This window comes from Fringilla coelebs (assembly GCF_963513975.1).
Source record: "Fringilla coelebs genome assembly, chromosome: 5".
Classification (NCBI taxonomy): domain Eukaryota; kingdom Metazoa; phylum Chordata; class Aves; order Passeriformes; family Fringillidae; genus Fringilla; species Fringilla coelebs.
In genome coordinates, this window is record NC_140033.1 from 73,026,445 (window position 1) to 73,097,811 (window position 71,367).

Sequence of the window (71,367 nt, forward strand, 5' to 3'; positions counted from 1 at the left end):
ACTGTCTGTGCCCATGGAAGCTCTTGTGCCTTCTTTAGTGGTAAGTGTAGCTTTTAATGATGGTGCCAATGAATTGCTCCCCATGAAGAAAATAAAACAGAAAATGGAAAAGTGCAAGAAGAAATATTTGAGTCAGCAATGAGGTGGAACAGCACTGATTATTGTGCTTATTTTACTTCTGTGTGTCATTAGGGGTTTATTAGGGCACTCTTGAAACATACTGTAGAATAGCAATATTTACAATACTGATTTTTTGTTCATCTTTTTTGCAGAGGTGACTTTTTTGCAAGGGCCTGACTTTTTTCAACCAATTTGTGTTGCCTGTCAAGAATTTTTATGTTGACTCTCGGAAACCTGTTGCAGAGTCTTCCCTGTTTTCTATTCAATCCTGTTTTCTTCTTCCTTTAGCAGGTAAGCATATATTTCTGCAATACTAATTCCAACTGGAAAATGTTTCCAAATTCAGACACCTGGAGAGTTCATTTTGTTGGACTCTGTAGGGTTATCATTTCTCCTCCAAAATTTCTACCACAGGAAAATACCTGAATAATAGTGCAGTGCTTTGGAGTCTTTAGCATCAGTGCATGTCAGTCTGCATCCATCTAGCTTTAATGCAACTCAGAAAATGCTATGCATGAACTTTCAGTTGGAAATCTATTTAGAGCTGAATCAGGATTTTGAGCAAGCAATATAGAAAATTGCTTGAATTGTTGCTGCCTGAGAGGAGCCTCTAAATAACTTTGTGTCCTTGAGGAAAAAAGCCCTGAAGAGGAGAGCCAGAGTGGGTGATGGAAAGGCTGGGGTGTGACCCTCCCAGAGTGCCCTCTAGCTGAACGAGAGCATTCAGCTACTGTTCACCAAGATCAGTGTTGCAGAAATAGATTTAGATGCCCTGGCTGGCTGTGCGCTAGAGCAACAAGGGATTCTCAAATGACCCATACGTGATTTTTTTTAATATATAAATATATATATATATATATGTATGTATGTATGGGTGTGGCAAGAAGGGACACAGAACAGCTGAGCTGTAGGAATGATCTTACACAGCTGCAGCTTTCCTGCAGGGGGGCCTGGCCAGACCCTTAATATTCATTGTTAGAATTGGATTTGTGTTTGAGATTCAAGGTTTTCAGGAAGAAAAAGGTTTTTAATGATTTCTTAAGATCACTTTTGTTAAATGCTAGTTGTCAAAGGAGAGTGTGTATGGTAGTGTGCAAGTGCATTTATGTGAAAAGAAAGTAAATGTGTTTACTCTGTCTTTGATGTTGTTCTGTTTTTCTTTTAACATTATCATCACATGTAGGAAGTCTTTTTTTTTCAAAACAACTTAGAAATTTTCCCAGAAAGCAGTTGTCAGTTTTCTCCTGTGGAAGGATTTTCTTTCTGAACTATTTATTTACTTTATCACTAAACCCTCTGCCATGGCTTTGGCTTTTTTTCCTTTGTTTTTTAAGGAATGAGGTCTTTTCTAAAGGCTTGGCTCTTGAAAATTTCTTTTTTGATTTCCTTGGTAGTAATGCATGCTTTCTTCCCAATCTGTATGGTGTGGGAATGGTGGGAATTCCTGTTCTGTGCTACTTTATTGCAGTGGTAACTGCATTTTCCTACAGTGTTACTTGATCTCATTCCAGGCTGCAGGAGTAAATGGTCCCTATAAACTGCAGTTTGCCAGAGCCTTGCATGACTTATAATCATAGTCACAGTGTTGGGTTGGAAGGGACTTTGAGGATCATCTTGTTCCAATCCCCCTGCTGTGGGCAGAAACACCTTCCACTAGAGCAGGTTGCTCCAAGCCATGTCCAGCCTGGCCTTGAGCACCTCCAGGGATGTGTGCAAGGCTGAAACCGACAGCAGAATTTATCTTATTCTGTACATTGGGCACAGATGTTTCAAACTGAGGAGAAAATGATCCCACTCATTTTTACTTGTGCTGCACTTCTTGTCCCTTAGGATTTCGAGGGTGCTGTTTAGGTGCTGCCATTCTGGATTCCCTGACATGTGAGTTAAGGATGTCAGAGAGGGGATATTGTACAATGGGAACTTGACAGTCCCGAGTCATGAGGAGTGTGGACATAGCTTTTCTCTTCATAAGTGATTCATCTGGAAAAGGTGAGGGAAGAATTACTCAGGCAGGAAATCCCTGCTATCTCTGCCTGTATTATTTCAAATGTACCCAGAAAATTTATGTTTCTGAACTTTACAACCCTCCCTAAAACAAATACCCACATCTGCTCTTAGCTAAATCAACAGTCTACCAACTAATCGGCTACCAAACATGTGTTCTGTCAGCTGCAACTCCAAATACTCCTAGGAAGATTCAGCCGCTGCCAGCAGAACTAAAAGCTGCTTTCATGCTTCACTGGAATGTTTTCAACATTCACTGTGTACAACTGGTCTTTGGTTTGCACATTGTTAATTTTTTTATTCTTGGTATTCTAAATAACTCAGAATAAACAAAGATACATGTAAGCCCTCTGTTCTTAGTGCAGCATTTGCAAACTATCCTATTATAAACTGTTTCTAGATTGCCATGTAATCTGTAACCTTACTCTGATGGACAGTCAGATCAGAGTTCCCACCATGCGATGAGATACTATTAGACATTTTACTTTGAGCAATTTACCAGCACTCTGACAGAGCGTTTGCTGACTGGAAATATCAACATCTTATGAAAAATCACTGCCTTCCCACTGCAAACTTGGGGTTTTTTCTTTGCAAAAATGCATTGCTTGGCTGGCAATATTGTAAACTTTAAGCGATGTTTACAGTTTTATTCAAATTTTATATTCCAACATATTTTTATAGTCATAAGTATCACTTGCTTTTCATTGTGGTACGCTATAATCTAAAGATCTGCAGAACATGGCTGTACTGTAACAGGGGCCCTAGAAAACAAATATTGAAGGCTTCAGGCCCCCATAAGTTTACATCTGCAGGCCACAGCCTTTGTAAGTGTTTGTACGTAGGTTTGTACATTACTGTCTGGATGTGTCCTGTGCTATTTCATGGAAATGTCACAGGTTTCAAATCCAGCACATGCGGAAGCCTTGGCATGTCAGGGCCAATCAGAAATGGCAGAGTGACACATTTGCTGTCCTCATGAGCAGACAGAAGTCAGTAGGAGAGTGTTGAGATAATAAAGGAGGTTAGAAGGGTTTACTGTGTCACAGCAGAGGAGCACTCATTTTTACAGTCATTAGTATTATGGAAAAATCCTGGCAAAATTGTCTTTCTTTGTTCCCTTTTTCGCCTCCTCCAAATACAAAGAAGATAATCTGGCAGTATTTTCATTTATTGTTCAATTATTGTTCACTGCTGGAGAGTGTAACTGTAAGCTGAAGTCTTCCTAAAATTTCATTTGATTTCCTAGCCCGAAGATGTTCTTAGCCAGTCTTTCTGTTGAGGCTGTTTCATGAAAGCCTTTGTCCTTTTCCTCTCAGTCTCTCAATGCCTTTGGTCAGCAGCACATTCTCCTAGAAATACTAATTTAGTATCTCCCAACTTGAAATACCGGCTGAGCTTGTACCAGTGATAGCTCTCAAAGATTTCTTCATCCAGGGTCAGAGCACATAATTGAGGAAATTAAACATTCATTAATTGGATGCCAGGTTATTTGCACTTGTATTATTCTCAATCTGGCAAAAAAATCCTGGGGATGACATTCATGTCATCTAATTTTAGGTGTTTACAGCTTGGAATACCATATCCATATCTGAACTACTCACATTATCATAGCTTTATAGCCAGTGGAGAGAACAGGCACATAACCCAGCATGACTTTCCTGACCAGGTTGAAATATTCTTTAAAGGATGCATTGCACCCTGAATGTGCCCAGTTTTCTCCAGCAGTTACAGAATGAGATCTGAATTTTCCTGTACTAGAATTTTCTAGTAGCTAGAGCTGAATGAGCTTAAAGAAGTGGAAGACCAAACTGGAACGACAGAACTTTATCTCAAGAGTCTCTTAAATGCACCTTGCAGTTCTGACCTTCCAGGCCACTACACTGCCATTGCTCATGCCACTGCTGTGGTCACGAGCATCTTGTCTCTCTTCATAGCTCTTATGGAGAATTTAATCAAAAGGAAGAAGGTAATTCAAATGCTGTTTCCAGTTTTCATCCTTTTACTTATTTGCCATCTCACAAATACAGGCAGTAGTAAAGTGTAGGTACAAGCAAAATATGCTATCTATAGATCTAGCTGTTAATACTATGTGAAATAATTCTGCCATATAACAGCCTAAGTCTTACTTCTATTACATTGGATTTTGTAGTAAGTAAGGAAAGGTAAAAGTAGTACTTTTCATTCCTCTTCGTTTTCTCCAGGAGGACTGGTCACGTCACTGAGGTTTGAATAATCCTCCAAAAGTTAAATTACGAGGTTTACATTCCACCTATGTGATAACTCAGTTGTTGATATCATGTTGTGTCCGATTGAAGACTGAGACTGGCTAATGAGCCACAGTGACAGTGAAGAGTTCTTCCAAATCTTGCTGTGGCGTATAAAGAATTCCATCACTCTGCCCTTTGAGATAATTATTTCCCAGAGCATCCTGAGAAAACACTCAGAATGTGATACTGAGCGAGGTCATAGTACTGGACTTGCTGACCTGGTGAAATGAAGATTTAAAGGTACAAGTGTAAAATAACTTGTGCAATTAAGGCTTTTTATACTCTGGCTGTTTCCACTGCCCAATATCTCAGTCTGAAGGGACAGTCTCAGTATGAGGAAGTGTGGAGGATGGCAAAAAGTCCCCATTTTTAAGTTCCTGTGGAAATTCCATGACACCGAGCGCTACAGAGTCCAAGTTCACAGATAGGTGTTGCAATTTTGGATTGTCTTTTTTATCTCTCTGGCAGTTTTTCCATTCAGAAAGATATCCTTGTGAGGCAAAGGGAGAATGATGAATTTTCTGAAAGAATCCATTTGTATTGAACACTAGGCTTCTGTTGATTCTTGCAGGACTACAGGATTTGTTCCAAAGAGCTATATAGTACCATGCAAATAACAGCAGTGTAATACCACCAGAGTCAAAGATTGCCCAGATTCACAGAGCTGGCTCGTGCATTGCTTGAGTCTGAAGTAACCTCCCTGCCTTGGGCACAGGAGGGGACAGTAATCTCAAGGCACAGCTTATGTTTCTAGCCGTGCTCAGAGAGAACATTGCACAAGCAATATCATGGCTTTGAGAGAAAGACAGGATGTCACTTGTAACTAACAGCTGCCCACCAGTGCAGCTCATTAGAAACTCAGTGAGTTGCTGCAGTGGGCTCTTTATCTTGGTGACCTTCAGAGGCAATCAGAGCCTTCTTGGAAGACCTTGAATTAGAAATATTTGTATATAAGAAAAATAGCACTGTGCAGCACATGCTTCTGATCTCTCAGGGTTCACAGATTTGGAAGGCACTGTACCATGTATAACTGTAGAAGACAGCACTGAGTTACTGTAGCTGCTGCATTAAGGTCATGGTGTTCTGGGAGCCAATTAAAATTATGCAAGATGGCAATTTAGGAAAGAATTGACATAGAGCTCAGGAAGGCAAAAAATCATGTGTATTATGAGCTCAATTACTTTGTAAGATTAATTTTCCACTGTCTCATGATCTTGTAATAAGAGCACAAAGTATTTTAAATGTTTGATTTACTTACTGATCAGAACTCTTGAGGCCTCACTTTCTAAATCAAAATTTAAGATTTGACTCCCGTTTAAGTGCAAAGTTGTGAGCTTGTCTTGGAGTGTACACTGGTTACTGGCTTAATGGGTTGTTAATCCACTGAGTGGGCAACAGTAATACCTGAAACCAGGTACATTGGGCACTCAGAACCCCATCTCCTTTCCTGGGAACATGTGAGTGGAAGGTGGTAATGCCACAGGTCATATAATCCAGAGCATTGGTACTCACTTCCTCCAGCAGAACCACTGCATTTTTTTGGACCACTGTACTGTCTTTAATTCCCAGAACTTTTACAGAGATAACTAGGAGCAATACTACGAGCCAGGAGAATTGATTTATCATGAAAGCTTGATATTTTGGATGGGGGTATAAAAGGCCTATTCCTGTCCTAATTCTCTCCTGGTGCCTTTATCCTGAAGAACAAGACAAAAAATATTTAGCTGTCTACTGTATTTCAAGAACTGCTTGTATTGCTATGCTCTGTAAAACCAAAAACTGCTGACAAAGGGGTGGGATTTCATGGATGCTTTCAGCAGGTATTGCTCAATTCACAACCTGTGTTAGGTTATGCTGGGGACTGGGGTCTCTATCTGAGTTTAGGACCCTGTTTTGCTGGCTGAAGAATAGACTGAATCCCCAAAGTGAAAAGGGTAAAGAACAGCTCACAGTCCAAACAGGTGAACTGAAGCCCTGATTCCCTGAGAGCCTGCTGAAGAGTGGTTTGTAAATTTCTGTTAGTACCAATTATTTTCCTTTCCCTTTATATTCAAAAACTGCCCAACGAAGAATTAGCTAGCCAAGAGAGACAAAAACCAAAGATGGAGTACAAAAGCAAAGGGTGAAGGAGAAGCAAGAAGGAAGCAAGGTGGGGAGGCTGAGGAGCTCAGTGTACAGGTAATAAATGTCATCCATCACCCGTGAAAAGACTGTGAGAAGAAACTAGAATTGGATGGTTGCTGAAGTGTGGATAACTCTTTGCTCAGATGCAGGTGTCTCTGCTGAAAAAATCTCCTAGGCACACTAAAGCTGCTCTGCCTCACACTGAAAAACTTCCAGAAGGGAAGGTCCAGGAAATGGGCCCTGACTGTCTGCAGGTTGTTATGGCATGGATGGCCATGTCTGGTGGAAGCCAGTGAGGTGGGCAGTGGAGCTGCAGCAGCTGTGGGTTGCTTGAAGGGTCAGGTCTGAAGCTTTCCAGGGCAGACTGTGAACTGCAGAAGTAGCAACAGGGGCTGAGCATCCCTTTCTAGCCCTAGACAAAGGACTCTTCTTGGGTGTCACCTTGTGATTGCTTAGGAAGGAGATACTGTCATGAGCATTTCTTTGTCACAACCTAGAAGACAGCTGCCATGTGTGAATCCCACATGGAGGTGTAGGGGCAGATAGCCCAACTCTGTCCAAAGGGAGGCAGCTGTGGTCATGCAGGCATGGTTGGTCACGGGATGCAGAAGTACACGAGGTGTTCCAAAGGCTGGCAAGACGTCCAAGTAAGGCCATGTCCTCTCTTACAGATCAGTACTTGGCTGTGGTGAGGGCAAAAATAAGATAAAGGATTAGCAAAACCAAAGGTGTCCTAAGACTAACCTCAATAAACAAAAAGGCATCCTTAAGAATGCCTTTATTTCCAGAGGTTGTAGAGAGTCGGTGGGATGGAGGAGGAAGGGTGTAAATAGACCCTGTTTAGTTTCATACTTTCTTTACTCTCTTTATTCTTTGTTTGATGAGCATAAGGTTTACAACTTCATTGCCTCCTGGCTCTTTTTATTTTTTCCTGATGACTGCATCTCCTTCCTTTCTGCCTCGTTCGTCATCTGCTGGTGTGGCAGGATGTGCTGTGCCTTTAAGAAGGCTGTGCTGCTCTGTCAGAAGACTTAATTCCTGAGCTTTGGCATGTGTCGAGGCATGCCCTAAGTTTTGTGGTGTAGTTTATGAAAAACTGAAATGCGTTTCTCTAGGGAGATTTTTAACTCCTTTCTGCCACAGAGACACTTAACCATTCTCTTCTTTGGTTGCAAAGTGTACACCACTCAACATCACTATAGGAAGTTCTGTTCTCTTCTCCAAAAGAGATAGGGAGATGAAGTGAAGTAGTGGGCTACTTTTTTCTTTTCCAATTAAAATTTTTATTTATTGAGTTGTTTTGTTTCATGGCAGAGCTCTGAAGGGTGAATAAAGCTGAGATGGCAAACTCTCTTACTGTTTATATCCTCTCACTGGTACCGATACCACTGCAGTGCTCACCTGTCATTGCAGTAGCAGAGTGGTGTAGTCTAAAACATGCTGACCCATAGCAGTCACAGTTTTATTATGGATTTCATATATTGTGAATTTCTTCATGTTTCCCATTGTGAACATTACTTTTTGCTTCTTTTTCCCTCTCCTCATAATCAAAAAGAAACTTTTAAGTAGACAGTACAATTAAACTGTAAAAATTAGCATTAGTAAATAAAATGTACGATTCTTTCTTTTTCCTTTATTTTTTTTCATCAAATCTCATTCTTTTGAAATCAAGTGTATACTTGGGGATGACTGCCGGATTTTTTTTCCTAATGTTTTCTAGGCACAGCAATACAGTCTTTAAAGCACAGGTCCCAGTAGGAATATTGCAGACATAAATGACATCAGGAGGTAACTGTGGAGTAACCCTTGTGATTTTAAAAGAAGTGTTTAATACAAGGTCCTGGATCTGTATTTTAACATGGTTTTCTAGTAAAAGCATAAATCCTCTTCAACTTCCAGGTATTTACCTACCTATGTATTGTCTCAGGCCTTGAGATAGAAGTACGTCCAGGTAAGCAGAAATTCCGCTGTGGCTCTGGCGCTCTGGTGGCTCTGGGACTGCTGTACGGTCACTCACAGGATGTGGGCCCCACAGATCAAAGAATTTTTTCTAGTAGAGACTGGCCTGTTTTTACAAGGAGAAATATTGGAGGGGAAGAGAAGGAGTTAGGGCTGGCAGTGACTTCCTCACTGAGGTAGTTGTGTGGTAAACTACTTAACCTTTGAGCTGCAGGTTTTGTTTGAGCTAAATAGTGGTATTAGTAGTACTGTGTACAGTATGCTGGGTTTAAATGAGTTAACCCACCAGTACTTTAAGTCTCAGCTGTGATTGTGCTGGGTACAGTTGTTCTATTTAAGAAGCTTGTAGCGCTCCTTACTGAGCTTTTGGGAGGTCTCCTCCCAATCCCCAGTCCTCCCCTCCCTCCCAGGAAGTCCAACAGGGCTCTCATCCCTCTCCAAGGCCAGTGGCGAGCAGTCTGTGCTGCGGAGCTGCTCTGGAAGCAGCGCTGTGTGGAGAGCTCTTCCCCAGGGGCTGCAGAAGCACAGCTCAGCACAAGCCCTTCCCAGGAGTTCTGTCTCCTGCATTGCCCTCTGGCCGCCCGGGCCCCAGAAACCCCCTGCTACCTATTCTCTGCAGGATCCACTCGTTCCTCTGCTGGAATGGGAAACAGAGGTCCAGGATTTCTTGATGTCTCTGCCACCCGCTCATGGAGTGGCCTGGGCAAGTCACACCACCAATCTCTTCACTTGTAATGCTGAAGTGCAGATTTTATCTTCTCCATTCATATCCAAGAGCTGCTTAGCTCAAGTTAATGAATGACCTGAAGTCAAGCATGTCAGTGGACTCACAGCACGATATAAGTATGAAGTATTACTCTGCAATTAGGGGTGGAGGTAGCCCTTGTTGAAAATTATTTCTTTTGTCATAAATCAACATTTGGTCAAGTGTAATCATAAAAAGGAAAAAGGAGTGTAGAGAAAGCCTGTCCCCTGTTAAAAATTTTTCAGGAGGCTGAAATGCTGACTCACCTGTGGTTTTGGTGCGTGTGTTGACTCTGAGTCTAGTGCTGGTTACTGCGATTGATGGGGTGGCAAATAGAGTGACTTCTACAAGTGTAGTATTTCACCATACAGACAGAATCAAAGAGTTAAAAAATCCAAGGATCTAATCCAGTATAGTAACATTTTGCAAAACCTATCAAATTCACAGCAAGTGACAAGCAGAAAAGCTACTGAGCTAGGTGGAAAATGAAATTAGAGGGAATTAGATTGCCCCTTGTTTATCTAACTCGTTGTTTCACTTAACAGGGCAAACAAACATTTTATCTGAACCCTTAGCAGGAGCTTAGCCGAGTTGTGTTCCCCTGATCTCCCCAGCCTTATTGTCCACAGAAGGGGAGTACCCTTCATCCTGTTCGGATAAAGCAGTGTTCTGCTGGAGGTGTGTTTGCTCCCTCATTTGTATGCTGTAGAAGACATCTCATCCCTTAAAATACGAATATATATATATAGTTGTATTTGTTTTCCTTTTGCTGCCATATGCATAATAGATGGTTGGTTTTTTGAAGGATTTAAACATCTGGAAGAGACTGGGGATAGGAATGTCTTTGTCCATAGGTTAGATATGGGGCTGCAGGTACCTTCCAAAGTGAAATGTTATATGCCATCTACTGTGATGCTGGTTTGTATTCTTGAGAATTTTGGTGTGGGAAGGGCAATTAATACAGTGCTAATTCAAGCAGCTGGATAAAACAACTATGGCTAAAACTGACACAAGGTAAAAATAAATTTCTTTCTCTAAGTAGTTCTGCAGTTGGTTCCCATGGAGCTAACACCAAATTCAAATTTTGGAAGTAAGGTTTTATATGAAATAATCTTATCTGACCTCAGTTGAATAGTGAGACGAATTGTTTTTTACTAAAACATGTCAGTATATGATGCACATGGGGCAGAGCTCTCGGTGAGAAATCGAGTTTTCCTGTAATGTAAGCCTTGTCGTGTTGTTTGGACAACAACAAATCTGGTTATAGCCTGAATCTAGACAACACGCTATCACAGATGAAAAGAGTAAGTAGAAAACAGGAAGAAAAAAAAAAAGGAAAGGCTAGGTTCTTCTATTGCAGCCCCTTTGCAGTGAGTGCAAGGTTACTCTGCAAGGAGCCTTTGTAGCTTTTACCAGACTATTTGTGGATCAATGCCGTGGCGACAGAAAAGCCATTCTTATGTTCTGGCTCCATCTGTTGCAAACTGTCCCAGAAGATTAGCCAGGCATTCCTGGATTTTCGACGGAACTGCAAGTGAGTGACAGTAAACTAAACATGGGGTGGAGTCTGCTAGCAGCATATCCTTCAGCTCCACTGCTGCAGTCAGAGAAAGATTTTTCCTTTGAAGAGAAGACACATGGGGCTTTTGTAGTAACGTAGTATGCCCCACGTTGTGCAGCTGTTATCACAATTTAAAAATAAAACCAAGTCAATAAAAGGCAGAGAAAGGCAAAGCATCTGGCTCTTGTATGTGCCACCAAAAATTCCTCCAAATGCTAAACCCCAGACCATCGCTTTTCGTTCCGCAGTTATATTGCTTGCGAATCCTTTGTGTGAGGCTTTGAGCCAGAGCAGCCTCTGAGGGTGTGGATGTGGATGTATGAGTGAGAGTGCGAGTATTCAGTGTCGTAATGTGGCAGGGCACAGGCAGTTATGAAACTTCACAATAGTCTCAGTGCGTCAGTGCTGCTACTTAGGTTTGGTGTTTTGGTTTTCTTTTTTTCCTGTCCGTTGCCCTGCAGTTTTGTTTCCATTAATAAGTGCAGGAAGGAGAGGTTGGGGAATGCTCCAAGACACCCCCCCCCCCCCCCCCCCCCCCCCCCCCGCAGGCTGCTGGAGGAGCCAAGCAGTTCCTGTGACAGGTGGAGCACCGCAGTGCTGAGCGAGATTCCCGGGACATGGTGCCCAGGGCCACGGGGAAGGGAAGCCTTCATGCCTGGGGCAGCTGCGGTTACAAGGGGCCCCTTCAATGTGCTGTAGCAGCAGCCAGAAGTTTGACTTACTTTTTGAAAGGACTGGAGAAATTATTAACCACAGTTGATGACATCAGAGTTGATCTGATTAAAGGTTTGTTTTTTTTGCTGGCAGAGGTGTGCTTCGTAGAGACTGGTTCTCTCTTCTTTTTTTTTTTAAGTTTCTTTTTTGAACAGCAGACGGAGGGAACTGCTCGCACTGCTGCTGCTGCCGCTGCTCCAGCTGCGTGTGTATGTGTGTAAACAGGATGGTGTATCTGTAGCTGCCACACGCAAACACACATTTGACCATGAGGACTCTTCGCAGGTTGAAGTTCATGAGTTCGCCCAGCCTCAGTGATCTGGGCAAGAGAGAGCAGGCAGCCTTGGATGAGCGGGGGACCCAGCAGCGCCGGGCCTGCTCCAACGCTACCTGGAACAGGTAAGGTCACGCGGTGTGCTGGCTCCTGGCAGTCCCCTGTGCTCCTGCCGTGGCACTGACGTGCAAGTGGCTGCTCCGTGGGCTGCAGGCTGGGCTGCCTGGCTCCCACCTCGGCAGGCTCACAGGCTGTCTGCTCCACGCACTGGAGCTCCCACTCAGATAAACACAGGAGTGCCTTTTTTCCCCATGCTCTTAATCTTTCTCTGAAGGCTTATGACAAAGAGGGGTCCCTGCCTTCCCTTCGGCCTTTGTGACGGACAACAACTTGGGTCCAGCCACAAACATATCTTTGTGTCAATCTAGATATTCTCATTCAAAGTTCATTTTGGTTAGGTTATTTATTTTTTTTAATTACATGTGCACAGCTATTAAAATACATACTTTTTGTCTGCATATCTATGGCTGTTGCTGGTAGTTTGATATAGTTAGGACAAAGTCTAGTAAGTTTACTCATGTTAGTACAAATAGATCTGTGTGCATGTGTGTATGTACACATGCAAGCACCTGCACTTTGGACAGGGAAAATAAGCCCTGATTGTTTACTTTATTGTATTTATACATTTTAATTCTATGGCTGTTTTACAAGAAAACCTATGCAAACATTATATTGTGAATGTATCAATTAGCTCAGCTATTCAGGAAGCATCTTTATGTCCATTTTGGTGATAATCTTAAAAGATGAATTTAAGTCTCTAAATCATTAGGAATTAAATTCTAAGGTCATTTTTGAAAATGAAATGTCACCTCCTGGATCACAGTTTGGAAAGTGTACCTGTAGTATTTTATAACTGTAAGGTGTTACAACTGTAGGAAGAAAAATACCAGTGAAGTACAGACACATTGGCTAAAATTCTGAGAAAAATAAAATATATAAAATAGCATATCTTCTGTCCTTCTCACCACTTGATTTGTGGTTTCATGTCTGTATTAAGAATTAGTTGTTTAATGCCAACAGTGCATTAAACTCTGAAACTGTGCTGATCACAAAAGACTGATTTTCTTCTCAAATATCATGCTGTTTGTATGACCCTGAGTTGTACCTGATGTGCCGATGGATGATGGTGGTAGTTCAAGGATAGATTGGGCCATCTTGAGTTGTGCCAGTTGGGACTTTATTTGGCCAGTAGCCCTAAGGGAAGCCGCGGGGAGTAAGAGACTCCTGGGAGGGGATCAGGGTGACAGAATAGAGTCCCCAGACCCTTTTTGTTATGGTGTGCTGACAGCTTTTGTTGGCAGAGGTTAGTTTTTCCAGGCTTTGCATGTGGGGGAAGGAGCTGTGGAGGCCAATGTGAATGGAGAGCAGGTCAGGCACCCAGCTTGCTGGGAGGCAGAGAGTTCCAAGCTTGGGCCTACTGATATTCAAATCAGAGGATTTCCCTAGGTGAGATGAGTTTGTTAGCAAGCAGGAGTTTGTAACTTTTAATCTCGGTACAGCTCTGGCCAGAAGTGTGGCTGCCAGACTGGCTTGCCAGTCAATGGGCTGGACATGTGCACGTTTCATCCAAACAATTGCACAACTGTCCCATTGCCTGTTCCTTGACTAGGTGTCCATGAGTCATCCTGTCACTGCTTTGCATGAACTCACACCTAACCGTGCTTTCCACCCCTGGCTTGGCTTTTGCCAGTGCATGTGTTGCCAGGCTGTCCTTGTGATGGCATTCCCCCCTGGAACGCCTGAGAGCACCAGTGGGGTCGTGGTGCTGGTCAGGTGTGCACTGTGTCCCTGCATTAACAGCTGCCAGAGCTGCTACAGGTATTGCAGATATGAGCTGGTTCACTGTGTGGGCAAAGGGAATGCCCTTGAGTTCTTATTTAACAGGGCAAGGCTTTCTTCTGAGTGAAAGGGTGAGGGTAATTCTTCTTTCAGGCTCAGAAAGACCTGTATCATCTGTTGCTGTTAAGAAACTCAGCTATTCTACAGGCAGAAAAACTGGGTCTTTGTCCTGAGGAAGGTCAGGTCTTAAATGATACTGAATTAGATAGATTAGGAAATTATCTACCGTGCCTTCTGCCGATAACCAGTGCATGCCCATCTTGACATATATAGCAGGGTCTAGTCTTGAGAGAATCTGTGTTCATCTCTCCTGGGGAGACCAGTGTTCCTGGACGTTTAAAGTTTGACTCACCAGAAATCTGGTCTGGCTTTTTTAAATCTTGGGCTGTGGAATTTCTTTTATTTTTCTGCTGCAAAATTGAAACAACCCAACATAGGACACTTTGCATACTTTGGTTTACAGGAGTATTTTTCCTTCTCAATGAAATGGTTGCTTGTGTTGTTTCATTCTGTGTAAGCATAAGAGCTTGCTGATCAAGGAAGTCAAGAGATGGGCCAGCAGAGCTGTCCCTTCTCACCAGGACTGGCTGTTCTATATTTAAATGTCTGCTGTTTTCTTGCCTAATATTAGCAGCCGTGCCTGGGTGTGGCATGTGTGTATCTGCTTTTCAAAGAAGCTTTGAATCAAGTCTGTGAGAACTGAAGTGGGGAGAGTTGAAGTGCAGCACGCAGCGGGTTCGGCCCCGCACAAACAGGCCGATCCCATGCTGAAAGGCAGATCTTTGAGGCAGAGCAAGGATGCTGCCCCTGGCCATGCCAGGGACTGAAAAACTGAAGTGCTGCTAGTGGGGTCTTTCGCAGGACAGCAGCTCTGTCACTGCGGGCGTTTTCGGAGGGGGGGTGCATGCATGGCTGCCCTTCTGCACTTGCTCTGTGTGTAGCCACCATGGTCCAGTAATGTCACCTCCACTGCCTCTGCCCCCTTCACACCAGTCTCAGCTCAGGCTGAGTTCTTATACCTGAGAATTATTTCTGCATTTACACACCAGGGGAGGAGAACCTGAAGGAGCCAAATTCAGCCTACTGCAGGAGCGTAGCACTGTGGTAGCAAGGAAGGTCACTTCGTCCCTGAGGACTTCCCTTCACGTCTGAACTAAAATGCAGTGAAACTTCTCAGCACTGTAACATCAAAGGGAAATTGGTGCCAAGCTGCTGCCTGCTATTAGGCAAATGAGACTTTATATCATGGCTTTTTCAGAGCTTGCTTTCCCATGGACCCCAGATCTGTGCAGCAGAACACCATCGGTGCAGTTAACTAGCAACCAGTGGCAACGTAGCGGAACAATTTACTTCATTACAGCTCATGGAGTTTACATTGGATTAAAATAGTTTTGATTTTTTTCACTAGCCTTGTCTTCAATTCTTGTTCTCCCCCCCAGCCCCCATTTCTGCTTCAGGCAAAAAATGAAGGCTGAATGCTGACTAAACCAATTGGACTGAGAAACCCAGGGGTTTTAATCTTGAGCTCACACACCAGGGGGCCCACTTAGGCCAGATAAAATCCATGGCAGGGTTTTCATTCTGACTGAGCTAGCACAGACTGCCTAATCAGGAGCTGATACTGTCTGAGTTGTGCTCTGGGAAAGCCTCTAGTTAAAGGCTCTTAGATCCTCTTTGATGTAAGAAAATATGGAAAATTCACAGAGACATGACGGTGTAGGAGATAACAAAGAAAAGGTGAAGAAAACAGGTAAGTTGCTTGTGACATTAGTGAGATCAGCAGTAAATCCAAGGAGACGTACCATATCTGAAAGGATTTTATGGCCTGGGCTAATTTTTTACAGGATTGTAATAAGCACAACAGCTTTCTGTAAAATAACTTTTACAGCCATGAAAACCGTATTTTGTCTCCTAATTTAAGATTAATGTTTTTTCAGATCACAGGAAGGCTTTTCCAGTGGAGAAAATAGTCCAGATCAGCATATTTTTCTCTTTCTTCTATTATTCAGTTTTTATTTAGAAATATTTTTAAATATTTCTGCCTGTCTGAGGATAACATTTTTTTTCCCCCTGACCTTTTATTTGAAGCCCTTTGTGGAGCGTTTGGCGCTCTGTGTGCATGGGAGGCAGATAGAATCTCACTGTGGGGTGGGAGGGAGAACAGGGCTGGTGAAGGAGACTTCCCACTGGCCCAGCCAGCACTGCTCCCCATGGAGCATTTTCCAGCTATGACTACAGTAACAGAAGATGGTGGTGGTCTGCTCCCTATAGCCCTCCAGAATAACTTATAGTTCCTTGAATACAGGAAACCAGTCTTTTTCATCCTATAGTCTGTAGAGATATTAAGTCTTAGTAACACTTCTGGGAAGTCCTCTTACCTGTCTGTCTCTATTCTTGGTGTGTAAGAGCAGTGATTATAGTTGGTGAGGTCAGTGAACCAATGCCTCCGAACTCTTCGAAGAGGGAGTTTTCCAGACCAGCTTCTTTTCACTTGTATGACGAAGTGCTTAATTGCAGCTTGTTCCTCTTTGCAGGTTGCCTTACTTCGGGTAGAAGTTCCAGTAACGTAAGTGAACTAGTATCTGCAAGCTTATGTTGGAAGGGTCAAGGCCTCATGGAAAGCTGGTGGAGTTGCAGCTGGACTGAAGCTGTGCTGAAAATAGGCTCTTCCCAATTGGATTAAGCTAATTCAGAAAAAAATTATGTTTTACTCTGGAGCAAGGGTATCTTCAGGAAGGTTTTGATGCAAATATATCAGGTTAATTATTGTTAATTAGCTGTTCCCGTAACTGTGCAGAAGAAATTTGCCCTAACTAATTTAGTTCCTTTTGAAAGTGAAAATGTTGTCCTTAACTGCCTGATAGTCAGAGGGTGTGATTATTCCCACAGCATTGTTTTTTCTTCTGGACTTCACCTGTAGCTCTGGGAAGGGCAGAATTTGCAAACACTTCATAAAAATCACAGTGGTATTTTCGCCTATGCTGTTTGCACACAAAGGCAGTGGCTGCTTTTGAGAACTAAAATTATCTGTGTGATGTTTATGGAATATCGACATTGGCCAGTCCTGCTGCTTTGCCAGGAAATGCTGAACTGTAAGGGCCATGGCCATGGTAGAAACACACAGAAGATCAGGACTTAAAAGACTTGCAAGCCCTGCTTTGGAATCGTTCCTCATCTCTGTGGCCAAACTGATTCTGACCTGGCAGAAAACTGTTTTAATCACAATAGTTTTTCCTTCTTGGCTTCCAGATGTCAGTGAAAGAGCAGGTATGGGTGGTACTGGAGGGAGCCAGCCTCCTACCCCAGTGGTGTCTGGATGGACAAATAGCAGCTCAGGAGAAATTTATGTTTTGGTGGTAATGAGCTCTGTAGGCAGTAGCCTATAAACGATTAATACTCTGTAAATATCAGAATAATCCACCCCACCCGGACCCTGACCCTGTTGGGCTGGTTGGGGGTGCCATCAGCAAGCATCCAGCTCTGTGCTTCAGGGATTTACACCTTCCAGTTCCCTTCATGGTGAAGCTAATGGTGGGGAAAGTCTGTGCTATGTGTGCTGGAGCTGCCATTCCCCACATTTTGGTCAGCTGGAGCCACCTCATCCTCTGGAGGTTCAGTCAAATGTGGAATGAGTTGTCTTTGGAATGAGATGAAGTTTTTTAGGCTGCTGAGTTGATTTTTGTGGCTGTGATTGCTGCCTTGGGTGTTGGTAGTTTTCTTTGGCAGTCTGTAGCCCCCGTGGGATAGATATGTACAGTGCATTGCTGGAGCCATCTGACATTTTGTTATTCTAAGGGCAACCCCCAAAAAAGGTCTCTTCAGTTTTCACTTCATGGTTTCCCCTTCTCCAGTGAGCCTGCTCTGTGGAGTTTTTTGGGCTCTATTGGACTCTTTTTTGTTTCCTGCAGTGCCATGTTCCTGTGCACACACTTAGACACAAAGCAAGTACAGAGAAGGTGCTCACAGTAATATTAGGGCATGAGGCCACCCAATATTGACTTTCATGTTGTAAAAGAGTTAGAGAAGGGAGTTCACAAGGCATTTTCAGTTCAGGTTAACTATTGCCATATTAGTTTCATTATGTACATCACTGCCTTAAGCCTCAATGAAAGCTGGTTGCAGGCACAGGTCAAGCCTCAAGCATCTTGCAGGACGGCTGTGTGTAAGCAGCAGCTCAGATTTTCTTTACACCAAAAGTTTGAACCATTCTGACCAAATCTTTTTAAGCAATCACTTGTTATAGAAACCCATTGATTTAATCAAGGTCTAGGTCTGGTTTGTTTTTTTTTTTTTCATTAGTTTAAGGTAACTAAGAAGATTTAAGCAAACTTCTCATTATCCTTACACAAACTGAGGCCACCAGGGGCATCCCGCATAACCAGCAGGCTGGGGCTATATCCTGCACCAAGCACTGCTGTCTGTGACGGGAAGGAAAGGCAGGTGGTCAACTTAATGAGGCCAAGACTTGTTTTCCAGACTAGGATATTGTCTGTCACTACGCAGGAGATCAGAGCAGATTAAAAGTTCACTGTTAGGATGTTTTATGTAGATGCTGTTCTACTATACAGACAATAAGTTAAATGCTCGCAACCTGTCCCTTTTAATTCTGGTTAAAAAAGCTTGCTCTCTCTTATTTCTTTGAGGAATAATAATGGACCTCTTAAGCTGGAGAGAGAAAACCTCTCCCTCATTTAGACGGGGGTGCCAGAGGGAAAGAGAGAGAGTGCGTTGCCTTTTAGGAGAGATATTGAGTCATTCTTCTCTGCAGAAGTCTGGCAGGCAACATAGCGAAGTTCATTTCTGAATCAGAAGAGCTTGTAAAAACTGCTTGTTTTATTCACTACATTGATCTTATTTCCTATATTACTCATAATGTTAAAATACCTAAGCCACTTCACTGTATACCAGAGACATTTATCTGCTGATTTTCAAGTAATCGTAAATTGAGTGTGTCTGTATGAGCCAGCCAAAATAATCTGGGTTAGATCGTGAATGTATATCTGTGCTTGTGGGTGTAGGGGGGAAAGAGGGACTGCTGTGGCAGCAGTCGTGTATAAGGCCTTGGAAACATCTTCAAAGGAACAAGAGAGAAGAGGATAGTGGTTCTTATTTCTGTCTATGTCTGTATTTCTCCACAGCTGGTCGGACCCTTCACCTGCTACTTTCAGTTTCCTTCTTCCTTAGGTGAAGGTGTCTGAGCTTTTCTGATAGTGCATCTCTTTGCTATTGTGTGCCTGCATTTTGAATCTCTCAGTGAACAGCGTGGAGTTTACCTTCCAGCTGGTCCTCTGCTCCCAGCCAGCCTTGAAAGGCGCTGTCTTAGCATGGGCCTGGGAAAGTTTAACATGGACACTGGCATTCCTGAGGCAATGTCTGCTGCTGCCTGGCATAGCTCCTGCAATGACATCCCTTGCAGTGGGAGCAGCCCTGTGCAGCTGGATCTGGCCCTGGGTCAGGCCAGAGCTGACCAAGTCTTCAGTACCTGAAGGGAGCCTACAAGAAATGAGAGACATTTTACAAGGACGTGTGGTGACAGGAAAAGGGGGAATGTCTTCAAACTGACAGAGAGTAGGTTTAGATTGGGTAGAAGAAAGGAATTCCTCCCTGTGAGGGTGGTGAGGCACTGGTACGGAGTCCCCAGAGAAGCTGTGGCTGCCTCATCCATGGAAGCATTCAAAGCCAGGTTGAATGGGACTTGGAGCAATCTGCTCTAATGGAAGGTGTCCCTGCCCATGGCAAGGGGTGGGACAGGATGATCTTTAGGTCCTTTCCAACCCTGGACATCCTGTGATTCTATGATAAGCTCTTCTTCCACCAGCAGGAATCCCCTGGAGACCTTATACCAGATACTGACCACCTTCAGCTCTTCTTCACAAGGCGCAGCAACCCCGCACCCTTGTATGTACAGGATGGGCAGATCTGGACCTTATCCTGCTTTACAGAGTTCTAAAGTTGATTGCTGCTGTCTTGGACAGACTCCAGTGCAATGGAAGCTGTTAATTGTCTCTGTACTGAGCCATAGAGATAAAAACTATACTTTCAAATGCTTCGAATGTACTTTATATGTGAGTGTATTAAAAGCTGTAGTTGACATACTTGAAGTACTTAAAAATACTGGCCTAAGTTTTTGAAAGTACTGATTTCATATGTGCAGCTGTTGAAGCCACTGAGCTGGAACAAATCAAAAGGAACTAATTTTCAAAGATGTTACCTATTTTCTAGGCAGTAATTTCCTTTTAGGCATCTGGGATGGGTGGAGTACCAGAAGTCATCTATGACTTTTAAAAGGTCCTGAGGTGTCTAGACAGAAATGCTAGGATAATTGTGGAGGTGATACCCTTCTCGAATCTTGCTGGGCACTAATGACTCTTCATGTCCTCTTTCAGTATCCACAATGGAGTGATAGCAGTATTCCAGCGTAAGGGTCTCCCAGACCACGAGCTGTACAACCTCAATGAAGGAGTCAGGTAAGAGCCTGGGCCACGCAGGGCGTTCTCAGCCACCTGCTCCGTACTGTGTGCCAGCCCTTGCACCCACAGCTGCTGCAGAGCGTTCAGGTTTTTCTCCCAGTGCCAGTTTTGACCAGCACAGTCCATTTTGCCTCAGTAATCACTGCTGCTGCTGCTGTCAACACCTCGCTGTGGGCGACAGTTGATCCCTCCTTCTGCAAGAGTAATTCAGCCCTGAGCAGTAGGGCTTATTTCAGACTCTCTCTTGATGTGCTGGTTTAAAACTGAGGAAGGCAAAACCTGGACCTCTCTAGTGATTCAGCCCCTATTACATGGCAGTGATACTGCCGTTTCCAGAGGTGCCACTCTCAGGTGCTTCCCTTGCGTCCATGGAGGAGATAAAGCCTGCATGCGCTCAGGGAGACACAGCAAGGAAAGATATCGTGCCTGGTAGTCCCTTAGGTCAACTGCTCCTTCCACACAGCATAAATCCATGTGAAGTGATAAAGGTGTCCTGTTAAGCACCATGGCCTGAGTAACACTGTTTATGTTTCCAACTTTTTTTCCCATATTCTGATGATACTGTCTGCAAGAGATTAACTGTAGGCCAGTGAGATGTATGATGGAAACTTTCTTCCCTTTAAAAAAAAGGGAAATTTCTACCATTTGAATTATTTAAGTTACAGTTGAAAAGAAAATCTACCAAGATATAAGCTGATATCTGGATTTACAACACTTCATATTTTACTACTTTTTCAGCACTTATTACTTACCAAACCCTCTCACTGGCCAGGGCAAAGCAGCAGATTTCCTTATAGAAATTTGTCCAACACTTTATAAAATAAATGGTGAAAAAGAATCTGCACTTACAAAAGACAGATAGCTTATTACATTCCCTAGCTGTCCTCAGATATGATCCTTAGTTATTCCCTTTCCCTTACTGCTAATTGCTGCTCTGTCTGGGCACTGGAGTCAGACTCTCCAATATATTCCCCAGAATACATAGATATTCTGGGTTTATTTGTCCCTGTCTGATTCCCAGTCTGGGATAGTTGGCCCAGACTGGTTCCTTTAATTGTGAAAATATCTTCAGAAAAGTCCAGCCCGATGATATTGGGCCTGTGTTTGCTCTTTTTGAAATTAAAATAAACTCACTCTTCAGTTATTTCTTACATTGCTGGTGAGAAAACGACATGCAAAGAGTATCTTTTCTAGGATGTCTGTCAATTAGCATGATCCATCAATCATTTTGAGTTACTTACAGGAATAATGGTTAATCAGTGTTATTATTGTAAGTGCCTTTAGGATTATTCAGCTTTATCTGACTGACAAAAAAAGGTACTTCTGGACTGAGATTTCTTGGCCAAATGCATTTCCCTTAATATGCTCATCTGCTGGTGAGGGACAGAAGAGAAAAATTTTTCTGCTCATGTGCCAGACGAATATAATCTGGTATGAACCAACAAACAGATAGAAATGTGCCTAGATTTTGCTTTAATTTACTGATTTTGCTTTAATTTACTTGGCTATAAACCCTGCACCACAATGATGCTTGGTAACGTAGTTGAGTTGAATTTATTGCAGCATCTCATGTGGCTGAACATGCAAGCTGACTAGAAATGCACTCATTTTTTTAAATTTTTTTTTTCCATTTTATGAATGGGTCTGCTGCCGCTTGATAGGCCCATTTGTTTTTGTTTGGGTAGGGATAATGCTGCTTTGTTGGTATCTCAGCTGATAGCTCACTTCAGGGAGAATGCCTGGTGCCTTTTACCTGAGCTGATGATGAAATTACTGATTTGATATATGCCAGTTTTACTGCTTTTGTTATTTACTGCAAAATAACTTTCTTTGAGTTAATGTAATTATTGAGTATAAAAATACCTGATACATAAACATGGCTCAGAAAGGGAAGAATTGTATGCTTGCCTTACAATTGTTTTAGATGCATTTTCCCAGGAGTACAAAATGAGACACAAGTCCATTATTTCCACTGGGCAGAATTCAAGCGTGGAAGTATTCAGGTGAATGGTTAAAATTAGTTAGTTACTTTTTTAATAGTTACAGGTCAGTAAAAGAAGTTATTTTACTTTACCACTTTAATTGGCACAGATTCTGGAATATTTTTCATAATAAACCCTTGAATATCCAAGTTGACTCACAGATCAAGTGTAAATATTTGAACAATATTTGCACACCATTGTTCTGACTCAGGAATGTTACATATATTCAACTACCATGTGTCACATACATGCAAACAAATATGTAGAACTTCTTCTGAACACACATCTCGAGGTTTTGAACACATTATTTAAGGAAACATCAGTGGGTACAAATCTGTACAATACCATTTACTTTTCTTTTGAGTTTGGCTCATAAGAGCTGCCACTTGTTTACACCAATGCCTTTTGACTCTGTTCTTGCAGTCCCGTGGCAAGGAATTTGTATTTAAGTGGCCTTAAATACAGACTTGCACACACAGCCCTCAGAATCCCTATTGCAATAAAACCAGTGTGGGAGTTGAGTCTCTCTCAAGCTGCTGGAACTCCTGAATTCCTCTGCAACTGGGAGTATCACCAATATGTGACCTGTGCATTCCTTCTTCTGGGCCCTTACTGGGTGATTTTTTTAGGAGATTGAGTCAACAGTCTAGTAATAAAAATCTCCATGCATGTATGGGCTGTTTAGTTTTCTCCTGGTCCATGTCTGCAATATTAATAATCAAAGAGTGTTTTCTCCTTTTTAATTTCATGTACCATATGTCATTTCAAAGTGTTTATTTTGACTGCTTTTAAAACAAAGAAAAAGAAGCAAAGGGAAACAGTGGAAGCTGGATGTCCTCTACTAATGCTAATGCATATTTTAGCTGCCTCTTTTCTGAGTTTCAGGATACCGATGTGATGCAAACAAAGCACATTTTTAGTAGTATTTCCTCTTTTACAGCCAGAGTTCAAACCCAGTAAAATCACTTGTTTGCTTCATTCAACTTTATTTAACATCTGTTATGCAGTGTTACACCTTCCATTCTGAGTAATGTTGCAAGAGTTAATTTTAAAATGAACCAATGAAGCAGCATCAGGGAAAAGAAAAAGTCAGGAGCTATTTAGCACATTTTAAGTAAATTTATATTATCATCTTAATAAATTAAGTCACTAAACAGGCAATGAAGACTTGATATGAATGATGGAGAAGCTTTATGAGTGCAAAATGCCTGCTTTAAAAATCAAATATACTTGAAATAAGATCTGCTCTCTGGTCAGGGATCTCCTTTAGGCTTAGTCAGATTTTTACCTGGATTCCACCATGATGTCCGCATGTCTTGATAAGGTTGCTCAGTAATTGAAATTATCCAGGATCTGACAGCCTAACCGGTTTTTGTTAAAGGAAATTAAGCAAAGATGAAAAAGAAATTGAAATTGCAGGCCATGTCTTGGATCCAGTTTTGTTGTGGATCTCTTTTAAATGAATATATACAAAGAATATCAAACCACCAGTGTTCTGATCTGGCCTGAGGGCTTCACTGTTTCACTAGAAATTAATTAAGTAGCTTGAAGAGTCTGTATTATTAGGGATTCAAAAAGCAAGATGCATGAATTGTGCTGTCAGTTCTTCTGCCCTGTAAACAGAGATGTTAATGTAGGCCTGGTGTGGTGTACTCCAGTGCATATATCTACCTACAAGCTGGTTGTTTGATTTCAGTTGAAAAAATGGAAGTGTGGTGGGATCTTGTTTTATCAGAGAGCTGGATGTTGGATAAATAGAACATACTTTTTTATTTCCTGACCTAAATACCAGAATTTATCAGTAGAACCTATAATAGTAAAAGAGAAGGTAGCTGCACATCACCTCTTCAAGACTATGAGGAATCCATCTGGAGCTGCTAGTGCAAGGAGAGGGTAGAAAATTAAGCAAGATCTCTCAGCATAAAGTACCAGTATTTTCTTGAAACAGTGGCACAAAGGGATACATGAGAATAAATTGTCACTCTCATAGGAAAATTCAAATCTGCAACTTTCTTGTTAGTTCAACCTAAAAATGGTCTGTCTATCCATGTTCAAAGGATGATGAGCCTTTGATGTCATCACTTGTGATCTAGAAAAAAGTCACCTCACTGGAAGTAAATCTCCCACTTGGAGTGAACACACTACAATTTGGCTGTCACCACCGTGTTCTCCTTGACTTCTCTTAAGGCATTGGAACTTGAGCAGCCTTTGAGTGAGGTGGATTTTAACCCCTGCCAAGGGCTCGTCAGTATTACTGTTGAGGGCAGAGTCTGAGGGTGCTGCCAGAGCTGTCCTCTCCCACACACTGTGGCCACATGCCGAGGGGGCTGCTGACCTAACAGCTGTTTGTGACAATGGGAGACCTGTGGCTAATGCCTCAGCTGGCTTTCAGAACTTTTCTCCATAAATAGTTTGTCCAAATTAATCAAGTTTCTAGCTGAAAGGGACTTAGATGCTTAGGCGCATCAGAAAATGCCCTTCCTGCTGTTTATTTTTTGTTTAATTTCTGCCTAGACCTTCCAGAGCTGTGAGGTCAGTGTGGACATGTGCTTAAGGATAAATAAACCAAGATACCATATTTCACCCTCCTCAGGACAGAAATACTCCTCTCTTCCCTGAACTTGGAGGAGATCTCAAGAGGCTGTGCTGAAGCATACGTTGGAAAAACATCAGAATCAAGTCCTATAGATTTTCACGGAATATAGGGATATGCTGGACTTGTTTTGATGTCTCATTGTTTACTAGTTAAACAATTTGATTGATCAATTGTCAGTTAAAGATATAACACAACAGGATAGATGAAATGCTATTGAATATATAATTCACACAATTATTCTAATTGAAGTGGGTGTTCAGATTTTAAGTCACATTTGACATCGCTTCTTTTTGGGACCTGACATGGTCATGTAGACAGCTTTTCAAGAGATTTAGATGTGTTCAGAAAACCCAGCTGGGGCTGCATTTCTATAAGGTCTGACTTGTCATTTATGCATCTAAGTAGTAACCTGACTGAAGAGTTATCTAGCATCCAGTGTGCGAGATTTAAATAACACACCTTTTTAGCCATGTGGAGAATTTTACCTAGATACAAACAGGCTTATGGACCAAGCTGAATTCAGTTTCTGAATTTGAAAGTTTGTGGGATTTTGTTTGGCATGGGAGTTTCAATTGCTCTCCGAGGTTGCTTTGTAGGTTTTAGTGTAGAGGGATCATGAAGGCCAGAGCTAAACTGTTAAATTCCTACCTGCCTTTTCATTGAAGCTATATGAAACTTCGGCTGTCTAGTCTCCTGAGTGGATGTAGGATGGAAAGCATTCTCTTTTCATCAAATCTTATTTTCCTTTCATATGTGCAGTTGAGGCATCTAAAATGACAGCAAATATTTTTCAACCTGCAAAAATGCTGTTTTGAGTCTTGGTATTGTTGACCCTGTTTGCTCTCTTTGTAGTTAGTCATTAATGACAGTCTCTGTGCTCGTACTAAAGTAATTTGCTATTAGTGACTTCACCTCATTCATGCAATGCACAGCTAATGTGATTTGCTGATTACACAGATTCTTTTCTTGCTCTTTTTAATACAGGCAATTACTGAAAACAGAACTGGGATCATTTTTCACTGAGTATCTGCAGGTAGGGCCTGTGTTTTCTTTATTTAAAGACAATACCGTTTTATGCTACTGAGAAAAATAATTTTGCCCACTCTAAATGATGACCTGGAGACCCTTGAAACCATTCAGAGATGACCACTGACTTCTCTGTGGTTTTGAAATTAACAGATTAATGAGGTTGGGATTTTGTATGCATACATATAGTTAGACAGGGAAAGCCCAACCTGTCACGGTGTTTCTGTAGGTCACTGCTGTCTTTCTTTTGGTTTCAAACATTGGTTTTTAGCTTAAAATTGAAGTCCTTGAGTAAACCAGTGAAGTTCATTGCAATATAGTTACTAGGAAAGACTTTAGGAAGTAAGTACCACTGTCTGTTGAAGCAATATTCTTTCTGCTTCTCTAAGTACATGTTTTGTAGGTCAGTCATTTGAAGTTTGAGAAGCACTTTGTACTGTGCAGAATACATCCTTTGTCCTAAAAACAGCAGGTGATTATAGCATCATTTCACAAGTGTCCCAAGTGAGTTAAATAAGATGGACGCAGCAAGAGTTCTTTGATGATTCATTTTTAAATAAAAGACTCCCTTCACTGTCTAAAGTTAAGAATGAACAAAATGTGAAATATGATGGCTGTAGGGAAGTACAGAATTGAATAAATGTAGTTTGTATTTTATTTACAGAATCAGCTGCTCACAAAAGGCATGGTGATCCTAAGGGACAAGATCTGGTTTTATGAAGGTAACTTGGATTTTAGCATGGCTATGTATGTCAAGTGTTTTAGCAAATGCACTCTGGAGGCACTGGCATGCTTTCCACTCTCTTCCGGGGACTGTGGATTAGCTTGTCTCAGTCCATTCCTATAGTCTGCTGTTGGGTCCTGCCTTGGTGCTCTCATTAACCTTTATAAAGGAGAGGTGATTGCCTAGAGCAGCCATTGAGGGAGTCAGGGAAGGGTTGCCTCCAGCAAGGACACTTCCTTCACCTTCATTTACATCCTGCTCAGGATAAGTGAAAATAGACTGAGATACTTAATAAACAAAAAACTAAGCACAAAGATCCCAGTTAATTTAAGTATCTAAGTGCAAAATAATGCTGTAGCTTGTTTTAAGAGTAATTCAGGATTCATGCTGACATAAATGAGGTCAGGCACTGTCTCTCTTGTTTTAAAGGCAAGGCTTCATTCAACTGTCTACACCTTCTGGAGGTGCCACCTCTGGAAGTAAAATCAGGAATAAACTTCCACCCAGTGTGTTGCTTTATAGTCACCAATATTTTGTCTTATGCTATTAGGTGGTGTTTAGATGTGTTGTTAAATATGCTGTCTTGTCCTAGATTTGGCATGCAGGTTTTACTAGGGGAGGTTTAGATTGCATGTTAGAAAATAATTTCTTCACCAAAGGAGTTGTTCAGGCATTGGAACGGCTGCCCAGGGCACTGATGGAGTCACTAACCCTGGAGGTATTTAAAAGTTATGTGGGTGTGGTACTTGGGGACATGACTTAGAGGTGGCCTTGGCAGTGATGGCCCTAACATGATTGTTCTTTCCCATGGACTTGGGTGAGTTTTTCTGTGTAAGTGGAAAATAGAACAGCAGAAAAGCTACAAGGGATCAGTTTGACAGGATGCTTTACAGAGCATCTTCTCAGAGTATGGTTTGCTCTACTGCCCTGCAGCTTGAAAGGCAGGAGGGAGCACAGTTGGCTAAGTTCCTTTGCAGGAATGCTTCCACACTTAACCCACTATGTTCTCCCCCTGCTCTCCTCCATAGTCCTGTCCAGCAAGTATTACTGCAAGAGGAAGACGTAACCTGGGCCATTACTCTTCATTCTTCACAGGATTTTCCTGAGTAACCTCAGACTCTGAGTTTATTAAGAACATTAGATGAGTCACCTGAAAAGACACTAATATGGAAGGATCCAATATACCACCATAGAAAACTAATTCCATACTACTAATAGTAGCTGCTGCATGGTTTATCTTAGCGTATAGCAGATTCACATTGTTTCCTGCATGTTTTACTTTTTGCAGCTAGCTGATTACAACCAAAACTCCTCACTAGTTTGTTTTGTGTTTTTGCAGGGCAGAAGCTACTGGATACCTTAGCTGAAACCTGGGATTTTTTCTTCAGTGATGTCCTGCCCATGCTGCAGGCTATTTTCTATCCTGTACAGGTGAAAAAATTACTGTATTATCATAGAATCTTGAAAAACTGGAAAAAGCAGCTTTACAGGTTCATCAGCGGATTGATGCAATCCTTAAGTCTCTCTCCTTGGGCCAGCCTCCCAGTGCAGCTGTTCTATTTAGTCATGTCATGCAAATAAGTTACTTATGCAAATGGTTTGAAGTACTCAGATGGAAAAGATGAAGAGAACTTTGAAAACAAAAGTAGAGTGCAGGGAGGCTGGTTAGTCCATCTGCCAATCACACTAAAAGTCAGAAAAGGTTATGAATGATAAACTGAAGTGTTGCGCAGTGAAATAAATGGACTTGTGTTGATTTAAATATATGAATTTCCTTCTCTGCAATGTGAATTTTGCCTTTGAAGTATCTCCACTTTTGAAAAGGAACTGTATTTCTGAGATCAAATTCTCTGCTATGGTAAGTGGACAGCAAAAGTCCGTGGAGTTTGATGAGCACAGATTTTGAGTCCAGTAATTTTAAATACACAATAGGTATTTGATCTTCTAATGTAGTGATAGCCAGAGAGTATTGTTTATCACTGAAGTCTCAAGGAAATCTGTACCAGACAGGTGCAAGTGATCTTTGCAGTTGCTCATAGATGCTTACAGGTTTTAGTGGGAACTGGGTGCCTGAATATATTTGGGGAAACTTCAGAGACCTTCTCCCATTTTTTCAAGTGGACCTTATACCTCAAATGATTACCCAAATGTTAACGATATTACTGTTTGCATCTTTAGACAGTTACAGGTATGAAGTCTGAATTTAGACTCTGTTGTGTATCTGAGGCCTTTGAAAATATTTTAGTAACGCAAGTCTTATCCCCTGTCAGATGGAAATAATTACCTGGATTTCCAAAGGAACTTTGAGGATTTAAGAATCCTAAGTCCCATGTAAATTCAAATAGATCTCATTGCTCATGTTCTGACGTTTCTTCTGAAAGCCTAATTGGTGCTTATGTGTTCTTGTAAATTCTCTTCATTAGCAACTGAAGCTGATACGGGGCCTTCTTTATTTCACTTTAAATACTTTAGGAAGTGCAAAGGAATGGGCTGGGTCAGGCTTATTTATTCCAGACTTAAGTCAACACCAGTTGAACACCAAACCTCCCATATGTATGTACAGCCAAGAATCCCCAAGGGAAAACCTCTCATGGCAGAAAGAGAAACATTTTCACAGCTCTACATGAGGTTGGCGCTGTTATTCTCTGCAGACAGAGCTGGAGTTGTATTCTTCAGCTGGGAGTCTTCCTCAGTGAGAAGGTGTTGTTGAACCGATGGCTGTGAAAATGCAGTATAATATTTCAGCTCTGCTCCTGCTTTATAGTGAAGTCTCTCAAACTGTATAGAGAGGAGTATCCACAGGTGGGCTGAGTCAGGATTCCTGCCAAATTTAGAGATGGTAAACAGGGAGTACTCAGAATCTTACAAAATAATGGAAATTCAACCAATTTGCAGCCGTGCCTTTTTTTTAAACTTATGATACATTTAATTTGTGATGAACTGTTAAAATAAAAAATATTCATGTCTCATCTAGCTCTCATCCCATCCCAACCCTTCATCCTCTCCACATGCAGTTAGATGCAGTCACCATCTGTAGAGTTCATTAGTGCCAAATCAAATTTGCTGTGCAGACTTAGGGGCTGCTCTCTGTCCTTTGTTATGTTTCCTTCATGTTTCATTTGGGTTTACCATTCTTGTAATCCCTCAGGAGTGGAGGAAGGAATTTGAACAGAGGATTTTGAAACTCATTTTCACACTGCTTATAATCTGTCTTGCTTTCTTTATGTTTCCAAGGGAAAGGAGCCCTCAGTTCGGCAATTGGCTCTTCTGCATTTTAGGAATATAATTACCCTCAATATCAAATTGGAAGATGCATTATCCCGTTCCAGAGCCAGAGTTCCACCCTCTATTATTCAGATGCTGCTAATACTTCAGGTAAATTGGTTACTTTTCTCAGCCTGTCTTTCTGTACTGCATTGCTGAAGTCTTCTTAAACAGTCTCTGATTTTGCTCATTCATTGGAAATATCTTACCGAGAATGCCAGAGCTTCTGTGCTCCTGTGGTCATAATATCTAAATCCTAATAGTCTAGTATCCAAATATCCAAATGTCTGGTGTCTAAAAAATGTTACTAACCTAATATCTAAATTATCCAATAGTTTAATAATAATAATGTACTCTATATTAACATGTCATCTAGTATAGAATATCTAATAATATTATAATGTGGCATATAATGGTGTAATAAAATAATATAATAATTGTAATGTAATAATTAAACTAGCGAATATCTTAAAGTAGGGACGTAAGATCAAGAGAGTGTGAGAGTACAGACTTGTTTTGCAACTAGGCCTTGAAACGTGAAGTTTTGCAAGCTGACAGGTGTGGTGATGACATGATTTCCATTAGATGCTGTGTGTTGCTGTATTAGCAGTTCAGGATATGAAGGTTCACATCGGGAATAGGCATCAAAGTGAATATACAATTAATAAAGCAATGGCTGAATCATGGTCATATTTGGTCACTGGAAGCAAATTCTATCAAAACTGATGATAGACATCATTAGGACCAGATACTGGGATTTGACTTCTGTGTTAGATTTTTTTTCTCTGTGTGTGTGTAGTAGTAGGAGAAACAAAATGAGAAAATCCAGGCAAAAGGCATTTTTAAGATATTTTTATTTGCTTAATTAAATAAAAGCATGAGGTATGATGTGGAGAAAAGGAATGAGGCAGAAGGGAAAGAGAGAACCAGGGGTGGATTTTTAAAGGGTGAGGGAATTGAGATTTTCATGGCTTCTGATTTTTTTTATAAATGTTTCTTTGCTCTTTACAGTATGAATTAGTTCTGTATCTAAAATTGTTTTGAAGAGCAAGATAATCTAATGAGGCTAATTTTGAAAATGGAGGAAAAGAGCAAGATTCTGTCTGCTGGGTCAAGGAATGGGATTTCACCTCTCAGTGAAGTCAGTGATATCTCAGTGTCCATTTGTTGGGGTGTTTAATGATGTGTTTAGCCTGATTGTCTCAGAAAAAAAATCCTTATCATGTAGGAATGTCTACTTGGTCTTGTCTCCCTTCTCATAGCCCCAACCTTCCAGAAGCTTCTTGAAACTTCTGGCTGACTGTGACACAGTGACAGCAGTTTGGGAGTCTCATGGAAACTGGTGTCTGGAGAGAGGAGAGGAGCCTCAGGGAAAAGCTGGAGCATGGACTTAAATGTGTAATGAGGCATCAAGGAATTCACAGGGATTGAGCCATGAACCCAGCTGTGTTAGCAGACACCAGAGACTCCACACAAGACAGTACCATTGCAAAAACCTTCTTCACAGGGATGTTCTGAGGCCTCAGCCCTTCTGAGCTGTGAGGTAAACTGCCCTTTCTAAATCAGGCTTCAGCAGCACTGTTACTGGTCTGAAAGATTTTTGTGATTACTTTAGGGAGTCTGTGTTGGCTGCGGGCAGGATCCGGCTTTGAATTGATTCAGTGGTGGGCTGGCAACTGAGTTCCGTCCTGATTTTTTCTTTGCAAATCTGCTTTCTTCAGCAACCTGAAGTGTTGACACCGTGGATGCCTGTTTAGGGCAAAAGGTCAAATCCATTCTTGTTGCAAAGCTGTTCATGGAAATCAATAACCAAGTGAGAGGGAATTTGCCCCTGGGTGTTTATTTCTGCAGAGTTTGCCTATGGTTGTGTGGTGGGGACGGTGAAAGTCTTTTCTTGGCAATAGCTCTGCTAATCTTGTGGTTTAAAACCTAATGGGAATTGTGGGAAAAGGTCAGAAGAAAATCTGGGAATTAGCTATTTACATTCTTAGTGGTGTTAGTGAGTAGTTGGAATTGAGAGCAAAGACTTTTTTCTGAACTCAAGTATCATGTTAAACAAAATCAAATTTTATACATTAGTGACATAATGGAATTTTCTCAATTTAGTTGAACTCCATTTGTTAATAAGGCTGGAAGAGAGCAGTTTAGCTGTCCAGTGAGCACATGGTGGTCTTGTGGGCTTTGATTTCCTGGACTGAGACATGGTGTCTTGATGGGGATGTTGCCTAATCCTAATTTGTGACCACTGTGAATACCTCTTCCATAAGAAACTTGGTGACTGGAGCAGACTTCCATGGATAGAAGACGATGCCAGTAATAGCATCTGGACCAAGTGTTGAACTTAGTGCTGAGATTTCCTGTTTCTGTCCTTGACAGCCTCATGCAGCTGTGTGGTGTAGTTAAGGAATAGCTCATGTTCTTTAAGACAGCAGTTGTAATGTCAGAGGTTGAAATGCACCACTCTGTTAGACTGGATTAAAGTGGCAGAGCTTTGGGAACTAATGCAGGGTGCATCTTGTATTATGTTTTAGCTTCTCAGGGTGTAGGGAAAAAGCTCTGTTACTTTGTCAGAGAAGACACTTCCCTTATTGGACAGAAAGGGAAATTTTTTAAAGAGGAAATGGAACGGCTCCATTTAAAGGAGCAGAGATCAGTTCTCAGGTTAATTATTAGACTTGGGTTCTTCAGTTCTATAGAGCTACTTCTCACCAGTGCTGTAACCTGGTGTAATTACAAACCAGCAGTCTTGGAGAGAACTCTGGGAGGAATAATATTCATGTTCTGGCAGTCAGTGGTAGTTTTATCACAGCTTGCAAGAAGGGCCTTATATCATTCAAAACTGTGAGTTGCCAGCATAGCCTGACTCAATTACAAAGCACAAACTGAAATGTTAATCCTTTGTGGCTGCTCACAGGCAGCGCAAGCTGAAGTGCCTCCAGGATGCTCCTGTTTAAGTTGCAGGGAGTTCAAGAACAGAGTTATGGATGAAGGAAGGAAAAGAACTAACACTGCTTTTCAGCACTGAATGATGCACAGGAGCTCAGTCTGCTTTAAATGAGGATACTAGAGGGAGAGGGTTGAATAGAGGAGGAGTTCAGAAAAGAACTTTCTGAACCAAAAAGCAAAACTACCACTATCCAACTTGCTTCCCAAGGTATGTTGCAAAAGATTACCCTAGCTTCCGAAACTGGAACATCTTATTATCTCCAGGTAACTCTCCTGAGGTCTGAGAATGCTGAAAGAGAAGAATTAAAGAGTGTTCATCTGCATCTTTTAGTTAGCATCAGGATTACTTGAATTCACAGAATCTCTTAGGGTGACCTGACATACTTGAAAAACCAAGAGCACAGCACAATATCTCTTCTGAGGGAGGAGGCCTCACAAAACATAACACAGTATGTCTCATGCTGGTGGATGAGGCCTCGCTAAATACAAGCTCTGAAGAAAAAAATGAAACCTGTGGTTTCCTCTTTGGCTCTCTGTGCCTCATTTGAAGTCCCTTGCCCGTTGTCTCTCTCTGTTGAGGAAGACAAAATAAGCTGCCCAGTGTGACCTTTTTGTTATTTCTGCAAAGTTCCTTCCATTTTAAAAGAGGGGAAAAGTGCATTGCAAGATCTGAAAGTGAAATGCAAAGAGTGCTGTTTTTCCATCTCAGCAGCCACACGTGAAACTAAGGACAGCATAGCGGTTAAAAACAAAATAGCCTTTGCTATCAGAAAGCTACAGCTATCGAGGTGCTGTAACACTGTGATGCCAGTTGTAGTCAATTCTTTATGGCCACAGGTTTTCACAAGTGGTGATTGTTTTTGGGAGGTTTTCTTACTAAGTCTCTTAGACCTGAAGCATGGGTTGAACAAAGTGGCGTGGATGCGAGGTTTCCACATGCCTTAATTTATCTTTGCATATGTCTGAGTTCCTGGTTTAAAAGACACAACAAGTGGAAATCAGTAAATAAATGTATGGTAGACCTTATTTAAATATAAATTATCATATCAAAAACCTATACTTTATCTGGGTTGTGCATAAATTGGGATTTTTTTTCCTTCCTGGTGAAAGGATGGTTTATTTGTGTTGTTTGCATCAGTACCATGAAGAGTCAGGTAAGAAATCTTGCAGCCAGGACACAAAGGGAAGAGCCCTCTGTTGCTTTGTGTTCACACATGCAGAACTGAGAATCTGGCTCTCAGGATTCACACTGCAGAGTATTTTGTAGATACATTTATTTTTGTGCAATATTCTCTCTTTTTCTAGTTTATTTATTGTCTCTATCAGCAAGTGCAGTTTGCAGTAGTTAAATTGACACAAGTTTGTTATCCTGGAATGAATTTGTATTGCTGGGATTTTTAACAAGGCATGGCATCTGATGAGGAGTACTTGTCGTATTTGATTTTGAGTTTCTTCATATTGTTGTGTCTCTAGGGGAGCACTGGTGGTTACTCCTAACCATTCCTGCCTGGCAGGGGCTTGCTCAGTGATAACTCCAACATAGCCCGTGCTTCTGCACCACAGACCTCAATAGTTCTGCACTGATGTGGACCCTCCTTGTAACTAAGGACAGTGGAAGTCAGCTGCCACCTGAAAAGAGACCTTATTTTCAGATCAAGTACTCCCCAAAACTAGACCTCAACATATTTCACAGCACCATGTGTTGCCAGTTTTGTAAACTTTAGCAGTGGAAAAACAGGGAAGCAACGTAAAATGATATAGTTCTCCTTTGATATATGTGGACCTGTCTCATGCACCTCATGTCATAGTAATTTAAATGTGCATCTTGTCCCTCATCTTTAGCAGAAGGATGGTTTTTCAGAACACAACCATAACTTTATCCATACCAATTAAACACAATTATTTTTAAAGTCAGTTTTCATTGTGCAGATTCCCTTTGGGTATTACAGTCATGGTGCATTTTAAGAGTACCTCATATTAGGTAAAGTATCAGTTCTGTGGAGGATACTGGTTACTTAACCAAAGGTATGTCTTTGGGTAGAGCTGGTTAAACTAAAATAAATGTCTCCTGGAATTTGCCTCTCGTGATGAAACCAGTCTATTAAAACCAGTACAGGTACATTGCCAGGCAAATCCTTAATCCCTACCAAAATAGAGTGAAATCAGTAAAATCATTCTGACTTGAATTAGCATGTCATCGCAGACCCTATAACTTTGTTGAGTAAGAGAAGGAGGAGATTTTAACTAATTGCATTCATCTGTACAGATGTCTTTTGTGGACCCATTTGGGCTAGTAGACTAAATCTGGCATAAAAGACAGCATAGAAATTTTAACTGTTGAAAAACTCTGAGCAGGAAGTGTTCCCACAGTGCAAGAATCCTTTGAGTCAGGATGCTTTAATACTGTGATTCATGAGTTGTCTACAGGAGGAATAGAAGAAAGTTAAACTAAGCTACCTTTAAGGAAGATTAATTAAACCTCTTTAGAAGTCTGTATGGACACTCATTCTGAGAATTAAAGGAGTAGGAAGGGAGGCAATTAATGATGCTCCAATTCTCCATCAGAGGCCTAAGCATAATTTATCTTAAAAGGGTTTCTGTTCTTAATGCATTTAGTATAATTTAATTTCCCTGAATGACCCCAGGTGCACAAAGGCACAAGTGAATAGTGGGTTTTGAATTGCCCAGGGCACTACAGGTGGGGCTCCTCCAGAGGTGGCATGCACTTTTTGACTGTTACCACAGACCACAGAGCTTTGAGCCATCTCAGGTGCCACCAGCACCCTGAGCAGTGTTTACCAGCACCTGGCACAAAAGATTTTCTCTCCGTGACCAAGCTGTGTCCATGCAGGTGGCAGAGGCAGCCAAGCCTGTGGTCATGGTCGCTGCTTCAGCACATCCCAATCTGTCCTCGTGGCATTCACCGGGCACTGTTCACAAGAAGAATGTCAAAAGGGATTTCTAACAGAAAAGCTGCAGGGGGTCGTTTCCTAGTGTTGCAGACATGGTCTTTCCTGTGGTTTTTGTAGCCAGGTCACCATCAGTTCCCAGTGCTGAACCCAGGGCAGGTTGTGTGTGTGTGTGTGTAGCTTGGCTTGTCCCTGAACAGGTGCCACCATGCCTCTACCTTCTTATTGCCCAAAGCTTTCTGTCCAGTTACAAGGTGAGTAGAGAAGCTTCCTTCCAGGAGACTGAGAGGCAGCCCGTGTGCTCATTCTTCTGCTCCATGAGCCTTTCCTGGTAGAGAAAGGGCTGCACAGTGCTCCCTGTGTTTTGAACGCTGTTACTTGCTGAGAGCACAGCTTCCTCTCCCATCGTGTTGCTGTCTGTGTTGTCCTTTTACCCTCCCATATGTTGCCTTCTGACTCTTTATCTCCCTAACTGAATTTTATTTTCCTTTGGGAGTGATTCCTGGGGTTTTGGTGCTTGTCTGTTTCTGTATGCCAAAGAATTTTATTGTTATGGGAAGATGTGTTTCTACTTCAGCTAAAAGGGTGATCAAAAAAATGATATAAAATGTCTTAGCTTCAGCCTTCTCTGCAGAAGGTGCACTGAGAAGGGAAAGAATTGTGAAAGTTATCAAATTGCCTTCTCTGGCATACCACCAAGCCCCCATCCCCAAGCTTTTCCTATCCTGGTTGCCAGTGCCAGAATCAGCAGCCCATGTGTACAGCATGGTGACATTACACTGGTGGCATAGGGACCTGCAGAGGGAAACTGCTTTGTTGTGGATTTCTTCCAGAAATAAAAAAGGCTAATTTGTAGTAATTTGCCAAAGATAAGAGAATGATGGAATGAGTCTCTTGGAGGCATCTTTTCTCCCGTGGTGAGTAGACACTGTTAATTGCCTTCTATCAGTAATTTCACAGTCTTACCCTAATTTTGTTGCAGATGCAGAAGAAGCAGCTATGTAACAAGGTGATATGTGACACGTACTGTGAAATTCATTTATTTGCCACTACCTGATTATTACAAGCAATTAAAAGGTAAACAGATAATCATGTAATAGAGCAGGGCTCAGATTTAAATCAGTTATTTGATTTAAACTATTATCTGTTGTGAATCTTCTGTTAACAGTGAGCTACATGGCAGTGGCAGCAAAACTTCTGTAGCACGAGGTTACAGTGATATGACAAATCAAGCCAGCCATGTGGACAGTTCTGCCCCGTGCCCGCAGTTATGGCTTTGGCACGATCAGAGTGGCTGGCCATGGCTATGGTTTGGCTGCGGGCTTCCATGGAGAAAGGGGCATGCTGAATTTCAGCAGATCAGGTCAGTTTGGTCAACACAGTCTTCATCAAAGCAAAATGTAGTTCCTTCTTGAAGCGTTTTGATTCTGTTTTGAATCTATTTCCTAAAGGATAAAAAATGTCAGAGTTGTTTGCTTGGGATAAAAGTAGCATGAGTCATCAAGGAAACCCAGGAGGAAGTACCCAAAGTTTTCTAGGCAAACAAAGGCTGGCCAATGGACAACTGAGCTAGAAGCAGAAGCAGGTACATTAAATTCTCAGTCTTTGTCCCTTGATCCCAGCTACTTGGATGCAGGGCATTTCATTACCCAGATGTCTCTCCAGAATGTGTCAGTTGATCTTGTAATCCCTCACAGTGAGTTTATTCAGCACTTTATGGGACTTGAAGCTCTCAAGTATGAGTCCTCCAGAAGTAGCTCTCAAGTAGACTCCTCCAGAAATACTGAGCCCTGTTGGAACTAGTAGAACTTGTGCCAGCAGTGTGCCCTGGCTGCAAGGACAGCCAGTGGTATCCTGGGCTGCGTTAGACAAAGTATTGTCAGCAGGTCAGAGAGGTGATCCTGCCCCTCTGCTCTGCAGAGCACACCTGGAGTGCTATGAGCAGCTCTGGGCTCCTCAGGACAGGAGAGACATGGATCTCCTTGAGATAGTCCAACAAAGCACTGTGAAGGTGGTAAAGGGACTGGAGGAAAGACTGAGAGAGCTGGGGCTGTTCAGCATGGAGAAGAGATGTCTCGGAGCATCTTGTTACAAATACTTGAAGAGAGAATGTAAAGAAGATGGAACCAAACCCTTCTCAGTGGTGCTCACTGTCAGTGAGCACGAACTGAAGCAAATAGAGGAAACATTGCCTTTGAGGGTGACTGAGCTGAAGTTCAGAATTGCATTCACCCAACTCCTAAATAGGGAAGCTGCATCCACACAACATAAGTACTTTGCAAAGGCACCAAAGAGATCCATGCTCTCCTCTGTTCAGAGGACTCAATAGCTAAACTAGTTCTTTATTTCTGAAAATTAGTTATTCTATCAGTTATTGACAATCTTCATCTTGATTGCTGAATAATTTCTAGTGCAGATTGTTTATGCTTAAGGGCTACTGCAAAGTCTCATGTAGCAAGTTTTTACATCCCTGTTCACTAAAAGCAGCATATACTCCAAGAAAGCCTGCACTGAGCATGCCCTGTGCATTTCTCCTGCTATCACTGTTAGCAAGAAAATGTTCAATTTAGTTAACTTTTAGGTCTGAAACTGCATGGCTGATTCTATGCGTGGCGTTACCCTTGGTGTCAAGTTAGCAAAAGTTGAGAAGAATCCATTATCACATCTAATACTTCCCTGAGTTTATTCATCAGTTTGCATTGTGTGCATGTGTAAATGGAAGCCAGATGTTGCTACACAAATGTAGTACAAATGTACTGCTATATAAATTTGTATAATACTGCGGGATTTGCTCTGCAGGACTGACATCCTGGGCATTGGAGGTGAGAGAGCCCAGTACGTCCTCCTTGTGTGTGAGTTCCTACAGTGGGTATAAGAGCAAGATCTTTGAGCTTTTCCTTAGAGTGCTGTGCATGGCCACTAAGTGAGCCATGAACAGGAGACTTCCAGGACGATGCTGTGTGGTGCAGTAAGAGCAGCAGCTCCTGAACAGTTGTGAGCTAGAGGAAGGCTTCAGCTCTTGAGCAACACTTGCTGCTGCAAGAACCACTGTCCAGAGCATGTGCTGGATGGGTTTAGACAACAAAACAGTGCTGTAGAGCAAACAAAAGCTGTGCATAGCTGGCGACAGCTCCTGAGGCCTCTTCTCAACCAAATAAACCATAACGTAACTTTGCTGCCATAGCTTTGTCTGTGATTTTGTCGGGAAGATCGGTGCAAATTGGATGACTGGCTGTAAAGTATGTGCATCTGTCTCTTCTAAGGAAGATGGAGGACTGCAGATCTCCAGCCTGAATGTGACCCAAAGTGTAACTGGGAGCATGTGCTGTGCCATTGGTGATGCATGGGGCAAGGACTACTGACCCATTGTCCCCATGGTGATTTCTTGCCTGCCCTGAGGTAGGGTTGGTCTGTGTTACCCAAGTTCCAGAAGGTTGCAATGCAGTGAAAGTGAGATAAGTAGTCCTGTAAGGGCGCTGGTTTCCAAATGCCTCACAAGCAAGGCTGCTGCTCTGTCTTTGGCTATGCCAAGCAGCACATCTTGCTGTTTATGTGGTCACCAGGGTGTGCAGACTGCACTGCACCAAAGGTCTCCTCCACCACCAGTGTTGGCTGAATCCTGTATTTTCACAACGGATATTATTGTGCGTCTGCCTTGTGACTTTTAATTTCAGTTTTCTCTGGGAGTGTTTGGGCAACGATTGTTATCCACTATGTGTCAGATTATCACCATGGCCTGAGTGTTTCTTTCTGTCATATTGAGTTTTCCTTTTCTCCAAGGAATCTGCTGCTTTTAAGCAGAAAATAGTTACATTTCTTAGCTGTTTGCCTGTGTGGTTAAGACAGGGCAATACATGAGGCCAAGACCTCTGCTTTCAGAACTGACCCTGTAAATGCTTCTGGCAGTGTTTCCTCTCACATAGCACCAGGTCAGGACTGTTTCAGCATTTTGTTGGTAGACAACGGTGAATCCAGCTATCAAGGGTGCCCCTGATGTCCCCCATATGGAGGATGCTCCAGCAGACTGAGATACAGAGTGTTTTGGCCATGAGCTGAGCCATACACAGTCACTTCTTGTCTGTGGGCAGAGGACTTTGCTCTCTGTTCCATTAAGTTACCAAGAATGATCATTGCTGAAATTACTTTGTTAAATAATCCAGAAGTTTGCCTTTTCCTCTTTTGTTTCCTGAGTTCAGAAGTTGCACCAAGCTATGCTGTGCATCCCTTAGTGCTGTGTCTGTTACTGGCAGGGCCTGGGGCTTGGGTCCTGAAGGTCTGGTTTGTTTGTTCCCCTGGATCTGGAGGAATACAGATTTTATTTATGTTTTATTTTATTCTTTTTTATTTTTTCATTTAAAAGCTACCCAGCAGTTTATCAGTTGAAGCAGAAGACAGTCCTTTGCACCAATACTTACTCATGTACACATGCTGATCAGCTGAAGTGTTAAAGCTCAAGGTGAGTGCTCCAGCCTTTAATCAATGACCAGTCATTGATTTAGCACATCCACAAGTTTCGGGTGGGCATGAAGTAGTTCCTCCATTGCATCATTTTTAGGGTACCTTTAGACACTAGAGATACTTTTCAATGTATAATTTATTAGGTAAATGGTCTGTGCTAAAGAAGGATGTGAAAAGCAGCTGAGCAATACTGCCATTTCTAGGTGTTACAGATGGTGTGTACTATTATTCAGAACTGGAAGACACAGAACCTGTGACCTTTTATAAGTACTGAGCGAAACACTGAGTTCCTGCTGGTCAATTTAAAGCTGTTTGGGTGTTTAATAGTCGTTTATGATGATAGTCATACACAGATGAGCGAGGAGTTACTTGAGGCAATGTGTGTGCAGCTGTTGAGCCAGAACTGAAGCAGCCTCTGGTAAAGGTGAATACAGAGAGGCTTATGTGGCAGAGGAGCTCAGCAGATGATAGGGGGCTTGCCCATGGACTGAAAGAGGAGCTCGCAATGGGTGGGGGGTATTACAAAACAGCAGATGTCAAAGGGATGAAGCAAAGCTTTAAAAGGGAAGGAATCAGGCATGAGAGAGTGATGGCCAGATAAAGATCCAGCTGAGGCCCTGAAGTGGAATTATGTAAGGCAAACATCAATGAAAAGCAGCTGGGTAGCAAGAACAGCCAGCAGACAGGCTTGTTTCTGGTCTCTTGCCATACATGAAACATCCCTTTAGGGTGTGCATGGTGGCCAGAGGATGTGATAACTTTAGCTGTAGCTCTTTTGTCTCCAGCTGTCGCGAGTTCTGTGCTTAGTTCTCTGGTCAGGTGCATTGTAGGATTTTTAGGGTAAATCATTTTTCCATCAGAGCAACCCACCAGTTGCCAAAATTTCAAGGCAGCTGGATGGGGTGGTGAATGTACCATTCTTCAGATGGTGGCTACCAGAAATACTTAAAAAGAAAATTTCATCTTTGTTCTACATAGTGCTGTGCTAGCAAGGACTTGTGAACAGGCTGTAATTCCCAGAGCACTGGGGCAGAAGCTGCTCCATGATCCAGGGGCAGTCAGCTGTGTAATGGGTTGGATGCCAGGCACCCACCAAAGCCTCTCTTATCACTCACCTCCACAGCTGGACAGGGGAGAGAAAATACAAAAAAGGGTTGAGATAAGGACCAGGAGAGATCACTCATCAAATACTGTCACAGGCAAAAGACAGTCTAATTAGAGATACTAATTGAATTTATGACTAACAAAATAAGAGTTGGATAATGAGAATAACATAAAACCGTAAAAACGTCATCTTCCCATACCCCTCCTTCCTAGCTCGACCTCCTACCCCAGCTGTGCAGGGAGGGAGACAGGGAGTGGGGGTTATGACCAGTTCATCACCCACTGTTTCTCCCGCTACTTAAGGAAAGGAGTAGCTCCCCTGCTGCACCTCTGCTGCATGTTGGGTCCCTCCCATAGGAGACAGTTCTCCATGAACTTCTCTAGCATGAGTCCATCTCACCAGGCAACAGATGCCTGCAAACTGCACCCCCCACCCTGCTACCAAAGCTTTGCCATGCAAACCCAGTACAGTTGTATTTCATTATTGGTTTGTCTGCACAGGGTATTAATGGTGGGGATTTGCCACCTCTTTGCTCCCTAATACAGGTAAAAAGGTGATCTGCAGCTTCACATCCAGTTTTTTGGGGTCAGAAGAGAAAGGAATAAGCAGCAAGGGATGCACAAACCGAACTCCCATTCTGCCATGTGCCAGGTTCCTCGAGACAGGAACATAACACACCCCGCCTCTGCTCAGAAGAGTGTGGGAAGCCTAAAATTCTGTATCCTAATTCAGTCAGACTGTCTTAACAATATGGACCGAACTATCAGCAGCCTAAATAGTGGCTATCATTCCTTTTCATGGCTGTCATTGTCTTTGGGGAATTGCTTCATGTCTGGGTTTCTTACCAGAGCCTGAGGAAAGGAAGTAGCCAAGACCAGGTGAGAAGTGGTGTAAGGCAGGTGACTAATTTCTGGATTCCTTTGCGACTCACAGTCAGAGCAGCTCCCCAATGGGCTGGGTTTGGGCAGCCTGGTTTACTGCCACTTGAAGGTGCTGACACTATCTGGTGAAATCTTAGGTGTCCTTTTTAAAAGAAAAGAAAAAAATGAAAGTATTTCTGTTGTAATGGTGAATAAAGAGCCTGGGTGCAGCAATGACCGCCTAGTTGCAGAGGGACACAGGCTGCAGGTAGGTTTGTATCCTCCACCAAGTTGGAGGGATGGTAGGATTACTTGCTTGCATGTTCACTGCTTTGAGGGAAGAAAAGGGTGGGAAAAATTAATGTAATAGGAAATAGAAGTACAGACTTGTGACGGTGCTTATTTTGTTGCCGTGGTAAAGTAAAGCATGGACATTTAATGATTTTAATTTTTTTTTTTTTTTTTAAGAAAAATTGTGGCAAATGTTATCAAAAGAGTTTATGTTTCTGGAAGCTTTACTAGTCAGGTAGGCTGTGCCTAGATACAATGTTAATAATGGCTTAGCAGTATTTTTTGTTATAATTTATGTACATTAAAAAATTCTTCAAAGCACTCCATATTTGGAGTGATTTGAAGAACAGCATATAAAAGGTTAAAGTAATGAACATTGAACATGCTTTAAGGTTATCTTTGAGAGGGACCCTTTACATCCCTAAATGCCTGCCTGAGGTGGCCTCTGCTTTAGGACTTTAAAGCTTAAGGAAATCCTGTATACAGAAGAAATTCTTCCCTGTTGCAGTGGTGAGGCCTTAGCATGGGTTGCCCAAAGAAGCTGTGGCCTGTCCCACCCATGGAATTGTCCAAGGCCAGGTTGGATGGGGTTTGGAACAGCCTGGTATAGTGGAAGGTGTCCCTGCAGCGGATGGGATGAGATAAGCTTTGAGGTTCCTTCCAACCCAACCCATTCTCTGATTCTCTGATTGTACATATTGAAAAAGGAGGCTGTGGCCTTATGTGCTTAGATACAAATCCCCCACCTATTCTTCTGAACATACCTGTTTACTCATTTATTCTTTCCTGTGTGCTTTCACAAGAAGCCCTTCTGCCCTCAAAAGCTCAGTAGGAGATCGTGGTTAGTTTACAGAATTAAGAGGGATGGAAACCGGAGCAGTTGGGTGCATTCCTACTTGTTGGAATGGTTATGGATTTGACTTATGGGGTTTTGTTCCTAAATACAAGAAAAGTTTTATTCCAGCGCCACACTCAAGCGTAGCAGTGGGGGCCCATGCGTGCGGCTGGTCCAGCAGATGGGGCAGTGTCTTCATAAAGTAAATACATAAATAACCTGTAGTCTTTAAAGATGTGGCCCTTCTGGGAGTGCTTGCAAATTTACATATAAAAACCAGTCATGCATAGGACCCTTTTAATGCATTTGAACTACTACAGGAAAATTTTGGTTTCAAAACCATTTAACTAAGGTTAATGAAGTTTGGGACTTGGGCACTGTATCTCATGCAGTAATATATGTCTCTGTTCTTCATAGGTTCGTCCGTATTCAGGACTCAAATCCCCATTATCCCCATGCCTTCAGAGTAGGGCAGACTCTTGTCATAACATTACATTATAATCCTTTCCAAATGGAGACATAATGAGGTGACCCCTGTTGCATTTTGAAACAGTGTGGATTTGATCCAACAGTTCCACTCTTCCAAAAGTACTAAGATGCTTGCATATATTTGATATTGAGCTATTTTGGCCCTCAATTGCAAAATAAATAGGTCAGGCAAGGCCTTTGAAAGGAATTTAATAGGTACGTCTCACAGTCATGGAGAAGCATAAAACTCTTCTGCTAAAATGAGACTGGGTTCATGAAAGGCCACAGGTATCTTTTAAAGTAAGTTTTTGCAGGTCTGCAGAGCAAATACTGCATTAAAGATAGGGGTAGAATCTCTGTTTTACTGATAATGCTCCAAGTTTTATTTATTCCCCAGATTGTGATAGAGCTTCTTGTAAGCTAAGCAGCCAGCCTTATGATTTTTGCTTTATTGCTTCATGGTGAAATACTGAGATAGTAAGGCATTGAGCAGTAAGTACAAGAAGAAGCATAAACTGCCAAAATAACAGCAAAATACTTTATTGTCATTATTATTACTACTATTTTATTGGTGACTTTTAAGTCCTTTCACCATTTTTTCAGAAACGGTTATGACACAAATAACCGTCTAAGTTGGCTTAACTCTAATGCTCATTTTGTTTGCCTTTATAAGCACCAATCACTTACAAATTTGGGGAAGGGTCTAAAAAGGACTTAATATAGATACCGATGTAGGTGGGTGTACAGATGTCTATACGTACTTAGCTATCTATTTATCTGTCTTTACATACAGATATATGAAACATTTATAACTATACTTTCCTCCATTCCTAAGCTTCTACTAGAAGTGCTTTTCTACTGAATTTGGTGTTACACAAACAAGTCACTGCACATGTGGCACAGGGGATGGGTTAGAAACCTCTGGTGGGGAGACAAGAGTTTAAATGCACTCTCAAGCCTGGCATCTAAATCAAAACAAGCTTCTTCCAGGCTCCTAAAGCTTGCTCTGAGCCTGCAGACACTTCTCTAGGCTATGTGGGCTGGGGTGATTCATAAATAAGTGACAGTGTCATTACATCATATGGAAAGTTTAGATTGGGAAGGCTGAAATTGTCCTTGCTACACTTTGGGACGTACTTGTATTTGGTAAGATAGAGGCCCAGAGGATGCTTGTCATTGAGTATCACATCAGAAGGGAATGCAGGAAAACCACTGGTTTGCGGGGTCAGAATGGCATCTGCACCCTGTTAATGCTGTTGCTCTGACAGAAGCTCCACAGTAAGTAAAAGGTTTAAGGGCGTTCCTCCATCAGGCCCCTGCAGAAAAGCTTTGAACAATGGTCAATGCAGGAAGGATGTCACAGGTAATAGAGCGTGTTTGTGCCAAGGCACAGTGCAGAAGTCAGCACTGGCTCCAGCGAACACCACATATTTTACAAGATTTCAGTGTGTTTTTTAAATTATCCCTTATGCAGAAGGAACGCAGAACTGAGGATTAAAACTAGTAGCAGGCTGTTTCAATACTGAGTGGTTTTACACTGTAATGGTAGAATTCAGTGGCTTCTTCACTTCAAAGGTGGCAACTAAAAGATGCTGAAATTAAAGAGGTGGAGATTAACAGTGCTTTGAGAGAACAGAAATAAAGGTTGAGGGCAAGACTGAAGAAGCTGATGCAGGTAGTGAGGAAATTGGGTTTTTCAAAGACAGTGTTACTCAGGAACAGAGAGCCAGTGGGCTCTCCAGCTCCCTGGCCCCACGATGGCGAGTTATCCCAGCAGCTGTGGCTTGGGGGTCTACTCTCCATCCTGTCAGCTTACCACAGGAGCCTATCCCAGCCCAGCAGAGCTGCTGGAAGTCTCCTTGTATCCCTGCAAGAGCAGCTGTCCATGCAGAATATAGCTCTGGCTTTTGAGGAGTTCATCAGAACATAGAATTCCAAACCAAAAGAACTCTTCAGACCTGAAGGGTGATAGGAAATCAGACAGTGTTAAGGTACCACTAGGCAAGGACACTTCTGTTACTCATACAGTGCTACTGGTGGCAAGAGTTGGTTTTTGAGCGGTGTAGCACTAGTGAGTTACTGGGGTTTGTGAGGAGCCAATTTAGATTCGATTTGTCTCAACACTGATTGTCAGAGGCGTGTGGGGGATACAACTGTTTCCTGCCACGTGCAGGAGACAACTGCAAGATGGGAGAAAGCCTTGTCTCTGGGAGGACTTTGTGTGGCAACCATTTCAGAGCTCACATGGGACAGCAGGAGACACTGCACTCCCCAGAGAGGCTTCTTGGGTCGCCAGTGGAAGGCTGGACTGGGCCAGTGGTCTCCTGCCAGCAGACAGACTTGAGGCGGAGCCAGGGGGTGTAAAAGTAACTGCGTCACAAGCTCTGGGGGCCTTTCCAGACTTGTTTTCTTGGCGTTTTTTGAGTCTGGGGGCCTTTTGAGTCTTATGGTTTTGCTTTGGCTCCTGCTGAGGGTCTGCTTCTTTGTCCTGGCCCTACCCTGCTTTTTGTCCTTTTTTTCCCTGGCTCCAGCGTGCGTTTTGGCTCTCCTGCCGCTGCTGGCACTTGCTGGGCCCTCGCGTCTGTCGTGCCTCCCTGTGTCCTTGACCACTGCCCTGCCGCCTTGTCCCTGCGTCCCTGCCTGAGCCAGCTCTGTCCAGCCCTGCCTGCCTCATCTGCCGCGATCCCTGCTGTGACCGTGTCCCGGGTTCTGCGGCTCCTGTCCCAGCTCGCTCGCTCGCTCGCTCACTCACTCACTCACTCACTCACTCACTCACAGCGTCGGGGAGCCCGTGCCTGTGGCGCCGCAGCCACTCCCCGGCCTGCTGGTCTTAATGCCGCTTTCCCTCTTTGTCTCCCCTCTCGGTGTCTCTCTCCGCTATCCTTTTCCATCTTCCTTCTCTGTCTTTTCTAGTCCTCTTTAGTAGGTCAGCTTTTTTTGTTGTTCTTGGTTTTGGTTACCGAGAAACTTCTCATATGTAAGGTTGTCTCAGTTCACCTAATTTCATTCTAGACCATCCATTTTTAAAAGAACTCACAGTTCCCCACCGTGCATAGTTCCCCATCAGGGTTCTTTAGCCACAGCTGATATTTAGCTACTTGAATTTCACAAGTAAAAAAACTACTAAAATGGTGGGAAAGTAAATAAAGCTCTACAGCAAAGCCTGGGCACGAGCAATGTTAAGTAAGACTGGCTTCTGCCACTCATGTATGCCATGTTTTGGAGACCAGTTCCAGAGGTATTTAGTGTGGGAGCCTTATGCAGCATGTCCTAAGCCCTGGCCTTTGCTTGATGTGCTCATGATGGGTTTGTGAATATGTAGTAAGGTAGCAGGTATGCTGCCTTTCTGAGGGCTTCACTAAATCCCAGCAGATTTAGAAACCCTGGAACAGATCTCAATAAGCCAGTAGCGACTTGGAAATAATACATGCACCTTCATTAAGTGTTCTGAATTACTCCAATGTTAATTTTGCCTGGTGGAATAACTGTGGGCTCATTCAACTGTTCCTTTGATGTTTGCAAGCTTTTGGATCCACTGGATATGTCTTTGTCTTTAAATTTGTATTTGTGGCTGTCCCAAAGTTTTTCAGGACATAGCACATCACCAAAGATCATTATTTGTTATTTTAAAACTGCTAAACTGGAATTCAAATTCTGTCCAAATTTGAATTCTCTGTTAGCCATTATTCATTTTCCATTTACAAACTTTTATCAAGTGATGAGGCAGTGCAGCAAGCAGGGTATAGAGTCAGTCATTCAGAAACACATCTGAGAGTCACTCTAGATTCTGGTTGGTGAGTCATACTGAGCTGTGAACACGTCCTGAATGTCAGGATCCTTTCACATGCTGAAGGAAGTGTTGCAACTTTACTCATCTGGTCTTTATATTGCTCTCCAGCGGCTTTCATCCCAATCAGTTTCTTTTTATAGTAGCTCAGGAACACATCTTGAAATCTCCTGAATTCTGGCAGAGTTCTTGCTGAGTATGGCATTTTGGATCTTAATTCTGCGACATAATGTGTTGAGCACGTGGAAAATGTGAATTTGCTCCGTATTGCAAGAGGTATCCTACTTAAGAGTGTACGGGGGTCTGCTCAGACCACATGGGAGCCCACACTCTACAGCTGTAAGCTGAAGGGAGAATACAATTCTGCAAGGTTTTTCTGTCACCTCTGCAGCCCAACAAGTGTGCTTGTGGGTGGAAGTGCAGAATTAACAGCTAGCATCTAAACATTTTGGCTGTGGGTGATTCTTGCCATTCTAATTATAATGTGACTTTTGCCTGGAACATTGATAGGTGCCAGGGGATGGATGAGGAAACAGAACAAACTTCTTTACTGTAAATACTGGTTGTTGAAAATATCCTGGAAGAAATATTTCTGAACATCTCAGTTTCACCTTTTTCTTAATGCTGTTGGTATAGCCAAGATGGCAGTGACACCCTGTGGTACCGGATGCGATCATTCAGGAAGTCACTGTAAGATTGCAATAGCAAAAATTCCAGGGATGTTTTTAATTCCTCTTTACAGACCATGTCCTCTATCCTTCCCTGAGTGCTGTGCACTAAGTAGGATATACTTTCCTGTATTTAAATGTCCTGGAGGTAGCTCTGGTCTGATTCACATCTCTTGGTTTTACAGAAGAGGAATCAGCTGTACCAGCAAACCAGGATCACATTGTAGGGCACCTTTGCTTTCACTCAGTGAAAATGCTTGTTCTTTTCTGGTTGGCTTGTTAATCCAGGAGAGCTTGTGATTGAAGGGGGCAGTGCTCATCTTGGGTATTTCCTCTTTTTCAGGGGGTTCATGAGTCGAAAGGTGTGTCTGAAGATTATTTGAAACTGGAATCCCTGATCCAGAAAGTTGTTTCTCCTTACTTGGGCACGTATGGTCTGTATTCCAGTGACGGACCCTTCACTCACTCTGCCTGTATCTTGGGTAAGAACAACACAGACTCTATTTGGCACAGCACAGAGAACTTCCCAAAACCTTGCTCCATGCAGGGCCAGGGCCTGCACAAGAGGTGGCTGCCAGTGCTTACATGAGTACATCAGGCTTCTCTTTTAAGACCATTCAAGGTGCAGAGTCACAGTGAAACTTGCAGTGGCAAAAGATGAAAATAGATCATCATAAAAGTGCTCAGTAATAAAAAATCAGTAAAATTAATCTATAGTCTTTAGCATTTCCATTCTACTTTTTAACAAGAGAGCTTTAACACAGCATGCTTTATGGACAGTGAGAGGAAGAAGCAAGAAGCCACTTTTAAATTTCATTAGTGTTCATTACTACACAAAGATTGTACAAGGCTGTTAAAATTAGGGAAGAGAGTAGGAATTTGTCTTAGAAAAGACAACACATAAGCCTTCAAGCATGTAAAAGCTTTCTGCAGAGTAGAAGGTAATAAGCTGTTCTCCATCCCAATGGAGATAAATACAGAGGGGGTCTAACATAGCAGCGAGAATTCATATTACATGGAAGGAAAAATCTCTTTAATTTCCCATGCATTGCCTCTGGAGATTATTGAATCTTCCCTGCTGAGACCTGTCACAAACATCAGCATCCATAAGGAGGAAGGGGGACTGGCCTGGTGGCAGCTTGAGTTCCCTCCAGCCTAATTTCTGATTCTTGGAGCTCTGAAGCCTTTGGTGACTGTGATGGGAAGATTTAGTCAGGATGAAGGTGGAATATCCTACATACCAGTGCAATCTGTTCAAAATACAAGGGAGATACTATCAGCATAAATAAAAAAGGAAATGTGATAGTACCTGAGTATTTTATTGGAAATACTGAGATGGTCTGATTAAATAGAGCAGAGAGAAGGGAAGATAAGTTCAATTGCATGTTTTCTCTGCAGTCAATTCAGTCTATTTGCTTGACAGAAATGGCCAGTAAAGTAGTTGATTTTCTCTGGAGCTGAATGGCAAAATGGTTGTGTTGCAGCAGGTGTTTAAGAAACAAATGAGTTTTAAGTGACTAAATAGAGGCTGGTTATGTCCTAAAAATGGATCAGGATTACTACTTTGTATTCATTGCTTGCCATTAGAAGGCCATAAGCATTTAAATGGAGTCTCAAATTGACATTTTCTAACTACAAGCTTTTGTATGTCAAGATAGAAAAAATGCGAAAGAGAATAAAGCATCAGTGAAACAAATTGTTAGCAAATAAATGTCTGATTACATGACTGCAGAAGATAGGAAGGTTTTGGTGGGCTGGGCACTTCCTCTTGCTGTGGTCTGGGTTGTCGATGTAGCGATACTCCTGAAATGGGTCTCACTGTAATCACTGAACCTGGATCTTAGGGAGCTTAGTGTGGCTGCTTCCTTTGAACTAATGCTTCTAATTCTTTTCAACTATTTTGCTAGCATGTTGCTTGTTGTTACCAGAGTTCATAGCCCCAGGAACCTTTTCTGATTACCAGCTCAAACTCCTTAACAATGAAAAAGTCCAAAACTGAACTTGGATCAGATGATTTCACTGCTGAGGCAGACACAGCTGCAAAATACAGTCTTAAATACAGAAATTGGCTTTTTTAGTAGTACAGCATATGATTGGAATTTGTGTCTAAGTAAGCACGTAATTGCACAATAGCATAACTTTAAGAGATTGGAATATGTTTGAGGGAACATATACCAGCATCCTGATTTAAAGCAGACAGTTTATTTGCAGTGGCTATTGTGACTTCCAGAGGGTAATTTGAGCCCTTGCTCCAGTTGTGCTTTCCTTCATGGGATGGCAAAGTGAGAGTAGCAGAAAGAAAGCTTCAGAAGTGAGAGCTATTATTCACACCACTTTTTCTTCTGATAGCAGGAGTGAATGTGAGCACTGACGCCTGCACAGAGTTTGAGTAGTGGTCGGTTTGCTCATGATGGTCATTTTTTTCACACTGCCAGGACATTTCAGCGCTAAACTACTGCCAGAGAGGGAGCTCAGTGCTCACTTGCTGCCATCTGCTGCCTATTTATTTTGAAAACCCGACTTGGTTAACAGCATTCAGGCAATCATTGCTGGATTTAAGGCAGATTTTTGCTCCCCCAAAAAGAGGTTTCTGTGGGCACTGCCCTCTAGTTAACGTTTTCAGTCACTCTTGGTGGTCTCCCCCATGTCGTCTCTGAACTTCGAAGGCTTTTCCAGAATTAGTAGAAAAACTGCCTGTCTTAAACCTCATGCTCCAAATTTGAAGAGACTTTATTTTCCCAAGATGGGTGGAAAAGTTAAATTTCAGCTACTAAAAATGAGTAAAAATGTTTATAGCCTGTAAAAGAATAGAATTTCACTTTCTGTTCTTTTCTAAAGGAAGTATTTACAATTGTATATCACCTCTCTGTATTTACTGTTCTAATTCAGCTGCTGAAGTTGTGTGAATATAAGGGAATCTCAGTTATTATTTGTAAAGATAGATTTGGGGCCTTCAATATGCTAAAGAAATCTTGGAAATCTGAAGCCTGTGAATCTACAAAATCAGCAAAATGTCTTCTTTTAGAAAAGTTTAATTCCAGAAAAGCTTATGAATAATCAGGACTTCGCATTTCTTTTGAACACTCATAATTATTAGTACCATAACAGGAGACTTTGCAGATATGACTCTGGATCTTTGTTTACAGAGAAGCGGTTCTTCAGACGTTCCAAGTCAGGTGACATCCTTGCCAAGAACCCCGTGGTTCGATCAAAGAGCTACAACAATCCCCTGCTGACGCCGGTGGCCGAGTATGAAACCGAGAGCATAGCTGCCAACGGAACCAGCATCCGAAGGCACTCTGTCTCAGAAATGACCTCCTGCTTGGAGCTCCAGGGGTACTCCAACCTCACAACCATCATGGACAACGGTTCCAAGAGCTCCATGACAACCATGAAAAGCTCACTGCCAGGAGACCAGGAGAGGCCCAGCACTGGGTCAGTGCAGTGCTCCAGCAAACTCAGCACAGCTGAGCAACAGACAGGACTCTTCCACTCAATTGGCGACCCACACAGGTCTTTTGAGCTAGACAGAGACACTTCCTTACTTCCAGTTCCCTCTTCCAGCCCTGAGAACATAGTGGATCAGATTTTGGAGTCCATCGACTCTGATTCTGAAGGCATTTTCATTGATTTTGGCCGAAGTTGTTCCAATTCATCAGCATACAATGTAGATGTGAACAGACAGAGCATTGTGTGAAGGATATTAGGAGACAAACTGTGGGGTTTCATTGTATATGAAAGTTATTAAGACAGTGTATTGGACTATGGGCAAGCTATCTATGCCTGGGCAGATTTAAGGCAGATTTGCCAGGTCATCATGGCTGTACTGAACAAACACAGTTTGTTTATGGCAGGTGGGAATCTGCTGAGGGGGAAGCAACTCCAACTGCTTTTCCCTATCCCTGTCACCCTGCAGATGGATTTCCTATTTCTTTACAAACTTAAGGGTTCACAAGCTCACAAGTGTCTGGTAAAATACTATTAGTGCAGCTGGCAGTGTTTGTTCAGGAAAACAGCTCAGCAAATAGCTATGCTCACTTCTAATTTTCTAAAGAGGTTTCCTGCAGATGGTAGGTTGTTCTTTGAAGTGTAACACCTCAGCCAGAGTAGAAACATATCCTTTAAAAACAAACAAACAAATACAAAAGGCTTTTGGCTTTCATGCCACAGAATACAATAATAAAGAAGTCTCTTTTAATCTTTTTCTTGTACATCCTTGTATGCACTCCTTTGCCTAATGGGTGACATAGAATTCTTGAAAAAAGGCAAATAAACAGAAATATGCTTTCTGATGTCACACAATGCCTAGTGTCTCATTTTCTGTTTCACTGTTTCCTCAGCCAATACCTTGTGTCTGGGAGGGTTGTCTCAAAATTGGCTTTCAAGAACAAAATTAATTTGCTCCAAATGTGGCACCTCTGAGAAATCTGTACTGTCAGCTCCTGAAGCATCTGTTGTATGGAGAGATTCCATCATATTTCTACTTACTTGTTTCCTAAATAAATGAATATTTGGCCTCTCAGGAAAATCCTCATTATATATTTATATTCTTATAGAAATACCCTAATGCATCTGTCAGTTGTGGTTTTGGGACGCGTGAACCTTGCAGCTCTTCTTATCCTGAGCACACCCAGCCCTTTGATTCTCTCTTGCAGTAACACAGTGGTGTAAGAGCTGGATCAGTAGTTTTGCAGAGGATTGATGCATATGATACCAAGTTGAAGCAGAAATCCTGCTGCACAATTCAGTTTTGATCAGGGGGTTTTGCAGTAAAGGCAACTCTATTTTCCAGCTGTGCTTTGGTGGAAGGAGTCAGTTGATATCTCCTGAGCTGCCCACCCGCTCCTTGCTGGATGGCATGATGAGCCCTCACTCTCAAGGAACTCCTGCCTTATTTGGCCCTGTGGAAACCACAGGAGAGAGTGGAACTCTTGCTGAAATTGGATCCATTATATGACTGGAGTGATGATTTCCAAGAGTGTCCTAAAGTAGTACAAGCCACCATGCTGGCACCATCAGTCTCTACCCTCATTCTTTCTGACGTTCATTCTGTTTCTGACAAACACTGTTCTCTTTCCTAAATTATTATTTTATTTGGAGAAAAAGAGTGTCCACAGCCTTGTTCTAAGGAGGGAGGAAAATATAAGGTTCAAACCCTGACATAAAAATATAACTCCAAATGTAACAAATATAGTGCCTCCACACACCTTCATCCCTCAAGGGTTATGACTTTTAAAACATTTAAAACTTTAAATGTTTTAAAAGTCATAAGCATACTTAATTACTAGGGAATGTTTAAGCACAGTTTCAATGGAGGAGAGAAGAGGACCACTAGGACCCTTCCCACTGGAGGTTTTGGCGTGGTTAGTGTCTTCTGCTCTGATGGAAGATCTTGGTATACAGGATTCCTCTGATGGAATTCTCTGGTATGCTGGTAATTAACTAGCTTTTCTCACCTTGCACACATGGAGATAGTGAAAAAATCCTTCTCTGTTTGTTTTAGAAGGTTATTTAGAGACTGGGTTCAAGAGAGTGAATGCATAAGAGAAATTCTCCTAACAGCCACCTCAGAATGCCTCGAGAAGGAAACAGCCTTGTCTTCAAGTGTTTCCACTTGTCCAAGACAGACAGCCTGGCATGCATTCACTTCACCTTCTCACATGCACTGTTAGGGGAACCTTTCTTGAGCCAGAAAGACTGTTAGGGGACCTGTCTGTCCTGGGGTACTGGGGCATTGCAGCCCAGCACATCAATTAGCTTTTATAATTCCAGCTTTTAGGAGTGAGGTCTTCAAAGTCACAGCTCTAGCAGCATCATGAGAAGGATCTCCTAATGGCTTTCATGAGCAGCACTTAGGCTTTTTGGAAGATAGAGTCCAAGGCCACTTCACTAGGACTACTCTGGAGAAGGACAGAAAAGAGAAATTCAGCCTAGCCTTACCCCAAAACTTTGATTACCAGCTCAAGTAGGGTTAAATAAGTATTTAAAAAGCTTGGGTTCACTCACACCTGCTGGGATTCATTACCTCTTGTTAGGATGAACTACGAGTTCTGCTGAGCTGAAGTAAAAGGCTTATGTTTGTCCTCTTTGGGATGAAGAGGCTCTCAGTTGGCCTCAGTTAACGTAAGTTGCTCTGATGATGCTGTAATGGAACAGGCTGACCTGTGGTTTAGAGCTTGCTGCATTAAATTGGTCACAGGTGACAGATGAGGTGTTCACAGAAGTCCCTCTCTGCTGAGCTGCAGCTCTACTTTGGGGGATAATGAGTAAGTAAGGAATAAATGCGTTTTAACTTTCAGGGTTCGAGTTTTTTTAACTAAATAAAACATTATAAACTCAGCAGACTTGCTCTGAAGACCCTGAAAATCACAGAATGATTAAGGTTAAAAGGGACCCATCAGTGGGTCATCTGGTTCAACCTTCCTGCTCACCCAGGACGAAAATATCTGAAGTCAGAGTTCAGTTCCCTATTGGAACAATGGTAGGGTGGAATTTTGACTCTTTTCAAGTTTACGTTAAAAGGTGTAGGCAGATATGAGTAAAAATTGTAAGACTGGATGTGATGGTCTTGCTGGCCAAACCCAGTGTTCCTTGACTATAAATGTTTCACAGATATGAGACTACGTAAATTTGTGATCCTCCTACTAGTAATCCCAGTGCAAGCACGTCAGGGATATGGAAGTCCTAGAGACAAACCACTGAGTCATTACAAAGGAGAAATACGTGTCAAAGAGAATAGTGCAGGTTCTTGCCAAAATACATCTATGAAGTGATGGACTTTGAACTTTTCAAATCCTGCTATAGGGCAGTGTCACTTGAGCTTTGGCCTGAAATGGCATTCTGAGTATGCCAGTTATTCCTCTTTATGCTTCCACTGTTACAATTAACTGTGGTACTTCGTGTCCTAATCCAAGAATCAAAAGCTGTTCTTTCCCTGGTTGGGATGGGTTCCAAAGTCCTATGAGTGTAATACAGAGCAACAGATAGCACTTAAAGCTCCTGTCATATGTCACTGCAGGGGGAACATTATGCAAGCAAAAGTAACTGGGAGACTGAAAGAGATTAATCTAATGAACAGCTCCTGAGCTCTGTGGAGAAGTAATACACCTGCCTAGAGCACTGCTGGAAGTAGCAGAATAATTGGCTGCAAATAATGCTGTCCAAATAGAAGGCTTTTCTGTCATAGAAATGGAGAAAATTACTTTCATTATTCAGTTAGCTCCTGGCACACTAGTTTCAATGGTGCTTTTGACTAAACCTGAACCTCCAAGGTGTGGTAACAGAGGAGCTGTGTGCCAACTTCTCCTAAAGCCATTATACAGACACGTGAGTATGTGAAAGTAACTGATATATCTACAGTTCTGGTTAGAGATGTATGGATTGCGCCTTTACTAGGATAATATGCTGTAAGAACATCTTAAAAATGAAGGAGTCAGAAATTCTTTAGTGTTATTTTTGAGCTGTTGTCTGCAGAGGTGTAACTGTCATTCCAGAACTTTGAGAAAAGTACCAAAATTTGGAGGCAGGGAGCAGAAACCCAGATATCAATCAAGCCAGCAATGCTGCAAAGAACATATGTAGCCATTTTAATAATACATAAATCCTTGCCATCATGCTCTCCAGGAGAACATAATGCCTGGTTTGCAATCATAGTCTTGTTTGCACCTTTCCACAAAGTCAAGAGTACCCTTTTAAAAGGAAAAGAGTTATATTTTGAGCTGAAGGGCATTGAAGGTATCCGAGGTGGATCCCAGTGGTTCCATATGGCCTGAAGGACCTCAGGCTCTGCCTGTTCTGCCATGTCTGCATGACCTCTGAGACCTCTGGGGGATTGAGATTATACCAAGAGGTTGAACTCCCATAGCTATTGAGAGAAGTCCCAGAAAGTGATTCAAATATTTTATGTGGTCCCAGAATACCACAAACAAGTGGCTGTGAACTCCCCCAGGTGCTGTGCTGTTGGTCTAGTTGCTCTATTAAAAAAAATGGTTAAACTTGGCTTCATCAATCCAGCTAATGAGTCATCTCTCTGCCCTACTTTGGGGTGGGTGTTTTTGGGTGGCAGTATGGGGATTTTTTGGTGGTAGTTTGGTGTTTTGCATTGGAGTAAAGTTGAATAGTTTCAGAAGAAAAAGAAGAAGTTACAGTTCAGGCAAAATTTTTTGTTCTAGCTAATAAGTGAGAAGTTGGTTAAAAAAAAAAGTAAAACTGATTTTTTTTTTTTTAATTCTGCTTTTCTTCAATATTTGATTTTTTAGTGGTATATAATGTGTTGTTTTATTGTTTGGTATTATTTACTATGTGTAATTTGGTTCTTGAGTCAAGACAACTTTATGGATGGGTTTGTTTGTATTTGAGGAAGAATTAATTTCAATAGGTTTCTTTAACAGACTTTTGATATGTATTATTGGGATTTCGGTTTTGTTTATTGTATGTATAAACATACAGATTTAGTAGGGCTAGCTCGGCTGCTGGAGTTTTGGGTGTTATTTAGTAGATGGTTTTTGTTACATGCAGTTTTTAATTTTTAAAACTTTTTTTAATGTAGTGGTTTTATGGTGGTTTTTAATAACTTACTGTTTTGTTTTGTTTGCAGTTGGTGTATGATAAGGGGTATCGTCTTCTTTAATGTTATGGTTCTTGTTTTAGGTGTTGATGATACAGTTCTTCTCTGAATTTTGTTGTTGGATTTTTTTTGGGGGGGGGGGGTATTATGTTTTTAAAGGATATATTTTTTAAGGTGTACGATGGTTTTTGTGGGCCGTAGCATGAGGAAGAGGGTAGGTTTGGTGGTGGCTTTTATTAGCATTAGTATGTAGTGTTTGTTTGGGTGGGTTTGAGGTAGTGTCATGTAGTTAATTGGTTAGAGTTTTTTTAATATTGATAATTGCATTATTGTTAATTATATTATAGGGGTTTATTTATTGGGTTTGATTGTAGTGTGTGTTTTATAGTTACAGATAATTAGGGAGATATTGTTTATGGTTACATTTCTCTTTTGGTTTCCCATTTATTTCTAGGTGGAATTTTTGTTTTGATGGTTTGAGGCATTATGGTTTTATTGAGTGAGGAATAATTCTTTTGTTGTTAATTTAAGTTTATTTGTGATATTTAAAAACCAAGTCCAGTGGGCCTGGATGCTGATCCCTACTGCTGATCAGTGAGAACATCTGATAGGTTAGATTTCAAACTGCTTTATTTAACAGGAAACTGGTTTGTTCCTTCTTGAGAGTAGGATTGTTGCCTTTGCGTGGGCAAAGCCACTCCAGATTTTCCAGCTGGGAAAAGAGTTAGGGAACTCTTTTAAAACTGTCCTGGAGGTACCGAGCAGCTTGGCTTGGTAATACTGTGGGGAAACAGAAGAATATCCGTTCTGATTTTTCTCTCTTCCACAGCTGCTTCTGTGTTCCTGACTTCCCTTCACATCGGGGACACGTGGCTTGGAGCACAGGAGCCGGATATGTCACTTAGCCCTGTCAGGTGGGTGCAGGTTGCGAATTACAGGGTGACTTGGAAACTCGGAAACAAAGGGAAGAAACAGGTATGTCTCTTGGCAAAAAAAATTGCCTACATCAGGGCAGTAATTCATCCTTAACGTTCTTCTGTGCTCCGTCTCATCACCGTGAGCCCTGAAAGCCTCCTGAGCTGTTCTCATACAGACCTACCTTGTTTGGTCACAAAAATCAGTGTTTTCATTACTGTGTGCAAACTCGGGGGGAAGATTTTATTCAACATCTCTCAGAGGGACATTAAAGCTCCACTTTCCCTTTTCTTGAACAGTTTGAGAAATGGTACTACTTATATAATTTTTATTACAAGGATTTTTATCTTTTTGAAGAACCAGAAAGACTGTTTGTGCAGTATCCACCCTCAGTATCCACCCTCTCTGTAATACAGGGCAGGAAAAAAGGCTGCAGAGTTTCCTACAATGGGGTGTAAGTGAGAAGAAGGAGGAGACAGAGGAAGACTGGAGTCGGGAATCAGGACGGTCTTCTTGGGTTTCAAAAGCTTGAATGGCACTTCAAAACATTTACAGCAGACCTGGTTGATTTTTATTACCCTTTTTTAATTAAAACCCAACCAACCAAACAAACAAATAAAACCCTGATCCATCGCTGCTGCTGTTGCAAGGTGCAACACAAACCCATCTTCCCTCTGCCTGGAACAGGTGAGAAATGGAACTAAACCCCAAAGGATTTTCTGCTCAGTGATTATAGGTGAGTTTGATTGGGAACTCTCTGAGAAATCTGATACATTGTTCTTCAATGTGGCTGTGAGGGAAGTTGAGCGTGCCAGTCCAGATCTGCAAATGTGCAGTGCCACAGGGAGAACCTTTGAATTGTAAACCAGGATTTATTCAATTGAATCATGACTGTGCGCTGTGCCCAGATCCCTTGTACATATAGAGTACCGGGAAAAACCAGAAATGCCCATTGCTTGTGGTATGTATGGAATTTTGGTGAGCGTTAAATAAAATCGAGATGCAAATGAAGGAATTGCTTGTACATGTACATATTCTTATCCTACAGGAGCCCTCAGCTCTGTCCCGAGAGTTGAGTTAAAATGACATTTCTTTAAAAACCCGCAAGCATTTTGGAGGTTGCAGTTTGTGTCACGTAGAATTCATAGGGGCTTCCGTCAGGAAATCTGTGAGCCCAATCTAGCCGGGCTGGGCCGAACCGAGCCGAGCTCTGCCGAATGTGGGCGAATCTGGCCGAGTGTAGCCGATAATGGCCCTTGAATAGCCGAGTGTAGCCGGTAATGGCCGAGGGTAGCCCGAAGTGCCGAGTGTCGGCGACGAGCCGAACCTGGCCGAGACTTCCCGAACCAAGGCGGGTTCAGACCAAAAGCCGAACGGAGCCGAGTGGGACCGAACAGAAGCGAACGTCGCAGCTTTCAGCCGAATCGAGCGAGCTCAGCTGAACAAAGCCGAGGTCGGCCGAGCCGAAGAGAACCAAGGCGGATCTTACGAGCTCGGCTGGGCCGAACCGAGCTCCACCGAACCCAGCCTCCTGCTTTCATGAGCATGAATTAGCGCGAGTGCGGTCACAGCCTAAAGATCTCCTGCCCAAGCCCGCGCTGCCGGTCATATCCGTGCGATGGCCGGGCCGCCCGCGGGACACGGCAGCAGGCGAGCCCCGAGCTGTACGAGTTGAACGTGAGGCGGCGCCGCTGTCCCGCCCTCAGAGGAGCCGAGCCGAACCGAGCCTCGCCGAACACACAGAGCGGCGGCGAGCTGGGCCGAAGGGAGCCGAGCCGTGCCGAACGTAGCGAGCGGCGGCGAGTTCGGCCGAAGCGAGCCGAGCGGCGCGCCGCCGTAGTGGCGAATCGAGCCGAATGCAGCCGACAATAGCCGAGTTTGGCCGCTAATAGCTGAATGTGGCCGAACAGCCGAGTGTCACCGAACCGAGCCGAGCTCCGCCCAGCGCACCGTCCCGGGCAGGCCGGGGCGGGCTCGGGGTGCGGCCGGAGCTCTGTGGGGCTTCCCCGCCTGTCCCTCTCTCTACCCCTCCTTCCTCCTCCCCATATTCGCATTCTCTCGCTCCCTTTCCCCCGTTTCCCTCTCCCCTCACAAACCCGGCTCCTTCCTGTCCTGTCCCTACCCCCCCTACTCCCTTCTGTTCTCTCTCTCTCCCTCCTCTGTCCACCCTCCCTCTACCCCCCTCGCGAGCTTTCCCTTCCCCTCCCGCTTTCCTCCACAGCCCGACCTCCCCGCCTGCCCTTTCTCATCCCCCTGCTCTCGCCCCTCTCTCCCCGTCCCCCCTTTCCTTCGTTCTCCCGCAGCCGCGGGGCTCGGGGTGCCGGAGAATAAAGCCCCGAGGGCCGGAGCCCGCCGCCCCTCGGCCTCTGCAGGAGTCCCCGCACGGAGCCGGAGGCTCTCGGCGGATCCCCCCCGTGCCGGTCAGACACCCCGCCCGACGCCGCCGGACCCGCGGCTTTCCCGACATCACGCTGAGAGAGGCCCCCGCTCTGTGCCGTGCCGTGCGGTGCGGTCGCCGCCGTCTGTGCCACTGCCTCTCTCTGCCCCTGGGCCGTGACAGCGCGGCTGGGGAGGAACCTCAACCCTTCTGGGGGCTGCCCCCCCTTTCTTGTTGCAGCAGAATCCCTTTCTGGGGGGATGTACGTGTGGAAGGGGCTTGAAGGAAGGGCTGCGCTGCCGTCCAGGGCAGTTGGACTCGTTCTGTGCCTTCTTTGGGGGTGAGGAAAAGGGGGTGAAGACTCGGGGCTCTGATGCCATTTGGGGCACCCCAAGGTCCCTAGGAGAGCGAGCCGCACTGCGGTGGGTGGCGAACGAGGGGGTCATGCTGGGTGCCGCCCCCCAGAGGGACCCAAAGCTGCCCCCGAATTCACAGGGAGGGGTGGGTGTAGAATTCTAAAACCTGTCAAGTTATTCGTTTTTATAGGTATTGGTAAAGAATAGGAACCCGTCTCTAAATTCATTTGGGAAGAAACCTTCTCTCTCTCACTCTCTATCCAGCAATGTAGGAAACTCTGACAAGAGATGGGTAGTAGTTTCGGAAACAGGGCCGTAACGTTTTTATCTAGGAATGGAGACCGAGCTGTGCCCTGAAACCATAAGAACAGCTGCAGGGGCTGAAGGGAATAGAAAGGGCTCTCGGGCAACTTTTGCCTCCGTTCTCTGGCGGTCCCCAAACCGTGTGGCAGTCCTGGAAGAGGCGCTTGTCATCCAGAGTGCCAAACCCAAGACCTGTAAAATCCTAGCTCTGCCTTGTGTTTCATGTGGTTTTTTTTACTTCATGGTTATGTCATCACGTGTTTTAATTGTGGACCCAGACGGACTAAGAAAAGCCAACACGCATAGCAGATTTCTGTTTGCTGTGTGTCTGTGAGAAGCGGGCTGTGTGCCGGACGGGGAGAGGCGCTGTCGGAGGGCGGCACCAGCGCCAGGTGTGAGCTGTGAGGATGAGGAGGGCTCGGAGCAGCCTCAGGTGTGACTGTGAGGGTGATGAGGGGCTGGCCCGTGCCGGGGGCTGTTTTAGGGGGAGGGTTTACCTCAGCTGTCTTCTGTGTGGAGCTGCTGAGTAGAGGGGTTTATGGGGCTCCCGGGGCTGTCTCATGGAAGGACGGTGAGAGCTTCTCACAGGGTCTGGGGGAACACCAGGATCCGCACTTGGATGCGTGGAGCGTTGCCTAAAGGAGGTGCCGAGGTACGAATCTTTGTGGCGGGAAGCAGCATCCGAACAGGTGAGCCCGTGTGGATATGGAGCAGGGACTTTTGTCCTTTCCCTTTTCAATTTCATCTTGCCAATCCCTCCCCGCTCCCTTCAGGAAAGAAAAATGGAGCTTATGAGGAGAAAAGAAATGAAGGAGAGGGAAGCAACTGCTCTTCTATTATTGTCTGTGTTTGAGCTGTGGAGGGATCCCCCTTCACTTGTGGTTTTAAGGGTGTTGCTTGAAGGCAAACCTGGTTTTTCCAGGCTGTTAGGGGTACCACAGTGGGGTGACAGGGAATCCCTGGGTTCTATTTTAAGGGGAATGGGGAAAATATTGTTGTCGTATTATGGGATTGATTTGAAGGTTGCCACCCCATTTTCATCATCCTAAGGTTTAAATGGAGGGGGCAGCCCTGTTGTTCCTCCTTTTAAAGGGTTTGTATTGAGGTCACAATCCTCCTTTCCCCGTCATTTGAAGGATTTCATTTGAGTGCCACCGCTTCTTTTCTGCTATTATCGGGGATGAAATTGAAGGGGAGAACACGTTTATTTGCCCTTGGTGAAGTGAGGTGAGCCCCGCCTGCGGGTCAGTTTCGGGGTCCAATTGCAGGAAGCTGCAGCTGTCGCAGCGTTCGCAGGGTTGAAATGGGGCCGTGCCGCCGCATTTGAGGGCGCTTCTTGTGCCCGTGGCCCGGCCCGGAACGTCGCCGCTCGGGAGCCCTGCCGGCAGCGGCCGGGCACTTGCTGAGGCGGCCGGGGAATTTGGCGCGGCCGGGCTGCCGCGGGAGCGCCAGAGCCGCGCCGGTGCGGGCCGTGCGGAGCCGAGGGGAGCTCGGGCGGGCCGGCGGGCGGGAGAGGCGGCACGGGCGCTGCGCTGGCCCGGCCGGTGCCGGCCGCTCTGCCCGCCGCGGGCGCGGGGCTCGGGCGCCGCCGGGGCGCGCAGGGCTCGGTGCCGGCCCCGGCGGGCAGGGGGGAGCGGGCGGGGGTCTCCGGGGCGGCGGCGCCCCTGCGTGCCGGAGGAGCCGCTTTCCTGCCGGGAGCCGCGCTCCGTCCGGTGCTGGGAGCGCGGGCTTCGATTGCGGAAAGGTCTTTGATGTCATGGGTTTGAGGTGGGTTTTAGCGATCTATTGTATCGTTTGGTTCTGTTTGCAGTTGGCGTGTGCCGAGGGATACGGTGTTCTTCCTGACCGTGATTGTTCTCGCTTCAGGCGGTGATGATAAGGGTTTGTTTTTTATGGAGTTTTGTTGTCGGGTTTATTTTTTTTGTTTTTGTTCTCTTTTTTTTTTTGTGCTGAGGTACGGAATGGTTTTAAAGGTGTACAGGGGGTTTTATGGCTCGTAGCGTGAAGCAGGGATTTTACGTTCTGTTGTGGTGGCTTTTATTAGCGTGAGTGTGCAGTGTTTCTTTTGGTGGGTTTGAGGTGGCGTCGTGTAGTTAATAGGTGAGGGTTTTTAAAAAGTGTTTATCATAGCGCTTTTGTTTATCATCTTACAGGGCTTTTACTTATTTGGTCTGTTTGATTGGAGTGTACGGTTTATTGTTTCGGATCTTTTGGGAGATATTGTTTATGGTTACGTTTCTCTTTAGGCTTTGTCTTTATTTCTCGGCGGCATTTTTCTTTTGATAAATTGAGGCACTGTGGGTTTATTCAGTTAGGAATAATTTTTTTGTTGCAATTTTGAGTTGATTTAGTTTTAGGGATTTTGTTTGTTTGCTTTGTTTTGTTGTTTAGTTTTTTTTTTGTTTGTTTGTGGTGGTGAGCCGTTGTTTATTATTTTTATTTTTGGTAACATAGGTATTTATATGGCGGGTCTTTTTAGGCAGTTTTTTAATTTGGGTAGTTTTTTTTTTTTCTTTAGTGGTGTCGGTTTTTATATATTGTTAATTACTTCGGGTTTTAAAGTTATTTTTATAGAGTTTTGGTTATTCTTTGTGTCAATGTAGAGGTAGAGTTTTGTTTTTCTTTTTTAGTAAAGTTCTGGGTCACTGGTACGGTTTTGTGTTTAGCGAGTTGGTTTGATTTTTTTATAGTAGTTTTTGTGGTTTGCTGTGTGTGTTTCTACAGGGTTTTCTTTTCTATTCGTTCTATTTTTTAATGTGATAAGAGTTGTAAGTGAGAAGAGCATGGTCTGGCGATTTTTTTGGAGGCAGTTAGTTGGCTGGTGGAGGTATCTTGATGTTTTGGACAATATTGGTGGGAATTGGATGCTGTTTGTATGTAATTTTATTTGGGAATTGGAGTTTAAATGTAAAATTAGAACTATAACGATAAATAAACAAAACAATTAGATGTATAGAAATGGGAATAAAAAATTAAAATTTTAAATATCGACCGGATATGTAAAAATGAAACTTGTAGCAAAAATAGTCCTATGCATTAGAATAAGTTACAATGTTGTTTACTATTTAGTATTTAATATGTTTATAGAAATATATAAAAATAGATTACAGATATAAACAAAAGCTCCAATAAAAATATAAATCTAGAAATGTGTTATAAATATATGCAAACGTATATTAAAAAAAATAGTAATAGATAGAAAAAATGAAAATCTGTACAATATGTAATACAAGTAATACTGTATAAATCTTATTAGAATATTTTATAGGAAATCTATAGATAAAGATATGAATACAGTACGTCAATATGTTATCATATAAGATATAACAAATTACAAACATAAATATGAAAAATATTAATATAAAAATATTTTTAAAGTAGTTTATATAATGGGTTTTAAATAATTATTATTTGGCAATAGGCAGGGTTTTGATTACAAAAATTTACAAACAGATAGTATAAAGGTGGAAGTTTAAGTATAGAAATATAAATACAGAAAGTTTTACATAAAAATTAACAATATAAAAAAGTTGTAGCCATAGATAGGATACATATTATTAATGTTAATTTAAAGTTATTTTTGGCATTTTATCTATATTATATGTAATTTTAAATATTGGACATCGATAGTCTCTATAAATACAAATGTAAATATAATAATAAAAAGTATGAATATAAAAATATTTCAATATAGTTTAAAAGAAGGCTTTTTTTGTATTTTGTGGGATAGAGATGGGCTTTTGTTTTAAATAGTACAATTACTACAGGACTAGAAATCTAAATGTAGAAATATACAATCAATATATCAAGATATTTATAAAAACACAAAAAATAAATACAAACAATAGGAATAGACGTAATATATAAATTACATAACACATCAATGTCCGTTATAAAGATGCTTTTGAATATAAATATGAAAAATATAAATATTAAATGTATTTACATATGGTTTTGAATAAAGCTGGCTTGTTTGGTCCTTGTTGGGTTAGAGGCAGGTTTTTGGCATTTATTTCGGAGGAGTTTTTGGCGGAGCTGGCTCCTGTTCCTTTTTTGCCGCCTTCGCTGCCCGCAGCCCCGAGGCGAAGACACGCACACGCACCCCGGTAAGTCTGCCGCTTTGTGCGCAGAGAGCGGTACTGGAGCCCCCCGAGTTGAGCCGATGATAGCCGAGTTTAGCCGAAAATAACCGAGTTCAGCCGTAGAGCCGATGATAGCCGAGTGTGTCCGCTATTAGCCGATTTTACACCAAGAGCCGAATATGACCGAGTTTAGACGAACCATGCCGAGCTCAGCCGAAGAGCCGAAACAAGCCGAATTTAGCCCAGTTTAATTGAACAGGAACGAACGTCGCCGCCTTCGGACGACTCGTACGAGCTCAGCCGAACCAAGGTGAGACCAGCCGAACCTTGCGACCTCGACCGAACCCGGGGCAAAGCTTCCGAGCCTGGCTGAAGCGAAGCGAGCTCAGCCGAACCAAGCCGCCTGCTCTCGTGCTGCTAATTAGCGTGAGTAAGGTCACTGCCCAATTAGCTCCTGCCCAACCCCGCGCTGCCGTCCGCGTCCCTGCGAAGGCCGAGCCCGCGGGACGCGGCAGTGGGAGAGCCCCGAGCCGAGCGAGTTGAACGTGAGGGGCGGCGCTTTCCCGCCCTGAGGGAGCCGCGCCGCCCTGAGGGAGCCGCGCCGCCCTGAGGGAGCCGCGCCGCCCTGAGGGAGCCGCGCCGCCCTGAGGGAGCCGCGCCGCCCTGAGGGAGCCGCGCCGCCCTGAGGGAGCCGCGCCGCCCTGAGGGAGCCGCGCCGCCCTGAGGGAGCCGCGCCGAACACACAGAGCGGCTCCGAGTTGGCTCGAACCGCGCCCAGCGGCGCCCAAGAGGCGAATCCAGCTGAATACAGCCTTCAATAGCCGAGGTTAGCAAAAAATAGCAAAAAAATTTTGCCGGACAGTGTCGCCGAACCGAGCTCCGCCCAGCGCACCATCCCGGGCAGGCCGGGGCGGGCTCGGGGTGGAGCCGGGGCTGTGTGGGGCTTCCCCGCCTGTCCCTCTCTCTACCCCTCCTTCCCTCCTCTCTTCCTGGCCTTCTCTCGCTCCCTTTCCCCCGTTTCCCTCTCCCCCCAAAAACCCGGCTCCTTCCTGTCCTGTCCCTGTCCCGCTACTCTCTTCTGTTCCCCCTCTCTCCTTCCTCTGTCCACTGTTCTCCTTCTCCCCCTCACGGGAGAGGCGCTGTTGGAGGGCGGCACCAGCGCCAGGTGTGAGTGTGAGGATGATGAGGGGCCGGCCCGTGCCGGGGGCTGTTTTAGGGGGAGGGTTTGCTTCAGCTCCCTTTTGTGTGGAGCTGCTGAGTAGAGGGGTTTATAGGGACTCCCGGGGCTGTCTCCTGGAAGGACGGTGAGAGCTTCTCGCAGGGTCTGGGGGAACACCAGGATCCGCACTTGGATGCTGGAGCGTTGCCTAAAGGAGGTGCCGAGGGACGAATGTTTGTGGCGGGAAGCAGCATCCGAACGGGTGAGCCCGTGTGGATTTGGAGCAGGGGCTTTTGTCCTTTCCCTTTTCAATTTCATCTTTCCAATCCCTCCCCGGTCCCTTCAGGAAAGAAAAATGGAGCTTATGAGGAGAAAAGAAATGAAGGAGAGGGAAGCAGCTACTCATCTATTATTGTCTGTGTTTGAGCTGTGGAGGGATCCCCCTTCACTTGTGGTTTTAAGGGTGTTGATTGAAGGCAAACCTGGCTTTTCCAGGCTGTTAGGGGTACCACAGGGTTTAGTGTGCTGTTTGTCTGTGGGATTTTTGGTTGGTGTTTCTTTTTGGTTGGTGGGGTTTTTTTTGTTTTGTTTTTTGCCTGTTGATGCATTTGGTTTTTGTTTATTCGTTTTATTTTTGGGAACATGGGTATTTATACGGTGGGTGTCTTCATTGGTTGGGATTTTTATACCTTGTGAAATACTTCTGTTTAATAAATTATTTTTGTAGAGTATTGGTTATTCTTTGCGTTAGTGCAGAGGTCGAGTTTTGATTTTTTTTAGCAACATTCAGGGCCAGTGGTACGTTTTGGAGTTTAGTACGTTGGTTTGATTGGTTTTTTTAGTAGTTTTTATGGTTTGCTGTGTGTTTCTCTAGGGTTTTCTTCCATTTTTGTTCTACTTTTCTGATGTGGTAGGAGTTGTTAATGAAAAGAATCTTGTGTGGGTTCTTTTTGCAGGCAGCTGGTTGGCTGGTGGAGGTATTTGGATTTTTTTGGACGATATTGGTGGGAATTTGAAGCTGTTCGTTTTGTCATTTTATTTAGGAATTGGATTTTAAATGTAGAATTATAACTCTATTTGAACAAAACAAATACATGTATAGAAATAGGAACAGAAAACTCATGTTTTAAATATAGACTGAATATAGAGGAATAAAACATAAGTAGTACTATAAATTACAATATATATGATATTATCTATGTCAGCTATTAATGATTTTTTATAATATATAATATATATTGTGTATAATTCATAATATATATTGCAATAAGTTACTATATTGTTTAATATTGAATATGTTATATGTTTATAAAAGTAAATATGAATATAGATTATAACTATTTTTAAAACCCATCCAAAATATAAATCTGAAAATGTATTACAAATATATGCATCCATTTATAAAGAGATAAAACATTCATAAGTATTAAATAATAAAAATAGATACGATCCATAATACTAGTGATACTGCATATATCCTATCATAGGAAAAATATATTAAGAATATATGTTTATAGGACATCGGTATAGTATCATATCATAGATTAAAAATATTAAATGTAAATATATTTTTAAAACAGTTTAAAACAAAATGGTTTTTTGTTTTTTATTTGGCAATAGGCAGGGTTTATATCAAAGAAATTATGAATACAAATAATATAAAGGTTGAAATTTAGGTATGGAAATAGATGATAAATACCTACATAGATATAAAAATTGAAAATAAGAAAAAATGAGTTGCAGCAGCAAATATGATACATAAAAATAATGTTTTTTGAATGTTATGTTTCTTACATATTTATAATATATTGCATCAATAAAAACTAAATATAAATATGGTGGATTTGTTAAGCTATTTTCTTTATTTGACTAGTTATGCTCTTATTTTTTAGTGGCTTAGATATTGTTTCTATCATCAATTTGTCTGGAGTTTTAAGTTAATTTTATAGAGCATTGGTTTCTCTGAGTTCAAGTAGTAGTGTTTTGGTTATTTTTTTTAGTACCATTCAGGGTCTGTTGTACGGTTTGGAGTTCAGTAATTTGGTTGGGTTTATTTTCTCTTAGTTGTTTTTGTGATTTGCTGTGTGGATTTCTATAGGGTTGTTTTCTATTTTTGTTCCATTTTTGTGCTGTGATAAGAAATCTTAGAAGGGCATAGTGAGGGTTTTTTCCTGGTAGTTGGTTGCATGGTGGAGTTTTTCCAGTTTGTGTAATTTAGGGGTTTTTTATTAGTTAGAGATCAGTTTTTTCATTAGAGATTGAAGTTGTTATTTTGGGGTATTTTGATACTATTTTCAAGGTTTGAGGGTGAAACAGATTATCGATAGGGGTGTGCTGTATGATGAGAGTAATTTATTTGTTTTATGTGGAATTGATGGCAGAGCAGAGGAGGTTTTTGTATCGAATATGTGTTTTAGTCACAGTACTTGGGAGGGTAGGAGGAGTTGTGTTTTAGTGTTTGTTTTTGAGGTGCTTTGGAGTTTTCTTGTCAGCTGTGTTTTGTTGTTGGCTGGTGGAGCTGTTCTGACTTTTTTATGATATTGGTGGGAATTTGATGCTGTTTCTTTTGTCATTTTATTTTGGGGAATTTGGTGTTTTCATTAGGCTTAGGATTTTGCTTTATTCGATGGTAAATTTTTTTTAAGGAGAATGGGAATGAGTTTTGAAAATATTTTGTTATTCAGAGGGGTTTTTTTTAGTTCAATTTGGATGAATTTATGGTAGATGGTAGGATTGTGTTTTTATTTTTGGGGTAGCTGGTTATAGGTGTATTGTATGTTTCTTAAGTGAAGGTGAATTGAGGTTTGCATTCGGTTGTTGGAGGACTGGAGAAAAAGGTATTGGTAATGTAAATAGTGGCGTGTTATTTTGTTGCTTTGGATTTTAGGTTGTACTGGAGTTGTAATAAGTTGTTGTTACAGTAGTGTTGAATGGTGGAGTTATTTAAGGTATGATAGTATATAGTAAATTTTGTAAGTTTCTATTTCTATTAGATTTGTGTATAGGTTGAATGGGGTTGTGGAAGGCTGAGTGGGCTTTATTGATTCCTTTTTGGTGTTTTAGTTAATGGAGTATTTCTTGGATGGGAGTTACACTATTTTGAGTTGTTTGGTGTTGCTGGAGGTGTATTGTTGTGAGATGGCAATGGGTATTTAGGTTTTCTTTTAAACACATTTTGTTGTAGCTGGTCCTAGATAGCTGAGATGAGGTGTTTAATTGTTTTATGTTCTTTGTCTTGATAGAAGTTATTTTAAATGTTTCTTGGAGTTTTTTTTTTGGTTCTTAAAATATTTGGTTTGGGGGAAGTTCATGTATAGAATGTATGAATTTTTGTATCAGAATAGACCTAAATTCTTACTTTTAGTGAGTTTTTTTAGCTTTTATTCCAGTTAAGTTTTGTGATAATTGTGTTCAGTTAGGAATAGAAGTAGGTTTTGTCTTCTATGTTGCGATGAGGGTAGCAGGGACTGCGTAAGAGTGTTAATGTTAACTAGGGTTGTTATTGTTGGTGGTTTGAATGTGTTAGGGTAATTAATTTATATAGCTCAAAAGACAGGTTTTTTTTGTTTTGATTTGGTTAGAGGTGCAACTTTTTTAGCTTTAAGGGGGTTTTGACAGAGATTTCAGAATTTTTCTTAAGGAGACTGGGCATGGGGTCTTTCTAATTGCGTTCAAGAGTTTAGTTGGGGTGAAGGGAGTTGACTATTTTTGGTGGAATATTTGGGTTTTGTTCTTTTTTTAAATGTATGTCTGTGTTCTTGATTGTAGCTGACCAAGGGACCTCAGCAGGGTGACTGCGGGAAATTCCCGGCGGGCGAGGCGGCCTTCCTTCGCACCAGGCGTGGATTCTCATCTCCAGACGTCCAAGAGATAAGTCGAGGGCTATGTAACCCAGAGGGGATGAAAGCGAGGTGCTGGGAGGGCCTTTGGAGTGGCCGCTTTGGGGGCGGGCATGTGGGAGAGGTGGGCCCGGTGCTGAGGTGCTCAGGGCAGAGCAGTCCCCGTGCTGCATGTCACTTGTGTCACTTGTCTCTCGTGCCTTCTGTGTCTTATTGTCCCTTGTGTCTCTTTCGCCTTAATCCTTTGAGGGGCTGATCAGAAACCCCGGTGTCCATCTTTGCAAGCGAGATCTCTGTATTCCTTGGCCCAGTGCTGATTCCTTCCAAGCCTGTGCCCAGGAGCCTGGGCAGGCATTGGCATAGGATCTCTCTTCAGACCCATCCAGTCAGACGTCTTCTCAGGTCTTGTTCGGAGCTGTTCAGGACAGCTGTGCATCGCAGTGATCCATTCTGGCTGATTGGGACTTGCGCAGATTCCAGGCTAGCTAGAGGATTCTGATGGTAGGATCTTCGGGCACCCTTCTTTGCCGTGCTTGCCCTAAGTCCTTCAGGTAGTGTCTTGTTCCTCCAGGGTTCTCTGAACCTCGTGGGCTCGCCCTCACTCTCACCTAGGTCATCTCATCCCCCCTTCTCTCGGTCCTCGCTGGCATCCTTCTCGCCGAGAGCTTTCTCTCCCCGCTGTGTCCCCTCGTTTGTCTTGTTCTGTGTCACTGGTGTCTGGGTGTTTGGCCCGAAGCTGCTCTGCCCTGCTGCCCAGCCTGCTGTAGGCATATTAAGACAAGTCCTGGAGATTGGTAATGCAGGGTGTAGCTGGACTCGAGATGGGATTTGCAGATTGGCACAAGATGTCTGGAGCTCTTAAGTTATCCTGCAGCGGTCTGCCTTTTGTCCTCCCGTTCTTTCAGGTGCTGCCAGATGAAATCCATGGCAGAGCGTCCCGTGCCTGGTGTTCGCTTCTCTGGAGCAGGTGAGGCACCGTTTGCCTTTGCAGGGGAAGCGTACATGGTGACTATGAGTTTACAGCACTGTTCTTTGCCTTTATTTTTAGGAAGTGAAGCAGGAGGAGTGAAGGTAAGTAGGCAAGGTGAGCAGTGGCCCCCGGATGGAAGCGGTTGGTGTTGCGCAGGTCTCGCTTTCTGCTGCATCTCTCAGCCTCCGCTCTCCTTTGTGCGCTTCAGGCGGTCCGGTGGAATTGGGCCGAGACCCCCTCAGCAACTGGCCGTCAGACCTGGTTCGTCACTCTCGTAAGAGCTGTTATTGAGGATGGAATTTGTGTTTGAGTCATTTTGGGGTTTTTTTTCGTGTGTTTTTATGATCAGTCCTGGTCATTTTGATTCTTTTAAATTATAATTTTGCTTCCTTGAGGTATCTTTTTTGTGGTTTTTTCTGAGTTTTCTAACTAAATATTATAGAATTGTGTATATATTGTGTTAATTTTAGTGATTTTTATTTGAGTGGTTGAATGTTTTTTAGGTAAGAGCGTATAAATGGTTTTTTAAGAATTTATCTTATGTATTGGATTGTTTGATTTGCAATTTCAATTTTTTGAGGGCTAAGTTTTGTTGTTACCAAGTATACTAACCATGGATGTAGGAAATGGGTTTTTAGGATTGGTAGCCAATAAACAGTGTATTTGGATGTGTGGTTTTAGTTGGAGTTGCTTATAAGTTTTGTTTTGGTTTTAGAACTGTTTGTGTTAGTTTTTTCTTGTGTG

At 42.8% G+C, this 71,367-nt stretch overlaps 1 protein-coding gene across 3 annotated transcripts; it reads left to right on the forward strand.

The window, feature by feature from the left end:
• The first annotated feature begins 344 nt into the window (after positions 1 to 344).
• PRR5 (proline rich 5) lies at positions 345 to 52,226 on the forward strand. Of its 3 annotated transcripts, XM_084206144.1 has the most exons (9): positions 345 to 411; positions 11,780 to 11,893; positions 20,054 to 20,134; positions 25,700 to 25,748; positions 26,406 to 26,463; positions 27,805 to 27,896; positions 29,700 to 29,840; positions 48,400 to 48,538; positions 51,203 to 52,226. In XM_084206144.1, the coding sequence occupies exons 2-9, from the start codon at positions 11,790 to 11,792 to the stop codon at positions 51,751 to 51,753; spliced, it is 1,215 nt and encodes a 404-aa protein (XP_084062270.1). In that variant the 5' UTR covers positions 345 to 411; positions 11,780 to 11,789; the 3' UTR covers positions 51,754 to 52,226. The 3 variants fall into 3 exon arrangements, with proteins under 3 accessions (XP_084062270.1, XP_084062271.1, XP_084062269.1); XM_084206145.1 differs by lacking the exon at positions 11,780 to 11,893 and having other exon boundaries at positions 356 to 411; XM_084206143.1 differs by lacking the exon at positions 345 to 411 and having other exon boundaries at positions 11,441 to 11,893.
• The last annotated feature ends 19,141 nt before the right edge of the window (positions 52,227 to 71,367 follow it).

What these genes read in the sequence shown, in the direction of transcription:
- PRR5 (XM_084206143.1), top strand. Translation starts at nt 11,763, where the DNA reads ATGAGGACTCTTCGCAGGTTGAAGTTCATGAGTTCGCCCAGCCTCAGT. An exon ending in AACCTCAATGAAGGAGTCAG is followed by an intron (nt 20,135 to 25,699) that starts GTAAGAGCCTGG and finishes TTTTTAATACAG; the next exon opens with GCAATTACTGAAAACAGAAC. An exon ending in CTATTTTCTATCCTGTACAG is followed by an intron (nt 27,897 to 29,699) that starts GTGAAAAAATTA and finishes TATGTTTCCAAG; the next exon opens with GGAAAGGAGCCCTCAGTTCG.